This window comes from Mercenaria mercenaria, chromosome 2 (genome assembly GCF_021730395.1).
Source record: "Mercenaria mercenaria strain notata chromosome 2, MADL_Memer_1, whole genome shotgun sequence".
NCBI lineage: Eukaryota > Metazoa > Mollusca > Bivalvia > Venerida > Veneridae > Mercenaria > Mercenaria mercenaria.
In genome coordinates, this window is record NC_069362.1 from 21,809,404 (window position 1) to 21,881,492 (window position 72,089).

Consider the following 72,089-nt stretch of genomic DNA (forward strand, 5'->3'; position numbering starts at 1 on the left):
CAACTGAGTATTAACAGTTGCAAAAAGGGAACTTAAGAATCACAATCTCCCAATGAGTGTGTCCTGAATAAGGCATTATAATAACATTTTCTTGAAGAAAAATGCATGAGCTATGACCATTTAATTAAATACATTCAAGGTATTCAATTAGTATGTCAATCACATCGCTTTAAATGTAGAAAGCAGTTTAATGCTCTTTAACTTGAAAAGACAATATTTATTTATTCATATCAGCAACTTTTCCGAATCTCAGAAATTGCACACAATTCTAAAGACGCATTTTAGATGTGGTTGCTTACCATTTCTTGATACCACAATAGGTCAAGGAAGTAAAGGTACTTCAATTTTGTTCTGTGGCATTTTCTTTTATATATTCAATTGTATTCTCATTAGTTAATCAACATTTTAAGAAACAGTTAAGCCAAATTTTTAGAAGCTTTTTATATTACACAATGTAAGCCAGCTCTAATGGAAAGTGAAATGTATATGAAAGATAACAGGTAAGGGTAGATTTTCGGAAGCACAGGGCACCAAAAGCAAAGCCTTAGAGCCAGGCATTTGCAAAGTAGGCCCCAAAAGAAGAATCTGTAATGGCCAAATATTACAGACGGTTGCTTTAAAAATCTATCAAGTACATATCAATTTATGCCAAATATAGATAGATGGGTAGAAAGTGGTAAGGGGTAAAAAATGAGTGTAGGGGTTTGGGTTGGGTGTCGGGGACGAAAGTTGAAGGGGGGAAAACGCTTACGACAAACAAACAAAAACACCACCACCAATATCCGCAACTGACAATACAAGAAAGACAGAAAACCAGTTGAAAATAGGGGCACCACAATGGAACGGTTAGTAACCCATATAAAGGAAACTAGGGGGCGGGGTGGGGGTGGGGGCGGGGATTAAACGCGTTTAAATTGTCTAAATTCAAAATTGTATACCTTTACAACACTAACTTTCAATTCACAGGACGACTTTTAACGAATCTTGATGGATTGCAAGCGTAACTCTGCCTTACTTGCTAAAATCTTTTCTACCTCTTTTCTGCTTGTTTCTATTTTATCTTTTTGCATCTTAAAAAAGTAACGATAACTTTATTTGAGGAGAACTGGATTGAAAACAGTTAATAACACAGTGAAAAAGATAGCAAAAAGAGTAGCTTGATAACCGTTACAACCGTAACCGTAATAGGCAACAAATCCTGACTGTTTTTATATTTGAATCACTTGCAGTGATAGCTCTAGTTATACATATACTTTAATAAGCGCATTCAATGTCAAAATTCAGAGCAGCAGTTTAGCTAATTTTTAGACAGAAAAGTTCATAAAACACGACGTTTTGCTATTACTATATTGTGTACCAGCCACTTGTTAGATATTAGAGACTGATGTACAGGGATGCCACACGTAAAATCATTGCTGTAGTTTGAAAACAAAAAGACACGCAACTGTCCAACGTAATAGCTTTATCATTGTACAAATCCATGATTGACCACAACATATAATATGAATTATTTACAAAACCAATTTTAGCCACACAAACATGAAACAACAGCATTGTGTTTAAGGCACAGAGTGGTACACATTTAGTACATGTCCGGTAATGTTTCAATATGATATCCCCAATATTAAATTTTATCATGTTTTTTTCTGTCTGTATATTTTAGGTAAAAATGAAATAATAGAAAATGAATAAAAAATAAAGTCATGGAAACCGTTGCAAATCAATGTGACCAAAACGTATTCAAAACCTCGAAACGTCTTAAAAAGTGTACACGTGCGTAGTTATCATGAAATGACTTTTTTTTTCAAGAATCAGACGACTGTTGAACTCAGAATGTTGGTGTATACTAGCATTATTTGCATATAAGAACTTGTAGTGCGATATTTCCTACATTTAAACGGATCCAGCAAAACTGCAAAAATAGTATCACCTTGAAGTGTAAATATGCGTGACAGTATTTTAGGTTTACTTGAGTCGATGCAAAGTTATATGCTCCCAGATTGTAACAGAATGTCTTAACTTTTCTGCAATTTATTATGCCATCCTATGAAACTTTATGTTATTGATTAGCATGACGTGCAGAAACTTGTGATATATTAATACATTGTAATACGAGTCAGATTAAGCACTTTAGAGTTAGGGACTCATTCACTTTAACAATACGATTTATAGAACCGTTGTTTGTTTAATTAGGTTGAAATGGTCAAAACATTTCTGTGATCTGGAAGGACCGTTAGAAATAGCAACGCTGAGTCAAAGTACGGATCGAAATATGAGCCGCGCCATGTGTAAACCAATATAGTGGCTTTGCGACCAGCATGGATCCAGACCAGCCTGCGCATCCGCGCAATCTAGTAATGATCCATGCTGTTCGCTTTAAAAACCTATAGCAATTAGAGAAACCGTAAGCAAACAGCATGGCTCCTGACCAGACTGCGCGGATGCGCAGGCTGGTCTGGATCCATGCTGGTCGCAAAGCCACTATGTTGGTTTTCTCATGGCATGGCTCATATAAAGAATTTGCTTAATAAGCAGCGTCTTAATATATTGTGTGTGCAACACAATTCTTAGATAGGCACTATGCGTCATTAAACAGTCTCTTAATAATTCAAGGTCAAATGTATGTGCACTAAGGCTGAAAACGTGAAAACAATACCAACAAAAAAAAGCACACAACAAAAAACCGCAAAAACGGATATACCGTTTGCTTGCAAATACTTTTTTTCTAAATCCTAGTATGATATGTATATAAAGAAGACTTCTGATGTCGCATTTCGATGAAAAAGGAGTCGACAACGTCAGTACGAAACCTGTAAGTATTGTATTTACATAAAGCTTACATTTCTACATCCATCCATGACCAGGTTCAATCAAACTTCATACTGAGCCCGCAACAGTTCGATTAAAGCCGTGTTGGGCGACCAGTCGTTTTCCATTTTTTATTTATCAGTTAATATCACAACAAACGGAGTTTTATTTTTAAAGTCATAAACAAGTAATTTCATCGTGTTTTGTATATATAGAATTAAAGATATGTAAGATGGTTTACCATAATGAGAATATCTGACATATTCACAGGTATTCAAAGATGATGGCGTTATTGGTAATGTTTTTGGCTATGTTTCTTCTTCCACTGACTTCTGCAGTGCCGGTTCCGAAAGGCGCTAATTGTTGGGCATATAGCTATAAATACGGACCGGTTTGTTCGTAAGTAATTTTGATTGCTTATGTTGAACTCAAAACACCTCTCACTAGTTATATGTTGTTTTAGTAATTAAATTAATTAAACATACAACTCCAAATATTTTCTCCATCTTTTTGCATTTTATCGACATGTATCGGAAGGTAGTACTTTAGATTAGTAGTAGTAAAACTGTGTCCATTTTCCAGTTTTAATTTTCTAAAGCTTGTAGAGAAATATTATGGATCAATACAAAATATAGGATATCACAGGCTGAAAATGTCTTATTGCGTATTCAGTTTTTGTTGTTGTATGATTTCGTAAGACTGACTTCAAACATGATAAACATCTTGTCAATTGGTTTTATGTAAATGTTGAAAGATATCAGATTATTTCGGTTTATTTTCACTCGATCGTTAGAATGTATTATTTACACAGCTACTTAATTAAGTGATTTTTAAACAGGTGATAATTGGAATTTATAGACAGGGACTTTGGTAATTCAAAAAGAATAATATTGTATTCTTAAAATTGTAAATGCATTCATTTGAATATCGTTTTTCGAAGATGTGTTTATACAATGTATTTTAATGTTTAGCTGTTCTTTATTGTTTTTGGACATTTTGTTTCTTGAATGTACATGATAAATAGCTGTTGACCTTACTTCTTATAATGAGCATATTGATACGTTATGTCACATATTTTAATCACTGGAAGAACTTAAGGGATAGTAATGTTTTTCGCTAAGCTCTGATTTTAAAGCGATTATATGACGCTTGCAGAAGGCACAAATTATGAAGAAGAAAATTCATTATTAAGATAGTTTTCAAATATTGAATATACTGCTTTCATTACATAAAGGCAATTAATGCTAAAAACATGAACATTGATTTGCTCAACAATCACGTAAAATATCTAATTTTAAAAGCCTTTTTATTTTAAGCTCCGATACCAGCAGCATTCCAAGGCCAAAAGCAACGCTTCAATACCAAATAACTGTTAGCGGGAGTTCAAAGATCTGTTGCATGGCCTACACGTGCTCAAGGTACAGGTGCTATATGAAGAACATTGGTTGTGGTAAATACACATGGAGCTCCCCCGATCTTCCGTGGGAAGGCGGCAACACTGTAGCTACGCCAAAAATGCAATGCAAGGCCCTAATTCGTTGGTCGGTGCGTTATAGTTATACAACGACACATTAAGCTGCTTCCCGACTACACAAGAGAAACAACGAAAATCAAATAATGCAGTATAATTTAATATTTCAATGACTATTCATGTAAGAAATCAACATCTATAAAATAAAAAGACTTTAACAACAACTGTTCTGTCTTAGTATTATTTTTGTCATTATCAGAAAGAAAATCGTTTTTTTTTTGTTGTTGTTGTTGTTTTTTTTTGTCCCGGGCCTTATGTTCTATTTTAGGTCGTAGGAAGTTCTTTCTCACGTATTTTCTCATTGAAAAAATGTCCTTATTATTTCGAAAACAACACTATCTTGGCGGTTAAATGGATCCGGAATCAAAACTGCATGAATGATACAAAACATTGCAAAATATTTCTTCCACAGGTCTCTCTTTTGAAAATGTTTTAACAGGAGACGACTTTTATTAAATGTTCATTTCTTCTTATTTTCGCAATAGTTTGTAAAAAACTTTGTGACTGTATGAAATGATTAAAAGTGAAGTTTTTCCGAGCAGTATATCATATTATTCAAACATTCTTCTACCTCTACCTATTGTAGGAAAAGACAATGTGACCAACTCTCTCTGTAATTTAAAACATAAAATTACTTTTTAAAATCGTGATTGTTATTCTATTATCCGTTATTCTTATTGTTACTTTATATGGAAATGTAAGGGTAACGGATGGTGTTCGTGTTATAAAAACTGCAGAATCCCGACAAAGTGAATTTGGTGGTTTGTTTTCTTCATTACCAAATAACGAATAACAGGCAATGTTTTTACATTAAATCTTATAAAACAGTCTGCTCTTTTAACTCAACGAATCACGAGGTCATGAGTTCGATCCCCAGGGGTTGCGTTTATTCTCTGTGACGATTTGATAAATGACATTATATCTGAAAACATAATTCCTCCCTCCTCTGAATTTATGCGAAGAAGCTGGCAGTTGCATGCAGAGAACATGTTAGTACAATTACAGCTTCCAGGAATACTGAAATACTTTCGAAGAACGAAACTAAACGAAACAAACAATAAATTGAATAACAATTACCGACAAACGAATAACAATAACAAAGAATAGAATAACGAAATATAGATCGAATTCTAGGAACAATTACGACTGCTACAATAAGAACAACGAAACATTGAATTACAATCAGTGAGACAATATAGAATGATAATAACAAATCATTATGTTATTAATAATACATCACTGAATAGAAATAACGAACGTACACGATGTATAATTTAGCAATGTTTGAGGTGTCATAAATAAACGGCGCCCGATAACTCGCTACAAGTTAATCTAAAATTTTAAGCTTAACAAGTAGATTTTACTAGTACATGTACATATTGAGCTTGAATAGTTAGATTGTGTAATGATTCCAGATCTGTTGTTTGCAAATTTTATAGCCTATATATAGGAAACAAAATTTGTGTTTATTATAATAAAACCGGTTGTTTACATGTTACTGCATCTAGATATAAACTAGCACTATGTCGTGTATTTATAGATTTGTGTACTCGTTCCTATACAGAAAAATATAGTGTAAGAACGAACCCCATCTTTCTGAGGTTAGAATGTGAATGTTAAATACAACAGTGCTATATACAGATATACTAATAATTGGACGTTTGTTGTAAAACAATTAACGTTGCCTTGAAATCTTCTGTAAAGGAACCCTTAAAATAAGAATAAGGCAGTAAGTTTTGCGTTAAATATTCCTGCACGTTTACTCAATTTTTGCACAAGTCTGCGTTTACAAGTCATGTCTGCTGCAGAATCGAAAAACATGTGTTAACTTCAATAGTAGCCGTTTTCAAACCGAAACCTGTGTCAAACAAACAAATGTTTGTTGTCTTTATGACGTATTTTAATTGACGGCTTATTTGTCCAAATGTTTTGATTTCAAGTACATACATTTAATAACATACAAGAAACAGACAATCCGAACTACTCAGTTGCAATTTCTTATGTAGTATGTAAAGTTGTTTCCAGAACTGAAGAAGTGGCCCGGTTTATTGTATGGTGTACTTGTTTGCATTGAGCACCAGCCATTTCTATCATATGTAGGACTGTGGCTGAATCCTCGACATGTAGAGTTGTTGGAGCAGGTTGTGCTGCAATCTAAGGCCGACATTTCATTCGAGATGAATATGATATCAGCGTTAAAATCCTTTCCCGTATGTGCAATATATGTTAATCCATATGTCTCACAGCCTATATTGTTAATGAGAAAAGAGAAAGGCATTGCGTTCGTGAATTTCATATATGTTCTTCCCAGGATCAAAATGGAAAATGAAGTATACCTTACACAGAAAAACAAATGTTTCTAGAAACGGTAGTGTTGACAACAGATATATCGTCAGCATTAAGATAGAAGAGTAGTCATGGCACTTAACAGATCATCGTCATTATCCAATCAATAACAATGTTAAAAATAACACCTCTGGTTGTGATAGAAAAATAAGACTTCGAACTTTGAAATTATATACACAAATTACAAAAAGTGAACTTGGAGTACAGCAATAGTCTATGCAAATCAGATTATGCACTTATTTAATAAGCCATGAATCTCTCTCTCCTGCCCCTCCCCCCTTCTGTCTCTCTCTCACTCTGTGCACGCATGCGCGCGCGCGCGTGTGTGTGTGTTTTTAATTTTGTATAATATGATAATAGAATAATACGAATAGCTCACCAATAACACAGCTATCTGTTCCAGGATTGTAACTATATCCGGCAATGCAGTTACAAAATCCGTCCAGACACAAATTGAATTCTTGTGGACAATTGGAGTCGTTATGGCACGTATCACCTCTACGTAGAAATTCGGGAAAGGCTGAATTTGTAGACGTCGGTATTATTGACGTAGATGGTGAATTGGTAACGGGAGTCAAATCTAAGGAAATAAAATACTCTTTCACTTACAGAGATGGGTTTTCCTTTCTATAAGAAAAGCGTAATTCCGTATGATATCTATTAATATCTAATGCATTTCTATAAATTATCAATTTATTATGATCTCATTAATATAATGAGTAAAATATATAATATAAGATTCACATGCACATCTATTTGATCATTCTGTTTAAGAACTATAAGAGAGTAAGAATGTATAAACATATTTACATCTATAAAACACAAATCAAGTTCAAAACATCAAATATTTACAAAGTGAATCCGAGGAACAGATGTTTCAAAATATGTGTACTATACACCCGAATTTGATAAAAATGAAATGTTAATGCGCACTGAAATACTGTTTCGTCCATAGATGATGAACAAATGAGCAGCGCTGTTTAAAAGTTAAGAATTAATATATCTCATTTAGTGATTTGTCGCTGAATAAATCATTGTTCGGAATTCAGATGCGAAGGATATATAATACAATGATATGATAATACGCATCACGACAAACAATGATTTTATTCAAGAGCAAATCACTAAATGAGTTATATTATATGAGATTATCGATTCTAACACGTTACCAAGGATTTTAAAGTTCATCTTGACGACATTTATTAAATATTTGCCAGTTTTCAATTGGTTTCTTTTCCAGCGCGCCGCTTTGCCGTTTGACGCTATGACGTAATAATTGAGACGTCAGAAAAAAATGAATTGTTGTAAAATAATTCACTGTTTTCAGCTCTCTTTGTTTAATAGAAAACTGAATCGGATCGTGTTTGAATAATAGATATAAAGAGAAGGGTACAAAGATATAAGATGGTAAGACTTGAATTAAAAAATCGTCTTTGTAGTATGTTAAACCAGATTTAGGCATAAAATCGTACAAAAAAAGAGGATGAGTCAAAACAATTTTAATTGGCAAGTCTTTCTAACTGTAAAACGTTGATTTTCACTGAAGAAGCTTTCTCAAAAAGCTTTATTCTATAATTATCATAAATTGCACAATATAGTTTAATGTGGCTCTTATTTTCTATTGAGTGATAAAAGAATATTTACGATCTTCTACCGGTATTTTTTTCAAACATAACGCTAAACAAACTTAAAACAGACATGTTGATAAATGTAAAATCATTTCATAATAGTTTTAAGTTTCAAATATGCAGAAAAGGTAAGAGTAGATTTCCCGGAAGCACAGAGCATCCCGTATCGTTTTATAATACTCAAAAGAAATCCCATTAATGCTACAAGCTTTACCCTTTTTGGCTCCACTAACAGCTCTTTTTACGTCAGTTATAGAAAAATGATAATTCAAAAAAAGGTATCATCATCATTTGTAAAAATGCACGGAACGGAAAATGTGATGAATTGGCTAAATCCGTGTTCGCCGTTTCCTTAATACATCTGATAGACATGAGGACATAGAACCATAATCTAATTGTATTGGTATACACGTTCTCTTGCTCTACGTATGTTTAGCCGACTTCACACAGCTCTACCAAACACCCAGAATTTGTCTGGTCTACACAACATTCACCTAACAATTTATTTTGTAAGGAATACAATTGTAAAAGCTTTCATTTTTGTACTTCACGGTAAAAATATTTGTGGGCCTGCACAAACTCTGTCTTAGTATTCTGATTCTATAACTAGCATTACAATTTAGGTAGTTGCGTTCTGCCACAAACGCTTTTCCAAACGGCTAAAGTATTTCTCCATTTTATGTGTATGTGTTTTGCCTTCTTATCATACCTATATGATATAGACGATTCAAAATATAAGATGTGACTTTCTTTTTTGCTTTCGATAGCCTCAACACTTTAAAAGCTTTAGATACGATATATGGTTTTCTCGCTACTTTGTGCGCTTTTGAACGTAAATAATTATATATATATTTATTACATTTTTGATGTTACTGATTTGAATTTAAACCGTGACATATTATAATATTACACTTGTAATAGAAACGTTTCTATCCTCGTTTTAAGTAAATAAGATGTTCGGCAAAAAACACATTTCGCTATTTCACCATAGAAAGCTAGTGCGAGTCTTTAATTTGCACATTTCAACATTGAATATATCAAACTCGTCTAAAATGATGTTATGTTTTGCAGACCCTCGTATCTTATTATTAACTCTTTTTATAAATTCAGTTAGAAAAGACACTCATATAAAATCCTTTATATGTATTTTATACCTACCTTGTTGTTTGAGAAATACCAAAGTACTTGTATTGTAGCTTGTGTGTACCAGTGCTTTACATCCGACACAATGACCAACTTCTGGTTTGTAAACAAAACCAACGCATTGTACATTTTTTGAGCATTCGCTTGCACAGTGTGCAAGACTAACAATCTTCTCTTTTAGAAAAACAATGTCAGAAATATCACACCCGAATCCGTTGGGTTCTCCTTGGACATCAAATTTTGTGATTACTAGACTAGCAAAAGCGTGGTAAAATGTACAGTATACAAATAGTAAACTGGTAAATGTTTTCATTTTGAAGCTCGTTTTTTAACTTGAACTTCATACAATGTATGAAATATTTCTGTTGTGGAATTTATTTATATACTACTCATGTACATATTAAAATACAATTAAGTAACGTATAATTAATTATTTAATCAGCCTTTCAACTACTCGAAAACAAGAATTGTGATCAATTCTTTTTGCTGAATTATTATGTAGTTAAGAATATGATAACTGTAATTAGTTTTCTTCCAAGTTTGGTTTTAATTAAAAATACATTTATGGCATTTTTAACAGATAAGTTTGCTTTTAATTAAAAGTTGAACAGTTTTTTTATGGAAGCTAACCTCGTTATATTTTTTCTATTGACTCAATCTAACTGGGTAACATTTTTTATATCGATTACACTTGTTGATACAAAAAAAAAGATAATAGTTTAGTCTTGTTTTCATGATGATTACTGGCGATGAAAAAAAATACCTGTGCAATTAATTCAACTGATAAAATTAAAAAAAAAACAGCAGGTGTTTTCCTAAACAAACTTCTCATGGCTCCTTTCTTTAGATAATTTCTGAAATGAGAACACATAGCATCATCATAATTACACTTTTTACGCAATGAATGCATTGTAAATCCTGACAACATTTAGTTAAGGGGACGCATATTGCTACATTCACAGTTCATACAGAAATGTGGAAGGGGTGCATATTCAAGAAATCAATGGTGGGAAAATAAAAAAATATTCCTAAACTGATATAATACTGATGGACACCTGTAATATTCAGTATTTTGTGGATAAGGATGTGGTACTATGAATGTAATAGGAAAACAGAGGTCTTTGTGAAAGTACATTCAACACAAAATATTAAGCTTTTGTATAAGGAAAAAACAGGTTTTTTACAATAACAGTATTCCAAATAATGTTGAAGGGATGAGATTTTCTTTCTAACACACCAGGTTTGCTTAAACATGTAAAAATTTAACGCCAGGTCATTTCAGCTCGGGAAGGACGCCATATTTCTCATTGATAAAAATGTAAACAAAAAAAATCAGAGTGGGATTAGCATTGCATGGGCATAACATGACATTCTACACAATGAATGAATGAATGAATGAGTTGGGTTTTACGGCGAATCGACACAAAAAGGTCATATATCGCCGAGAAAAAAAGTTAAATGAATTACGTTAATTTTAAAGCATCTATAAAACTATTAAAGTAAAAAGGTATATACATATATAGCGTAAAAAGACAATTGCAAACATAAAAAAGTAAAACATGTAAATAAAAATCAAATAAAGTTCAGATTTTATGATATATGCCTATTTGTTTCAAAAATTGCAAAATTTTGTCGGCAGGAACTTGATCAAACAACTCTTTTAACGATTCTACATTATAGTATGAATTGCGCTGTGGATCGAAGTCAACACAGTTGATTAAAATATGTTTAATAGAAAGCGGTGTTTGACATGGTACACACTCAGGTTGATCTTCATTGTTCAAAAGATACGAATGAGTTAACCGAGTATGACCTATTCGACAACGAGAAAGAACAACTTCTTCCCTGCGAACAGATCTATTTCCCTGGTGCCATTCACCTAAATTAGGTTTAATTTCATGAAGTTTATTGAACGAAGCATTGTTCCATGAAGACTGCCATTTAGTTAAAATATATTTGTTGATATTTGACCTAAAATCAGTATACGGTAATTTCAATTTAGATTGATTTAATGAAAGTGATTTCTTTGCTGCGGTATCAGCATCCTCATTTCCATGAATACCAACATGACTAGGAATCCAACAGAATATGATGGACTTCTTAAAAGATAGTTCATGAACCTTGACAAGAATATTTTGAATGAGAGGATTTTCTGTATGACGGTTGTGTATTGATTGTAATACAGAAAGTGAGTCAGAAAAGATGATAAACTTTTCTTCATTATATTCTGAAATAAAATTAAGGGCCAAATCAATAGCTTTTGCCTCGGCTGAAAAAATTGTAGCGTTATTTGGCAAGCGTAATTTTGATTGATGCAGATTGCTAACGGCGGCACATCCAACCTTTGAATCATCTTTAGAACCATCTATATAAATTGGAAAATGATCTTTGTAAGTCGACTTGATTTCATTAGATTTGGACTTGAATATTTCAGGGTTTGTTTCAGACTTTTTCAAGGCGGTTTTCATATCAAAAAGAAACTGTTGGAGAACTAAGACGTCATGGTGGTGTATTCAGAACTAAGTTTTCTTTGATATCATCAATCAAAATCAGTTTCCTTCATCGAATTGCTGATGCGAAATCCAAAAGGTTTTATTTGTTTTGGTTTTCTGTCATACGAATCCTGGTATTTGGGTTTAAATATGATTTTATGAGCAGGATTGGATTTGTTGGCAGCTACCCTCAGAGCATATTGTAATGACAGTTTTTCACGTCTCGTGTAAAGGGAGGGTTCGTTTGCTTCAACATACAAGCTTTCAACAGGCGATGTTCTAAATGCCCCAAAGAGCAATACGAAGACCTTGATTATGAATAGTATCCAGCATCTGTAAATACGTTTTTCGGGCTGAACCATAAACAACACAACCGTATCTAGCTTGGATCGAATCAAAGCTCTATACAGTCTTAACAAAACCTTGCGATCTGCTCCCCAATCAGTATTTGAAATTACCTTTAAAAGATTCAACGATTTCAACATTTGGCTTTCAGGTATTTTATGTGTGGTATAAAAGAAAGCTTTTTATCAAAAATAACACCAAGAAATTTTGCTTCGTCAACAACGGGTATTTTTGTACCATTTAGAAAAAGCTCAGGGTCACAATGTTGTTTCCGTAATTGACAAAAGTGGACACACGAGTTTTTGATTGGGAAAATTTAAAACCTTTTTCCCATCGCCCAGTTTGAACTTTGTTCAAACACTGCTGTAATTGGCGTTCAATCGTACGCATATTTTTTGAACGATAACATATTAGAAAGTCATCAACATATAATGAACAATCTATCCCTGGTGACAAACATTTCACAATATTATTAATTTTGATGCTAAAAAGTGTGACAGATAAAATAGAACCTTGTGGAACTCCCTGTTCTTGCTCAAAAGAGTCAGAAAGGGTAGAACCAACACGTACTTTAAAATTGCGATCTGATAAAAATTGCGATATAAATGTTGGAAGACGACCTTTTAAACCTAAGTCGTTAAGATCATTCATAATACCATATTTCCATGTAGTGTCATAGGCTTTTTCTAAATCGAAAAAGACAGACACTATATGCTCTTTTTTAACAAATGTATCACGAATAAAATGTTCCAGTCGAACAAGATGATCAGTTGTGCTGCGCTGCTTGCGAAAACCGCTTTGAAAGTTTGTAATTAGGCCTTGAGATTCAAGATACCAAACTAGTCTAGAATTGATCATACGTTCTAGCGTTTTACATAAACAACTGGTAAGTGCAATCGGTCTATAATTACTGGGGTTAGTGCTATCTTTCCCGGGTTTTGGTATTGGAATAACTATAGCTTCTCTCCAGGAATCTGGAAAAATGCCAGTTTTCCCCGTAATGTTATAAATTTCAAGTAGGAGGTCTAATGATTCTTGTGGTAAATGTTTTTAAGAGTTGATAATGAATTTGGTCCGGACCAGCTGCGGTATCGTGACATTTATCTAAAGCGTCAAGCAATTCTGTGAGTGAAAAAGGTTTATTATAATCTTCATCATATTTGAATCAAATTTAAAGGTTTACTTTCTTTAGTCGATTTTTTGTTTTGAAACCTTTTATCATAATTGTTTGATGAAGAGTTTTTGAAAAAGTTTTACCAAGTGTATTGGCAATGTCCTCCTTGCTAGATGCAATAGACTGGTCTGACTTTGTAAGATGGGAAACATTTGAAGATTTTCCTTTTCCACTTTTTTTGCGAATCATTTCCAGACTTTTTTAACCGATGACCTAGAATTAAGTTTTGAAACGTATGAATGCCATGATTTTTCTTTGCTTGTTTATAGTTCTGCGAGCTTTTGCTCTCAGAATTTAAAATGATTGGTAGGTTTTCTTTCGTCGGCCGTATATTGAACTTTTTAATGGCCGCTCTACGTTTTCGAACAGCAGTCTTACAATCATCATTATACCAAGGCTTATTTTATGTTTACCATTTCTTGAAAATTTAGGAATGGACTTGTCAGCAATATCGGACAGAAGACTGGAAAACCCATCAATAGGATCATAAAAATTAGTAAAATTCTCCAAAGTCAAATCATTTTTACATAGCGTTTCAAATTGCTTCCAGTCAGCTTTATTTAAATTTTAAATATGAAGGGTGGTCTGATGGCAGATTAGAAGTATTTGAAATAATAATTGGGAAATGGTCACTACCATGCAAATCATCCAGTACTTTCCATTCAAAATCAAGAAAGATGTTCGGTTGACAAATTGTCAAATCAAGCGAGGAAAGGGTTTCCTGTTGCAGGATGAAGATAAGTTTTGGATTTATCATTTAACAAACAAAGGGCATTTCTTTCAATAAAAGTTTCAATAATTGACCCTTAGTGTTGCTGTCAGAACAGCCCCCAAAAATTCATGATGACCATTGAAATCTCCCATAAGCAAAAATGGTTGTGGTAATTGTTTTATAAGATCATCAAGATCTTCAAGATTTAGTTTAAATTTGGGAGGTATGTAAATCGAACAGATAGTAATTGGTCGATGTAATGTTACGTTTATTGCAACTGATTGAATACTTGTATTTAGAACAATTTGTCTGTGAGGACATGCATTATTAATAATAATAGATGTACCACCAGAAGCTCTATTAGTGTTAGTATTGATGAAGTTATACACTGAGTAATTTTTGAAAGCTATTTTGTCCGTTTCCTTTAAAAATGTTTCACTAAGGCACATAAGTGAAGGATTATATTTTGATAAGAGTAGGAGAATTTCATTATAATTTGCTTTAAGTCCACGGCAATTCCACTGGATAATTGTACTTTCCATTTACAATGGCAAACAAAAATTGAACGACTGGAAATTTAGAGTATTAGTGTTGCATTGACTCAGGAGTAGGGAACCTTTTGATCTTCCCCTCCTTTGTGCTGATTAAACTCGGCGGAGCAGATAATGGCGGATCGTCATCATCCTCCCCTGTCAACCGGTTCAAATCAAGAGGGAACCGGTTATGGGTTTGTATGGGATCATCCGATCCCTTTCCAAACCCATCAGTTCTCAAGTCAATTTTTTGTTTGGGTGTTTGACTCACCCCACGTTGATTAGTAGTTGATGTAGCATTTGCTTTGATGATTGTGAATTTGGTAGTTTGGAACATTTTGTACAGCTGGTGGCAGCCTTGGTTTAGCAGCTGCATTTTGAACTGCTGGTGTCTGAACAGGTTTTTTCTGGAACTTTTGGCTTTTCGTTTGAGCATTTGGAACGGGCACAGAATCAGTTTGCGTAGACGCATCAATACATTGAGTTGATTTGTTTGATGTAGATTTTGTTATGGAAGAATAAGTCGATGTCAGTGATGGAGATACGAATTTGGCATTTGCAATTTGTCTTGCTTCAGGAAATCCAACACCCTGTGTGAATTTGACATGGAGAACTTCCTTCTCAATCCTCCATGTCTTGCAATCTCGAGACCTAGCTGAATGCGGCTCGCCGCAATTCACACAACGCATTGGATACTTGCAGGTGTCATGTTCGTGAGAATATCCATTTTGGCAGCATTTTGGACAAATGTGGTCAGCTTTACAGGTCTTTTCGTTGTGACCAAACTTGAAACAATTGTAACACTGAAGAGGATTTGGTATGTAAGTAGTAACCTTTGTACGTAGATAGCCAATGTTTATAAAAGAAGGTAGGAACGGAATGCCAAATGTTAGAATGATAGTGTTGGTGTGGATTTCTTTCCCTAACTTTTTTATTTTGATGCGTCTCGCAGCTGTTACGTGTTGAGCAGTAAGTTCTTTAACAATCTCCGCCTCTGATACCCCAGCAAGATCGGGACACCGAATGACCCCCCTTGAGGAGTTCAAAGTACGGTGCGGTATACATTTGCACGGATGGTTAAAGAAGGATGTAATGCCAAGTAGATTTTTAGCGTGTGCTGCTCTGTCAACTTCAACGAGCAGATCACCAGTACGCAACTTTTTAACTGATTTAGGAACACCAGCTATACTTTCTATTGTTTTCTCAATTGCAAACGGTGAGATACTTGTCATTTTGAAATCTTCGATATTTGATTGAATGAGTAGGAATCTTGGAAAAGCCATATTTGATGTGAGAGGTTGATGAGAATTTTCACCTTCCATGCCGTCAGAATCCGTTTCGGTATGCGGTCGTTTTTTATTTTGATTTTCCATACTGAAATATTAAAATTCGTCACTCGCAGCCCCCACCCGCCGCGGAGTCCAACATGGGAACATGAAAACAGAGCGGATATCCAGCTCATACATGTTAGGGATACTGTAGTGATATACTCGGCCAGGTATTTTACAATCTTGTTTATATCACCAACTGTATTGCAGAAATGCAATCACGGGATTCAAGGGATTGTTACTTACCCACCCGATTGGCCCTAAGCCACGCCTTCTAGGAAACATAGATTGAAGTACATTTGAAATATATTGTTAAATACATTTGTGTGAACGTAATATGATGTTTATTGAGTGCAGTAAAATGTGACAATAGAGCAGAGTAAAGACAGGTTTTGTGTAACGTATTTTGTTCCAAAGTTGTGTTTGTGAAAATATAAAAATTATCACATAAAGATGCAGTTTGAAATAAGCGATAGAAAATGTAAACGTTAAGGTGAGATTTCCTAGGGCTTGGCATGACTAGCCGATTGATCGTACCGGGCCTATACGACCGCCTGAACGTCTACACCGAATTAGAGGCCAAAGATGTGTATTGGCACCCACATCCCGGGAAGAAGATGCGCACATGCAAACAAGTACGCATCATCTCCCCGGGATGCCATGGGGCACCTCAACATCCAGGACCCTCCTCTCCGGCTTACGGGCCGCCACCCACGGCAAACAGGTGGCTCCATTTTCGGGGGAGTCGTACCCCTCTGCATGGAGATACAGCCAGCATTTTCTATCCCCCCGCCGGCAAGGGGCCTTCTACACAATGAATACCTTAGAACAGATATCTAAGATGCTACACAGGTCAGGCGGGTTAAATGCATAATGGCGATCACTTGAAATTCATCTTGAAAAGGTGGTTAATTTTAGTTTATTTACATTGTTTTTAATTTTCCCACGACTTCTCGGCGATTCACTGCAAATGTATTACTGCGCCGGACGAAAGGTAACTCTAATAAACAACGGGAGACAACTTAGGTGTCAGCACTGTACGATTTTTAAAAAAACATGTCGATGATTATAATTTCTTATCAAATAATGAATCCTATTCAGATATTCGTCTTTAATATTAGAAAATTATTAATATCTGTGGACATTTGTCAAAAAATATTACTTACATTGGACTACTTTGCGCATCAAACTGGTTTCCGCTTCAGTTGTGAGGCACTTCCGTTATACTTTTTGACAACAATAACAAAACACAAAATGAATCAATAAAATCACTTATAAACCGACTGCTACTTAAATCAGTGTAAGTAAAGTTGTTGTTACAACATTATACATGTTCGTTACGTTATGAGATAAAGTTTATCTTGAACTGCATAATCCATTAATTACGTTTAGATGATATTGCATTTACAACTTATTTGACCCCATTTTTAAGTGAATGACAGCATTCTCGTGCAACTCGTGCAAACAGAGTTATGAAAAGTATGGTGGAGAATTCAAGGACAAATTATAAATGACATTAAAGTGAGTATAACTGTATATTTGTCCAGTTTTGATCATTGACATGCCTGCTGTGTATTAAGTAACTTTTGTGCACAAGATTAGAATGTTAATTACTTTTGCACATACACACATTGATTGGACCTCTCAACCAAATTTCATACCTTATTTTAGGGATTTTTAAGACTATGCATTTTCAAAAGTTTGTTGAATGTGTTTTGATATATAAGTGCATTGTAGTTCATGAATACCAAGTTAAAAATTAATAATGGCAACATTTCTAGACCCTTATTGTAAGCCACTAGACTTCTGTAACGATAAATGTGTAATGTATTAACTTAAAGGGGAATATACTCTTTTAGTTTTGGAATGTGGCATTCCTTGACCACCGTATCTTTTCTTATGCACTACTTTGTAAACAAACTAAAAAATGTATTTTAACTTACATATGCGATATGAAAAGCAAGACAGTGACCATATTTCACATTCTTTCTTTAAATTAGAATCTGTAGGACATTGATAAATGTTTGGACAAGGTGAAGCACTATTATTTTCGCACCAAAAAGTCTTAATTGTTTACTTTGAATGTACACAATAAGTCTTATGTAATTCAACAATAACTTTCTTGTTTCAGTTTTCTCATTTTTATTTTAGTGAGCAGTCCTTTGTGTACTTATAACAGTTGAAACAGTATCCATTTCATGTACCAAAACCTTGTACTTTGTTGCAGGTAAATTTTATCATACCCCACCCACTTTTTTCTAATTTCAAAGTATGCGTCCCCTTAAACTGTAAATGATATCTTAATTTCACAGCTTGATATAATCTATATGTGCATTGTTTTAAGATAATCAGTTCTGAAGGTCACCGAAAGTATAAAGCTCTAAAAAGGGCAGGTGTTTCACTAAACAGACTGTTTCAGCAACAAACATTCCATTTAAAATTTATGAATCCCAACGTATATCACGAGTTATAGAAATAAACACTTGCTCAACCTTAAGGTAAACATATAATACATACAATTTATTAATATACTGGTGTACATTTTGTCATCAAAGGAAACGCATTCAATTGTGGTCTCCCCAGTATACTTGCTAGAGAAACTTGCAGGTCTCACGTATACAGGGTTCTGTTTGTCATTTAAATATTCTTTTGCCATTGTCCTTTAAACCAGGTTTCAAACGGCATATCTGCTCATTATCAAACATACGTGTTAAGCAGTCAAGTATAAAGTTATGTATACAATTAAGATATTGGCTTAAACATACTTACTTATTAAACAGTTTTGACATACTTTCGTCCTTTTTTAAGTATAGTAACTCTGGACAGCTTACCTTTGTTGTCGGATTAGTTATTTCCCTTTAACTTAGATTCTTTCATATTATATAACTATCTCAGTATATGTATCAGTTTGTTGAAAATACGAATAAATGTTTGTGGAAATTTGATGTATCTTCAAGATAGAAGACATTGTATTCATGACATTGATGGAAGTTATTACTGTTTATAAATCTATTATGTTGCTTTTTCTGGAACCAGCGTAGTTCACATAAACACTTGAGATTTGAAAATGTTTAGTCAGCGTCGGCACTTTTGTTCCTACGTCTTGTACGTTTGTTTGTCACAAATCGGGTATGCATTTTCTGCCATAACCTTAGCTGAGGTTCCCTAGTGGATTTCTGAATTTCCGTTAGTGTTCTATATCTTGAAGGGTGCAGACCAACACATTCTGTCACGATCCTGAAATAATTCCTCATACAAATCGGGACACAGGCGACCTCTTCCACCACAACCCGTGGGGAGGTTCCGTAATGGACCGCCAATTTTAATTTGATTTATTTGATTGACTACAGTGTTCATGAGTATACTAGTTGCTGTATTAAAATTAGAAATTGTTGAGGGTCTTATAAGTTAGTTGAGTTGAGAGTAAACTTGATATATCCACTGTGCGAACCCTAGGGGTGGTAATCTTCCATTTGAAATATCTGCCGTTTTTAAGTATAGTATGGGGTCGGGATGGTCCATGCTGCTTGGTACTTCAGTAAACTTCATGGTTGCTCTTTTCGAGTGCACCCTTACAGTCCGGACAGATAGAACTTTTATTATTTAAGTAATATAATAGAAGTGAAAAGTATAGTAATACTTTAGTTTATTTTGCCTTACATTTTTATCAATTTATATGATCTTGGTGATATTTATTTCAACAAGAACAAGTGTTTCGTAAATACTGTCAAGATACGTAATTCAGCGACCTTAACCATTCGCAGTAAGGAGCAAATGCTTCGAAGAATCCGCCTTTAAAAGTAATGCCTGCTTGTTTGTCTTTTGAAAGTTCCTGTCATATGCAGACTCAGTAATTTCGGATCTCGTCTCTAAATTCTAGTTGTTTGGTTCCATCTCTTGTTTTCTCGTTTAAGGCTAGTCCATTATTTCAACTGGGAACCACTGAATTCATTTCATGGAAGGCACTCTAGTGTAACTTTGAAGGTTCTATGTGCACCGCCGTATGAACACATTTTCAGATGTCTGTAAATTGTATTCAAGTACTTGAAATATTGTTGTGTTGTATTCTACCCGGGACTAGAAGGTGTGGAACGGTAGCACGGATTTCCGCTACCGTCCATGAACAGGCTTAACCAAACCGAGCCAGCATTTCTTTCATTTTTGTCTATTTAGGCAATTTTTTACAAACTTATAAACCTCTCTATAGGTTTACATATTTCTCCCTGACCTCTGATTTCTACTTTTTTTTCCATTCAATATCTTATTTGCTTGTGTTTGCAACCTACAACGTTTAAAATCCGGACTTGCAGGGACAATAGATAGGCAGTACTTTGGCTACCTACAATTTATCAACATGTTTATCAAATAGTAACAATACTGTAGAGAACAGATTAGATGACCAGTGCCAACAATCGGAAGAGTGTAAAATAACATGTAAGTAAACATTTATATACTGCAACTACCTGTGCTACTCATTTACCAAACTTAGCACCTCGGTCCCATATATGAGTTTGGTGGTACTAGTAGGGTATAGCATTACCCTTTTTTTCCTTTGTTTGTATTGGGTTTAACGCCGTTTTTCAACAGTATTTCAGTATGTAACAACGGACAGTTAACCTAACCAGTGTTCCTGGATTCTGTACCAGTACAAACTTTATCTCCGCAATTAACTGCCAACTTCCGCATATGAGTAAGAGGAGGAGCACGAATGATTTCAGACACAATGTATTTTATCAAATTGTCACGGAGATCATATGACCCGTCCGAGGATCGAAGTCACGACCCCGCGATCCTTAGATCTGCGCTAAGCGGGCGGGTCATACTGTGTTTGAGTGTGGATTTGGCAGAACGAAATGTGAAAATGAAATAAAAGTTTCAATTTTTGAATGAACGCTTTGGAAAGATATATAATGGGGAACATTTTAAAAATTGTTGGTTACCGCCACAAGCTCACATCCTTCACCTTCATCTCCAAAAGTGAACTTTGATCTTGGATACTTATACTTCAGAGTCCAGTGCTCTTCTTTTTATTGTTATATAAATATATTACACCAAGAAGGAGACTTTCTATAAAGGTGGATGGAATTATACTTCAAAGAACGGAAGAAAACCAAACACGTTACACGAATATTTAACTTAGTTCACATCAAAATGTATGAGCTCTCGAGATTTCATGTGTAATGGCTAATTACTTATGTACTACAAATATGAAAAATAATTTATAGCAAACAATTTCGCCTGGCATTTAATTCTCTACGTTATAAATGCACAGTTTTAACACGTCATCATATTTTATTACTCACTATGTCGTGAGCAAATCGATTATTCACTAATTTCATGTTCCTAACTACAAAAAAACAACAAACAATAATATAGGATACAGGTCTTAGTATTTGACAGCATTCCAATGTACAAAAAATACGAATATATTTGTCTTGTAAATGCCAGTTGGTATGATGTTGTGCATGTCGTAATGATCGACCAGTAGAAGTGAGGAAAATGCGGTTATCTTTATCTTTGTACACCACTCAGACTGAAATCATACTATCAAAATTTAAGGCAAACATACAATCAGATGTTCATGAAAATCTTAACTGTAAAAATGGGTTTTCTATTATGTCCCGAATGAAACAGAAAAATGTAATAACTTGAACTCACCAAATCTAGAATAGTTAAACAGCATATAAGATGGCCACTCAGGTCTCTTGCAGCTTCTTTGAACAATCACAAAATAAAAATTGTTTAGCGTGTAAAACAAAACATTCTTTCAAGTTAGAATCACAATAAAATGAAATCTAGCTCAAAAAGGATAATGACAATTTTGATTTGATAACGAGAGAATAATTCTGTATGGGAAAAAAAAACATAAAATATATTGATATTAAATTAAATGCGTACTTGTGAACGTTACTTTTCTAAATGTAAATAACGAATCTGGCATGAAGAATCCAAATATTCTTATATAATGTTAAATGTATATCTGCCTTTAATGTTCTAATAATACACGACCACTAAAGGTAGTTCTGCACGTTTTATAAACCGGGAGTGATGGCGTAACGTCATTTATCCGGAAAACGTAGAATAAAGCCTGGATTCGGCGTACGTAAATGAACATCATTTTATGAATTAATGACAACCAGTGAGAAAATTGATCAAAATGCCACGATTACTATATTCTCAAGTCAAAATATGACATTGAAAATATGACATATTGAATAATTCAATATAATGTCTCAAAATTAGCGTGAAATATTCGGTTTACTTCAATCATGGTCAAGTATCTCAAAAATAAGCACACGGACCTATACATTTTATTTCACCACATTATAGGTCATACGTTTATTTACGACTGTGAGAAGTTTTATCAAAATCTACATTGTAAAAAAATTTCTATTCACGAAAATATTATGAAAGTTATGATTTTCCCATAGACTCCCATTATGAAAAAATGCGCGAGGTCCCAATTTTTCAAATCACTCTAGCAAAAAATCAAGCACGCGACCCTATCCTTTTTATTTGCTGAATTTTCTAGGTATATTCTGAAGTATTGTAAAATTGGAGTTAAATCAAATTCTACATCGTAAAAAAAATTCAATCCAAACGTGCAGAACTACCTTAATCAGTAGTAATAATTATGAAGAAACTGTTCATACTTTAAAACCCTAAAAATATATGGATATAACTTTAAGATACGTAATTGTTAACCTTACTTTCGATGAGAACTTAAAGCTGATTTATGGAACGCGCCATAAAGGAGCAAAGCTAGCGTTGGCGTAACTCGCACTTTGTATTTGGAATAAAAACCCAAACTATTGACTGGCATTTCCAGGCCACAAGCATCCTATAATTCCATAATACATGTGCAAGTTTAAATACTAAAATAAGTTATTCCTGATCGTGAATACCGATTTCATTGTGTAGATGATGCGAAAATTATTGATATTCGTTTTTTAACTCGGGTTAACTCTTGTTGACAGCTTTCCTTTAAACACATTTTAGAGAACATGTTCAGAAAAAAATTCTAGCGCTTGTCGCACAAATAATTGTTTTAGCTTGTACGCTCACATGTACTTACATTGAAATCTTAACATTTTTATTCATAAAACGACAGGACAGCAGTGCTCTGTAAACAAATTTTATCATTGAACAATTCTATTTTTCACCACAACTTAAATTCTTATTTATTTACGTAATAACATTTAACGATACAAACGTGTTTGAAAAAAAAACAAGCACAATTGCGGTACAATATAGCAGCCATATATTTAAAGCCCAAGAATGTGTTAAATGTGTCCTAAGGTATGTATCATCAAAATCCGAATCTAGACTATCAATTTATCTGTCAGAATAAAGAAAGAAACAAAATTCCTTATAATGACAGATTCAGTAAATGTTATAAAATTTCAGAGAAGATCACTCAGAAGCACTGGACGCAATCGTGCAAAATTAGAGCAAACCCTTTTAATGATTATTAGTTAGTTCTGTTACCAAGATGATGATGTTATCGGTAATATTCGTGGCAATGCTTCTCACTCCGCTGGCTTCTTCACAGCCTGAGAAGAGGGGAGGGGTTAACTGTAAGGCATACAGGAACCGCTACGGACCGCTTTGTTAGTAAGTTACTTTGTAGACTTGTTTGGATTTCATGTGCTTCTAAAGATGTTTCTTGGTCACAATTATAATTTTCTATAAGTTTCAATGGAAAGATGAAACTCGAAACATTTTACTATAATTGCAAGACTATTAGATAACGCATTATAATTATCGGAAGATGCATTGTAGTCATCCTTTTCAATTGAGAACTTTGCTCTTTTCCAATATCTTGAAAAATATTTTCATTTTCTTTATCTAAATGTTTGGAAAGTTGTAGTGAAAAGCAGTCTATCATTACAATACTAGTCAATCTTCTGATGATGGATTCGCAGATTGATTATAGTGACTGTATTTACAATCTGCCGTTGTTTGACTTTTCTCCGAAATTGTTACATCTGCCCTACATTTGGTTTTGATTATTCATAATGAGTAGATTGTACTGTTTTAAGTCTTTAAAAGTGTGGTTTCATTCCCTACTGACTCTCTAACGGTGGAATATTTGTTTGTTAGCTCCGATGTAAACAAATCACTAATTCTAAATAATTAAATAACAGTCAAAACTTTAAAAACGTTATCATCGTCTGGCAGTTGGTCAAGATTGAATGAATATTGTAGTCACTGGAAGAACTTGAAAGGTCAGTGAGGGTATAGAAAATAACAAAGTAGTCGCTCAGTCTTGGTGTGCGGGGTTTACGTAATTCTTGCAGAGTTAGCATCCATTATAACAGAAGAAACCGTCTGAGAATTATAAGAATTAATCCGGGGGTATTTCTACAGTATATATACTATTTCGTTTTACTGGAGTATCTCAATCAAATATTTTAACGTTTGTGCGCCAGCGAAATTTGGATATTGAAACAAACGTCTATGTTCAGAAACCTTCATTTTTATAGCAAGCATTTTTTTTTATATTTCAAGCTCCGATACCAGCAGCATTCCAAGTCCAGGAGCAACGCTTCAGTACAAAATAACTGTTAGAGGGAGGCCAAGGATATGCTGTTATGCTTACACGTGCTCAAGACACTCCTGCTATATGAAGTACATCGGATGTGGTCGTAACACATGGAGGTCCTCAAATCTTCCATGGGAAGGCGGCAATGTTGTGGCCAAACCAAGAATGAAATGCAAATCTACTGGCCGATATGTGCGTTATAGTTATTGGACTATACACTGAACTACTACGCAACTACATGAAAAACATCGAAAATCAAAGAATGCAATATCATCTAATATTTCCAAGATGATATAATCTTGATATGGCTATTTATCTAACAACTGCAAAGGAAAACTACATATATTAAATAAAAAGAGTTTGACTGAAACTGTCTTATCAATTTATTATCATCATTAACTAATAATATCCGAAAAACCAACATTCCAAATTTTTCAATTCTCCTTCAGTAAATATGATATTTTTGAATCAATTATCATCTGATGAGATTATGGCTCGCAGTGTATCTACTTGACCAGAGTATCGTTTATGCAATACGTTATTTAAAACTGACATGTAAATCCTATGCACTCTCGTTAGGAAACAGTATACTGTTTTGCCTTAAAACGCATTTTTTTCAGACGTACACGAATCTTGAATGCAATAATATGTAATAGATTCCCTTACTTTGAGCGACGTTTTGCATACATATATCTCGTCCATTGAGACTTTGCGTTTTCATATCATATTTCAGACTACAAGAAATGATTAATATCTTGTATTAAAGTCGCCCAAAACAATTCTTAGTAATAGACTAACTAAAACTACTACGTGCTGTATCTGCACAATACGTAACTTACGAATTATTTCTTCATACACTTAACACATTTTCTGACGCAACACATAATATTTTGCAATATCTAAAATTTTACCAAATATTTGAAGTACGTATCTGAAAATTTGGTATACTATTAGAAAATTATTGTTAATGTCCTACTAAAATTTCAATGAAACAAAAATAAGCTATCTTATGATTTTATGACCACGCTCCATTTTTAAAACTTCACAAAAATACATACACGTACTGATCTTTTTTAAAAGTAAATGAATTTATCGCGAAAACAAATTATAAAACGTACACATGCAATCATTTAATAAACTTGCATTTGGCTACTTTTAAAATGGGCTAAGACATTACAATAAAGGCTATTTGTTTTTGTTGTAGTTTTGATATGTTATTCACACTAAAAACTTTATTTTTCAAAATATGTTTGTTTCAAAAATGCCGATAAAGTGAATAAAAGTGACAAATGCGAAAGGTATTGTCAATGGTCTAAGTGATGCGTAAGAAGATTTGAAAAGTGTAGTGTAAATAAACACCTAGAGTTCAATCTTCGTTTCTACATACTTTCAACATAAAAACACACTTAATTCTTGCATCAACAAAAATAGAAAAAAAATTATCTTAACCTTTAACATAACATATATTTTGCTAAAATATGATTTCAAGATCTTTGTAAAACATGGTATGGCGCCCGTGCAATTTATGAAATGCAAATAAAATATATTTTCGATCAATTTTGGTTCAGTACCGTGTTTATCACTCATGTTTAGATATCTCGAAAACAATAATTATGGTTGTAAGTCAACGGAGTTAATTTTTCAATTAATACCGCTCCTTCTACATCAGTTTCATGAACGAAATGATAACAACGAAAGTCAAAATAAGTTCCACAGAACTACACTAAAGCCAACACTATCCACTAGAATTTTTATCATATTTCTCCAGTTCTATGATTAATGAGAGTCTTTCCACACAAGAATGACGCAATCTGTGTAACCAGAAGCTCTGTGCATTGTAACACAATGATAGCTCGCAGGTCAGTTTTCCGTTAATTCATCATTGTGTTTATTTTATCTATTATTGATTTTGGTAGATAATCCTGATAATTCTTTCAAATGATACGCATTCTGTTTACATGCGTAGGTCATTGTTGGTATTTACTACTCAAGCAAATTTCGTAACATTGGAGTGTTTTATATGACTTTGTTTACTATTATTAGATCAGATATTGCGAAATTCTCAAATGAAATTGATTTGGTCAGCCTTAATTACTTTATTTTTGTTTTCGATGGAATTTTCATTAATTGGCCAGAAATGTTAATTACTTTGTTTACCTGTTCAGCATATTGTTGTTGTTTACAATTTATACAAATGAATCAACCGTTGAATGTTTTATCTATAGATTTGACCCTAATTATTTTGTTTGTTTCGGTAACAGTCATTTATTTACGAAAATACACAATGGTGGTTGATTCTACATCTGTTGTTTACTATTGTATGGGTACATAATGGACGTTTTGATTGACATGTTTTGAAATTGCTTCGAATATTTTGAAATACTGTAAACATGTTATTGCGTTGTAGTTCGTAAAAAAGGTATAAATACTCAGAGAATTAAGAGAAGAGAGGAGATGGGGAGAGAGAGGACTGAGTCAAGAAAAGAGAAGACTGAGTTAAGAATCAGGAAGTTAGAAATGTTTTACAAAAATGGGATCGGATACTTGGCAGTTCGGATCGGTTTCAGATCAGCTCGGTTAAGTTCGATTTTTTGGACTCGGTTTAAGAGCGGGTTAAAAATAACTGTGGAAGTTTTAGAATTGACTATTATGTATAGAACTTTTGGACTTAAGAATAAAAAATTTATTAAAAGTTTGACGCGGGAAAATACTATTTAAAAAGCTGATGTATTTATACCTGAATTGACTGTTAGTATAGTTGACGTCTGTAAACCTTGTAAATAAAACCGAGTGTGAAAAAACTGCTGACTTTCTCAATCTATGCAACCAGTGGTGGTGTTACATGGATCGTTTTCTGGTGCACATGTGACCAGGATTTCAACAGAACATTTTGAACGAACAAAAATTTGTCGCGGATATCACAACGGAAGTACTTAAAAGAATATAGCTTGAAAACTACATTTGGAAATATTGAAGCATCAATTACAGAACAGAAATTCATACAAAAAATAAAGAATAAAAATTTAACTGTTTTCCTTGGAAAATTATTAGTACATCAATGCCGGATAAAACAACGAAAGACCTGAGGAAAACGATCTGGTATTCATTACATGGCGAAATATTGTAGCATCAACAATGAATTAAAAGTTCGGAAGCGCAGAATGCTAATAATAAAAAAAAACTGATAAGAAAAATGGAAAAGAACTATATGACAAATACGGAACTACTGTCGGAGCTGGACAACGAATCGCGCAGAGAAAGCAAATCGTTATAAAGACTGCAACAGGGCCGTGCTACAGAAAATAGCGACTGCAGGAACTCAAGTAAATGTTTCTAAGGAGGAAGGGAGATATATAGATTCCAGGAATATCGTGTAAAATAATATCTAGAAGGAAGAAGATGCAGAACTCCAGAAATAAATGAGGTTAGTGACTGTTCCAATTTATCCTCTTAAGCATAAACGTAGCTGTTCGGAATCGCAGAAATTCTCGTAATTGTTTTAAGTTAAGTTTGGGGTAAAAGTGATTAAAATTCTTTCTTGTGAAATAAGGTAGAAATAATTTTCTCTTCAAAATAAAGTTAAGACACGAAAGTATGATTAATAAAATATATCTAGTATTTTTGACATATGCAGTTGAATCAAATAGGATGGCTCGGAATGTTAAAGATTTCGTTTTGTTTTTAAAAGTTATAGAAGCAGAGATTATTGACGATAAACTCTTATTTACATGGAAACAGATCACACAGTTTGTTTGATTTTTTTTAATTTCGGAAATACTAGAAATTGAAAATCAGCTCATCCTTTTTAACAAATTCGAATAACCGATTAAATAAAGAAATGTTGATAGATGAAATTATCATTGTGAATATCATTGTGCAGCCTATTTTTTAATTCAGGCAGGAATGTGGATGTATACTCTGAGCTCAAAGAATGTTGTATAATTCATAGTTAAGATGTGGGTAAGTCTTAAAACGTGGATCATACATGACATAGGACATTAATATACTGTAGATATATATGAGACGGAAATAATGTCTTAGAGCGTGAGTAACACATATATATCATATTTAAGATGTAAGAAGTCTTAAAGCGTGGATAACGGGCAGTATAGAAATTATAGTGAATATGACGTGTGTAACGTCTTCGGAGCAAGTGTAATGCTCAACTATAGGGAATTAGTCGCCAATAATGCGATTGTTGAAAAAAATAATGTAGAGGATTTTGTTCTTCGAGTCAGAGGGATTTAGTTGCTACTTTGCCTGAATTATTAGGGATGATGTACAAGAAAATAAATATGATGTAGATTTAAGATATGAGGCAATTTTAAAACGGGACGGTTTTAATTTCACAAAACCTTATTTTTTAGGGAGAAATAAAAAGATGAGTAACTATGTTTAGATTCTGAAGATGATTTCTTGAGCTAAATTTTTTCAAGGCAGGGCATATAAGAAATTTGAATTTAGTTAACGATAAATTCCGACAGTTACCCAGTGGTTTGCAGAGATTCGGGACAGTCCTAACAAATAAAAGGCGATGCAACTTTTAGCAGCAGATGATGTATGGTAAAACATGTTTAAAGCCGTCAAAAAAAAATTTTGAAGTAAATCATATGAAGCTTATATGAATACACACGGATAGATAACATTGTACCAGCGTTAAACAATAATATGCAAATCATCACAGAGTACAAACGTCATCCGAAACTAATATGAAATAATCTATGATTAATTCTTGGGAAAATATGCTGGATTGTGTTCACACTGAAAGAATATTCTAGAGACGTGTTTCTTTTGTAGTGTGTATTTTTTTTTTTTATCTTAGCAAGTGTTCCCTTATAGACGTGTGATTTTATTCTTACTGACGTGCTACCTTTTAATAGACGTGTATTTTTTATCTAATAGACATTTCCCTTTTACAGACATGAATTCCTCAATTTTATGTGTTTGAATTGATTGTTATAGCTTTAGCAAAATAAAACGTCAATAGCAACAGTGACATGAAACGATAGCAACGGAGACTTGTAAATGCAGCCGGATGAAAAATGGAACTGGACAAAAAAAATGATGCCATGAATAATATTTGTCATGTCTGTACTTTAAATTTTTTGAATGAAATGTATAAAAAAAATATATACTACATAACATTGCTTTGCAAATATGTGAGAATGAGGTTAAACAAGTAACAGGTATATATTTGCGCTTGTTATTCAAAATTGTTGAAAAGGCAGTATCTTTGAATATAGGTGCATAAGTAAAGTTTTCATAAAAATAGTGGGCGTTATATACAAACTGAAAACAGTGTCTGAGATAACAGCTTGATAGTTTACTTCTGATGCTCCATAATATATTTCATCAAGATTATCAATAATAGGTGAATGCAAACGTTCGATAACATCTGAGAATCTTCATTACTATGATAATTCTCGATTGATTAGGATTAGTGATGTAAACACAATGATAGCTCGCAGGTCAGTTTTCCGTTAATTCATCATTGTGTTTATTTTATCTATTATTGATTTTGGTAGATAATCCTGATAATTCTTTCAAATGATACGCATTCTGTTTACATGCGTAGGTCATTGTTGGTATTTACTACTCAAGCAAATTTCGTAACATTGGAGTGTTTTATATGACTTTGTTTACTATTATTAGATCAGATATTGCGAAATTCTCAAATGAAATTGATTTGGTCAGCCTTAATTACTTTATTTTTGTTTTCGATGGAATTTTCATTAATTGGCCAGAAATGTTAATTACTTTGTTTACCTGTTCAGCATATTGTTGTTGTTTACAATTTATACAAAATGAATCACCGTTGAATGTTTTATCTATTAGATTTGACCCTAATTATTTTGTTTGTTTCGGTAACAGTCATTTATTTACGAAAATACACAATGGTGGTTGATTCTACATCTGTTGTTTACTATTGTATGGGTACATAATGGACGTTTTGATTGACATGTTTTGAAATTGCTTCGAATATTTTGAAATACTTGTAAACATGTTATTGCGTTGTAGTTCGTAAAAAGGTATAAATACTCAGAGAATTAAGAGAAGAGAGGAGAATGGGAGAGGAGGACTGAGTCAAGAAAAGAGAAGACTGAGTTAAGAATCAGGAAGTTAGAAATGTTTTACAAAAATGGGATCGGATACTTGGCAGTTCGGATCGGTTCAGATCAGCTCGGTTAAGTTCGATTTTTGGACTCGGGTTTAAGAGCGGGTTAAAAATAACTGTGGAAGTTTTAGAATTGACTATTATGTTATAGAACTTTTGGACTTAAGAATAAAAAATTTATTAAAAGTTTGACGCGGGAAAATACTATTTAAAAAGCTGATGTATTTATACCTGAATTGACTGTTAGTATAGTTGACGTCTGTATAACCTTGTAAATAAAACCGAGTGTGAAAAAACTGCTGACTTTCTCAATCTATGCAACCAGTGGTGGTGTTACATGGATCGTTTCTGGTGCACATGTGACCAGGATTTCAACAGAACATTTTTGAACGAACAAAAAATTTGTCGCGGATATCACAACGGAAGTACTTAAAAGAATATAGCTTGAAAACTACATTTGGAAATATTGAAGCATCAATTACAGAACAGAAATTCATACAAAAAATAAAGAATAAAAATTTAACTGTTTTCCTTGGAAAATTATTAGTACATCAATGCCGGATAAAACAACGAAAGACCTGAGGAAAACGAATCTGGTATTCATTACATGGCGAAATATTGTAGCATCAACAATGAATTAAAAGTTCGGAAGCGCAGAATGCTAATAATAAAAAAAAACTGATAAGAAAAATGGAAAAGAACTATATGACAAATACGGAACTACTGTCGGAGCTGGACAACGAATCGCGCAGAGAAAGCAAATCGTTATAAAGACGTGCAACAGGGCCGTGCTACAGAAAATAGCGACTGCAGGAACTCAAGTAAATGTTTCTAAGGAGGAAGGGAGATATATAGATTCCAGGAATTCGTGTAAAATAATATCTAAGGAAGGAAAGAAGATGCAGAACTCCAGAAATAAAATGAGGTTAGTGACTGTTCCAATTTATCCTCTTAAGCATAACGGTAGCTGTTCGGAATCGCAGAAATTCTCGTAATTGTTTTAAGTTAAGTTTGGGTAAAAGTGATTAAAATTCTTTTCTTGTGAAATAAGGTAGAAATAATTTTCTCTTCAAAATAAAGTTAAGACACGAAAGTATGATTAATAAAATATATCTAGTATTTTTGACATATGCAAGTTGAATCAAATAGGATGGCTCGGAATGTTAAAGATTTCGTTTTGTTTTTAAAAGTTATAGAAGCAGAGATTATTGACGATAAACTCTTATTTACATGGAAACAGATCACACAGTTTGTTTGATTTTTTTTTAATTTCGGAAATACTAGAAATTGAAAATCAGCTCATCCTTTTTATACAAATTCGAATAACCGATTAAATAAAGAAATGTTGATAGATGAAATTATCATTGTGAAATTATCATTGTGCAGCCTATTTTTTAATTCAGGCAGGAATGTGGATGTATACTCTGAGCTCAAAGAATGTTATATAATTCATAGTTAAGATGTGGGTAAGTCTTAAAACGTGGATCATACATGACATAGGACATTAATATACTGTAGATATATATGAGACGGAAATAATGTCTTAGAGCGTGAGTAACACATATATATCATATTTAAGATGTAAGAAGTCTTAAAGCGTGGATAACGGGCAGTATAGAAATTATAGTGAATATGACGTGTGTAACGTCTTCGGAGCAAGTGTAATGCTCAACTATAGGGAATTAGTCGCCAATAATGCGATTGTTGTAAAAAATAAATGTAGAGGATTTTGTTCTTCGAGTCAGAGGGATTTAGTTGCTACTTTGCCTGAATTATTAGGGATGGATGTACAAGAATAATAAATATGATGTAGATTTAAGATATGAGGCAATTTTAAAACGGGACGGTTTTAAGTTCACAAAACCTTATTTTTTTAGGGAGAAATAAAAAGATGAGTAACTATGTTTAGATTCTGAAGATGATTTCTTGAGCTAAATTTTTCAAGGCAGGGCATATAAGAAATTTGAATTTAGTTAACGATAATATTCCGAACAGTTACCAGTGGTTTGCAGAGATTCTGGACAGTCCTAACAAATAAAAGGCGATGCAACTTTTAGCAGCAGATGATGTATGGTAAAACATGTTTAAAGCCGTCAAAAAAAAAGTTGAAGTAAATCATATGAAAGCTTATATGAATACAACACGGATAGATAACATTGTACCAGCGTAAACAATAATAGCAAATCATCACAGGAAGTACAAACGTCATCCGAAACTAATATGAAATAATCTATGATTAATTCTTGGGAAAAATATGCTGGATTGTGTTCACATCTTGAAAGGAATATTCTAGAGACGTGTTTCTTTTTGTAGATGTGTTTTTTTTTATCTTCTAGAAGTGTTCCCTTATAGACGTGTGATTTTATTCTTACTGACGTGCTACCTTTTAATAGACGTGTATTTTTTATCTAATAGACATGTTCCCTTTTACAGACATGAATCCTCAATTTTATGTGTTTGAATTTGATTGTTATAGCTTTAGCAAAATGAAAACGTCAATAGCAACAGTGACATGAAACGATAGCAACGGAGACTTGTAAAATGCAGCCGGATGAAAAATGGAACTGGACAAAAAAAAATGATGCCATGAATAATATTTTGTCATGTCTGTACTTTAAATGTTTTTGAAGAAATGTATAAAAAAAAAAATATACTACATAACATTTGCTTTGCAAATATGTAGAGTGAGGTAAACAAGTAACAGGTTATATATTTCGCTTGGTTATCAAAATTGTTGAAAAGGCAGTATCTTTGAATATAGGTGCATAAGTAAAGTTTTCATAAAAATAGTGGGCGTTATATACAACTGAAAACAGTGTCTGAGATAACAGCTTGATAGTTTACTTCCGATGCTCCATAATATATTTATCAAGATTATCTATAATAGGTGAATGCAAACGTTCGATAACATCTGAGAATCTTCATTACTATGAATATTCTCGATTGATTAGGATAGTGATGTAACACAATGATAGCTCGCAGGTCAGTTTTCCGTTAATTCATCATTGTGTTTATTTTATCTATTATTGATTTTGGTAGATAATCCTGATAATTCTTTCAAATGATACGCATTCTGTTTACATGCGTAGGTCATTGTTGGTATTTACTACTCAAGCAAATTTCGTAACATTGGAGTGTTTTATATGACTTTGTTTACTATTATTAGATCAGATATTGCGAAATTCTCAAATGAAATTGATTTGGTCAGCCTTAATTACTTTATTTTTGTTTTCGATGGAATTTTCATTAATTGGCCAGAAATGTTAATTACTTTGTTTACCTGTTCAGCATATTGTTGTTGTTTACAATTTATACAAAATGAATCACCGTTGAATGTTTTATCTATTAGATTTGACCCTAATTATTTTGTTTTGTTTCGGTAACAGTCATTTATTTACGAAAATACACAATGGTGGTTGATTCTACATCTGTTGTTTACTATTGTATGGGTACATAATGGACGTTTTGATTGACATGTTTTGAAATTGCTTCGAATATTTTGAAATACTTGTAAACATGTTATTGCGTTGTAGTTCGTAAAAAAGGTATAAATACTCAGAGAATTAAGAGAAGAGAGGAGAATGGGGAGAGGAGGACTGAGTCAAGAAAAGAGAAGACTGAGTTAAGAATCAGGAAGTTAGAAATGTTTTACAAAAATGGGATCGGATACTTGGCAGTTCGGATCGGTTCAGATCAGCTCGGTTAAGTTCGATTTTTTGGACTCGGGTTTAAGAGCGGGTTAAAAATAACTGTGGAAGTTTTAGAATTGACTATTATGTTATAGAACTTTTGGACTTAAGAATAAAAAATTTATTAAAAGTTTGACGCGGGAAAATACTATTTAAAAAGCTGATGTATTTATACCTGAATTGACTGTTAGTATAGTTGACGTCTGTATAACCTTGTAAATAAAACCGAGTGTGAAAAAACTGCTGACTTTCTCAATCTATGCAACCAGTGGTGGTGTTACAGCATTTTCGAAATCGAAATAAGTGACAACTATAAAATGCATTAGATTAAGTATCCTGTTTCTGTTACTTTTAAGTAAATGAAATTATATTTTTTGGATGTTAATTGAAAACAATATTTTATACCGTATTTCGAAATATCAAAATATTTTTATTGAAGTTTGCATTTCCCACACTCGGGGTATGTGAAGCTTTTACAGTAAAAACAAGTACAAAGTTGCTGCAAGATGCAACAAAAGAAACTCTGCGCCAAACAAAGCAGTGTATGCAGTACTGATAGAACAGAAGGTGATATGACGATGCTGGTGTCTGGTTGTAGACCCTAGGCAAACAGACAGTCTGATGGGGGTTCTTGAATGTTGGAGAAAAAACATTGCTTTTGTAGGGTGAACAGGATTTTCCTGTCGTATTTAGTGATCTACTTACAGACTGATCATGACCAATATGCGAAACTGACCTTGATATATCATTCTTAGTTTCGGTATATAGAATGTAGACAAGGTTGTTCTTTAATTCAGTCTTGTGAAGTATCTGTCCCACCGAAATGATTAGGTTCCAAAGTTAGCTACGATGTTATCAAAAACATTATTTACCAATCGTTGAGCTAATTGCAGATTAGTTATTTGCGCTGTACAATTTACAAAAACGGCAGATTGGTTATTTGTGCGTAACATTTGCGAAGCTACTGCCAATATTATTACGCACACGGAAATTATAATAACACACCGAACAAAATATTTGGATATGCTTACATTAAAAATAATATTGGTAAGCTATCAGTATGTGCTTGAGAAATGCACATTCACATGTTTTAAACTTAATAGAAAATCTATTTCTATCTTGCGCATTCTTCCAACTAAAATGTGATGTCTGGCAAAGTTGCTTTCTTTTCTGCTCTTTGATTCCTTTCCTGCTTCTTTTCTTCTTGTGAAACTTTTTCTTCTCGTTTGTGTTTTATTATTATGAGCCAGGTCAGACATAACAAATAAAAAATCTGAAATTTTGCAAATCGAAAGGACAAAATCGTCATTTACGACATACATTGCTCTATATTTCGTAATTGTTAACTTATATTTGTCACTATACCTCAATTAATATTCCATTATTCTAAAAAGGATAAAAGATAGAAAGGTAAAGTCATGTTTGTATTTACATTTTATTATTAATATTGTATGTTTATCAATGTGAGGGCAACTCGTGTATTTCGCGTTACAGCATCTGCAGAATCTTGAGGGAGTAGTTGGTGCCCGAGACAGAAAATATCGTAAACAGTAACAACCGTCACAAAAATAACAAATGAATGAAGTATTGCCATGCAATGCAAAGTCATTTACTGGAAGGCACCTAATTTTCTCTACTGAAGTATAACATAATGAACTGATATCTGTCAATGATGTATATTAAAACAATATTGTACTCTATATACAATATGTTATAACAAAACATTTGGATTAAAAATTTGCATATATAAAAATCTACAGTTGCTTTCATATGGATTTGTTTGGCCGATTATAAAAAAAGTTATCATATAAGTAATTTATAGTAACAACAAAGTGAAATCTATATCATATAAGTCCACAAAAAACTCTTTACCAGGTGGAAATAGGTCAAAATACATCTAAAAATTGGTTGTAACATGCATGTTGTACCACAGAAAAGTTGTCTTGATTTCTCCCTACGGCCAGTAATAAAGAAGTTACAATATAATCTATTTATAGTAAAACGAAGGGACGTAATTCTAAAAACAAGGGTGCCTTATGGTGTTAAACATTTGTGCCTAGTTACATCAAAATCACTCCATGCATGAAGAAGAAATGTTCCGGACAAAGTCATTCTTGTATCTGACCTTTGGCCTCTTAAGTGTGACCTTGACCTTAGACTAAGGAACCTAGTTCTTGCGCATGACACTCTGTCTTATAGTGGTGAACATTGTGCCAAGTAATATTAAAATCCCTTTAAGGTTGTTAAGTCATAGACCGGACCTTTAAGCTAGGGTTCTGGGTGTTGCACATGACATGTCGCCTTATCATGGGGAACATTTGTGACGTTATATTGTAATCCCTTGAGGGATGACAGAGGTCTGGACCGGACAAGGAAAACCCTATTGACATTTGACCTCCAATTGTGACCTTGACCTTTGAGCTAGGGGTCCGGGTTTTGCGCATGTTATGTCGTCTTATCATGGATAACATTGGTGCCAAAAAACATTAAAATCCCTTTATGGATGGCAGAGTTATGGACCAGACAGGAAAAAAACCCTGTTGACATTTGACCCCCAATTATGACCTTGACCTTTGAGTTAGGGTCCGGGCTTTGCGTATGACATGTCGCCTTATCATGAGGAATATTTGTGCCAAGTAATATTAAAACCACTTAATGAATGACAGAGTTATGGACCGGACACGAAACAGACCCTGTTCAAACAATGTTAACATTTGACTGCCAAGTGTGACCTTGACCTTTGAGCTAGGGACCTGAAAGCTGTGCATAACACTCGTCTTATTATGAGGTACATTTGTGCCAAGTAATATTAAAATCCTCCATGGACGGCAGAGTTATGGACCGGACAGGAAAAAAAGCCGTGTAGACCTTTGACCTCCAATTATGACATTGATCTTTAAGTCAGTGGTCCGGGTTTTGTGCATGACACGTTGTCTTATCCTGGGGAACATTTGTGCAAAGTAATATTAAAATCCCTTCATGGATGACAGAGTTATGGACCGGACACGAAATTGCAGACGGACGGACGGATTGACGGAAAAGCCATTCCTATAGTCCGCGAAACTGGTTTTCAACCGGTAGGGGACTAATAAAGAGGCGTTGAATAACAATAATAAATTACGAAATACCAATTAGAATTAAAATTATTTCAGATGTTATAAATTAGCACTTCCAGCTTTGTGCTCTCGTACTTGTTCACATATTTCTGACGTAAGCGTGGCATTATGCTACCAATTGCGAGTTCGTAGTAAAACAATTAACTGTACCTTACATGCATCTGTAAAGCATCCAAAAAGTGAATAAGTCCGTAAATAAAAACAATATATTGTAAAATGCAGTTTCGCACCAAACACTCCAGGTCTGTTTAGTCTTATAATTGAACGAGTCCATGTTTACTAGCTATTTGTTATATGAAATCCAAAAACGTTTATTTACTTCACATGTTGTCATTTCATTATCAAATTTATTGATAACAGTGTCAAATAATCTAATGTTAATTGCCTCAAATGTTGCCTTATCTCTGCACTTTGTTTTGGTTTCTTGTATTTCATCACATTCCAGTGTTAGAACAGTTTGTGCTGCATCACTGGTCGTCATAATAAAATATCCGCGCTAACGTCCTTCCCTGTGCTTGTAATATACGTCGATTCATGTGTCACACAGCTTATATCGTAAAGGATTAAAAATTGAGACATTTATCAGGGGAAAAAAAACATTAATCACAATTCTACAAGGAACTACCCGGAAAAATGAATTATACTTAATACAACAACATCTTTTTCGGACATGGTAGCATTTGCAACATATGAGCCGCGCCATGAGAAAACCAGCATAGTGGGTTTGCGACCAGCATGGATCCAGACCAGCCTGCGCATCCGCGCAATCTGGTCAGGATCCATGCTGTTTGCTTTCAAAGCCTACTGCAATTAGAGAAACCGTTAGCGAACAGCATGGATCCTGACCAGATGCGCAGGTTGGTCTGGATCCATGCTGGTCGCAAAGCCACTATGTTGGTTTTCTCATGGCACGGCTCAGATAGTTTTCTACAGGTTTTAATAAGATAGATGTAATTGGTGGATTTGTAAATGAAAGATCTTTACTATCTTACTTAATGCTGTCGGTCTAAATGGGATATAAAGAAATTTAGCATCAACCAAATAACTTGAATATCTAATGTATTTTTATAAATTATGTATTATGTTGATGGTTATATGAAGTATTCTATATACGTCTTGAAAGTGTTAATTGACGAGAGGTAACAGGTCTCGCAGAATAACTTAGGAGAGCGTAGACGTCCAGAAAGTTATTACGCGAGGCTAATGATTTGTTCGTAGTATGAGATTAAAGTGACACCATTCTGTTAAAGCTTTTCGTTTATATAAAACAGTAGATCAGCTCTGGTAGCACCTGTTCTGCGCCAAATAAAATGTCGACATGACATCAATATTCCTGTGTTTTAATGAAAATTGAGCATGTTTTTTTTTTCATATTAGAATCTTTACTCAGACGATATCATAACTCCTTATTTGTGCATTCTACAGTTCCTGCTTAGTTTCATTCTGTTTTTCCAACGGATGTTCTTTATCATTTCATTAAGCTACACATAAATATATGTGATTATTTTATACAGAATGTTAGCATCACATTGATCCTGACATTCAATAATTCATGAAACAGTTCAGTATTTACAATTATCTGTGATTATGTTAGCATGGCACTGTCCATGGCATTCAATATTAAAGGGAACATCTCCACATTTACGAATATATGTTATAATATTAGCATGGCATCGATCCTAGCATTCAATATTAAAGGGAACATCTCCATATTTGAGAATATATGTTATTATGTTACCATGGCACCGATCCTAGCATTCTATATTAAAGGGAACATCTCCACATTTACGAATATATGTTATTATGTTAGCATGGCATCGATCCTAGCATTCAATATTAAAGGGAACATCTCCACATTTACGAATATATGTTATTATGTTAGCATGGCAAACATGCTAGCATTCAGTATTAAAGGGAATATCTCCACATTTACGAATATATGTTATTATGTTAGCGTGGCATCGATGCTAGTATTCAATATTAAAGGAAACATCTCCACATTTACGAATATATGTTATTATGCTAGCATGGTATCGATCCTGTCGTTCATTATTAAAGGGAACATCTCAACATTTACGAATATATGTTATTATGTTAGCATGGCATCGATCCTAGCGTTCAAATTAAAGGGAACATATACGCATTTACGAATATATTTATTATGTTAGCATGGCATTGATCCTAGCATTCAATATTAAAGGGAAGATGTCCGCATTTACAAATATATTTATCATGTTAGCATGGCACCGATCCTAGTATTCTATATTAAAGGGAACATCTCCACATTTACGAATATATGTTATCATGTTAGCATGGCATCGATCCTAGCATTCAATATTAAAGGGAACATCTCCGCATTTACGAATATATGTTATTATGTTAGCATGGCATCGATCCTTGTGTTCAATATTAAAGGGAACATCTCCGCATTTACGAATATAATTTAGGGATGGGAACGAATACTAAAATCAATATTCGAATATTCGGTTTGCCATATACGAATATATTCGAATATATTCGAATATTCGGTTTGTTTTAATGAAAGCTTTAAATTCTTATTAAGTGATTGACATATACACAACGTATTCATTTGTTTAAAGCGTGGATCATCGTATGTAATAAGGCCAAAAATGTTTGTTTCAGGTAACCCGATCCTACCTAGCAAAACCTGCCGATCCTAGCGTTTTATTTCACGATTCTTTCAGTATAATCATGAACATATTTAACTAATTTAGTGTTTTAGCTTCAAAATGATACAAAAAAATCAAAATGATTTAGACTGTCGCAATTTTATCTAAATATAGCAAGTCGTCCCATTTAAACACGTGATGCGCTGTTGTATTACGCCGCCATTTTGTAATTTTTCAATCGGCGTGTAAAAATCGTCGTGTAAAAAGCAAGTAAGGCAGATTTAAACCTCCTTCGACATGAATTTATGCACCAATCATGTTATTTCTTGATTTAATTATAAAGTACTTCAAAATTTAATTCGAATACGGCCGATTGCGGATGAAGACCGATTCTGCGGATGGTCTGAAATGTCGTACAAAATATTGTGAAAAGATCGACAATATCTACAAGTTTGGCGTTGTTTTCGAAAAATAAAATCTAAACTTGTTACATAAAACAGGCGCCAATAAAAATGAACAAAGATAAAAAGATATCACATCTACGCCTTATACAAACTGTTAATCCGTAGCGATGGCCCCGGGTAATTATGCATTGCAATTTTCTTGTTAATTGGACATCTTTTGACATGCATCTGACACATTGACGCCTGTTGCAAACTTATAAATATACAATAATTTACGAATATTCGAATTTGATTTTCATATTCGAATATTCGACCGATTTTCGAATATTCGAATATTCGTTCCCATCCCTAGAATATATTTTTTATGTTAGCATGGCATCGATCCTAGCATTCAATATTAAAGGGAACATCTTCGCATTTACGAATATATGTTATTATGTTAGCATGGCATTGATCCTAGTGTTTAGTATTAAAGGGAACATCTCCGCATTTACGAATATATTTATTATGTTAGCATGGCATCGATCCTAGTATTCAATATTAAAGGGAACATCTCCGCATTTACGAATATATTTATTATGTTAGCATGGCATCGATCCTAGTATTCAATATTAAAGGGAACATCTCCGCATTTACGAATATATGTTATTATGTTATTATGGCATGGATTCTAACATTCAATACTAAAGGGAAAATCTCCGTGTTTACGAATACGTATATATGGGTAAAATGTGAACTTTAATATAATAGTAATTTTAACTAGACTAGTTGTTTGTTTTATGTCCAATGACAGATTTACAATGACATCTACCGATTTTGAAGGTTCTAGGAACAAATTTGTAGGATATTTGTTTCTTTCAGTGTAACATTGAAATATCTTTCCATAGTGAACACCAGATGCAATATTTCACGGTGAAAATGTAAGATATGATGTTCATGAGAGGAAGATATTATGATCTTACATTTAAAGAAATGTTCTTTTTTATTGCATGTTTCGACTAAATTTACCCATTTTACAGTTTCTTACTAGATAACAGTATATTTCATATTTTTCACCGTGAAAATACTAGATATACTAGTATTTTACTCTGATATTTCAATAATTCACCGAAACAAAAACATGTAATATAAAAGTTTATTTAATGCGAACATTAAAAATTACGAACATATTTTTTCTTGAACATATAAATAAGATCAGAATCATTTTACGTCCATCAGATGCGTTATTCATTTCACCATTCATATTAAATGTTAAGAATTGATTTTATAGACAAGCTGTAAGAGTGACTGTAGCCAAATATACAGCCCCCACCCAAATGAAGTCATTGTAATTATCAAATTTATAAATAATAATTATTATTATTATTATCATCATCATCATCATCGTCATCCTCATTGTCATCATAAAAATGTGGCTTATTCTTCATTGATTTATGTTGTTGCTGGTTCAATGGTTAGCTAACAGTTTTTAATACTATTTCATTTAAATAGTGAAGGTTAGTATGCATTTAAAGGAATAAACTTGACATACATGTATATATTGTAATGTGGGCGATAAAACAGTTGTGTATTGTTTCTCGGTAATCCAGTTTATCTTATTAACATAAATATCATAAACAAGAGAATTTTATAGCCTAAAGAAGAAAATATACCAACAGCTGTGTATAATCTGCTTGGTCTAGATGAATAATTTACATAAATGTAGAAGAGCTAGACAACTTTCGATACTTAATGTACGCATAGACATGTGAAGGCAGTAACAACAAACAGAAATGGACTTTAAATGAAAAGATTTTGAACTACATGCTTTAACAAAATAAATTTGCTGTAGTTAATTGGACGTAAAAACAATATAGTACGGGAAATTCAATTTTAAATAGTACATTAATATGAGTCACAAACAGTTCAATCATGATAGGCCTAAGGGAAAGGTATACTACAAGTTATTTGATAAACACAGTGAGTATATATTTAAAGAAATGTTGTCGCTTTAGTTAATGATATCAATAGATACATTTAAAGAGATAAAATGGTGTCCACCGCAAAACTTTCATCGCTTGGAGTATTATTTGTTATGTCTTGTTTCAGTGGACTTGCTCTACCGTATATAATTCTGCGTGTTCTAGCGAGAAATTGTCAGAATTCAAAGTCATTTAAAAGAGTTATAGGTGTGCTTAACTGTTTCTCTGGTGGCGTCTTCATTTCTACCTCATTGCTTACACTTCTTCCTGAAGGTCGAGAGACTGTGGAAAATGCGTATGAGATGATGGGACATGAAATGGAATACCCTGTTACTGAACTTGTTTTGGGATTTGGATTTTTGCTGATACTAACAATTGAAAGTGTAACTATTTCTTGCTACAGTAAGTACAATAAAGAAAAAGAGGTACCAGGAGAAACTCGTCGGAATGATGGCAAAGGGAATGATGCACCTCAGATAAGTACGGACACAGAGGACAACAAGCATAAATGCAACGAATTTTGCGCCTCATATCAGAATGGACATGTTACTGTAATTTCTATTAGACAAGACGCTAATGAACCTACAGAAATACAGCAGACATCAACGAACAAGGACGTTGATGCTAAACAATCTGATCACTGCCTTTCAGAAAATATATACGGCGAGGGCATGTCAAACTTACACAGTATTGTGCTTCTTCTAGCTCTGTCTATTCATATGATATTTGATGGCTTAAGCTTAGGACTTTTGAAAGAGGACAATGAAGTTTGGTCAATGCTTATGGCACTGAGTATACATAAAATTTTGATTTTCTTCAGCACTGGAATTACGATTTGTGAAAGTACTACGACAGTAAAGTTTGTTGTTGCTATGCTTTACATGTCATTTGTATCACCTGTAGGGGTAGGAATAGGAATTTTGTTAACGTCACAATCAGAAAATTATACAATTACCATAGTTTCCGCCATTCTACAAGCCGTTGCAGTAGGGACGTTTGTGTATGTAGCATTCTTTGAAATACTACTGAAGGAATTTTCAGCTGGTGAAAATGGTAGAATTGCTAAAGCAATCTCCACAATATTTGGATATTCTATTTTTGCGGGAATAAAATACTTCATGCCTGAATGAGTATCAACAATAAAGATATAAATAAATGCGTTCGTATTGTTATACGCTTGATTTAATCATAGCATATGTTTTAGAAAACATTTACGGATTTAGTACGTGTACAGCATGCCCATTCACGCACTGCAGTACGTGAATCACGCACAAAATATCAAATGCACGCATAAAAATCACTTGTTGGGGGTACATGCACGCAGAGATTCGGAACTCCAGTTCAGCTGCCAAATCGCTGTTTATTTCATCGCGCACTTGCCAATTGTTTGGTATGGTCTAAAACGCAGATCCGGTCACCATAGTTTTTTTTTTTAATTTATTTATTACTAAAGAAATGTTATAATCAAATGATTATTTACGCTCTGTGTACAGTCGAAAAATTCCATATTTGACATATTCGTAATGTAATGCAAGGCTTACATTTCTTTTTGAAAAACACATTTCCACTGCCCTATAAGTATTAAAGTCACTTACGATAATGTTGTATAATTACTAAAGATTACACTTCATGCACGCAGCATTTGATTCTTATTTGCTATTTTATGATTTTTATACGCGGTATAATGGTGTTTTTACTTTCATTTATTTCAATCATGTTTTATTTTATGTTTTTCTGTCGATCCAGAGATACAATCTCTCTAAAATATTTGAATTATTTCATATTTACTTAGTATTATAAAAAATTCAACAGTACGGATATCGGAGGGAATCAGGAAATCCCATCCCTTATATTTAATACCTCGAATCCATGCTTTATTCTATCAGCATAAATAACGTTACATCCTCACATCCGGTTATCAAACGTGCACAATTACCTTAACAGCACAACTTTTGAAGGAAGTCTGGTTTGTTGTACAGACTTTGTCGTTCTGTAGACGTTACTGCTGTAAGAATGGGTCAAACTGGAAAAGAAGAAAGCATAGAGAAGATATTAATTGAGGTTGTACTATATGTACGTGATCGAACATGAAGAACTGGTCTTTGCTTTTTAATAGATTTGATGTCATCCCCAAAAAAACACACACAAACAAACAAACAAAAAACGCTCAGTACATGTCAAAATATGAATAAATCAGGTTATTTAAATATAAAAATACTTCAAATAAAACCATCTTAAAACAGGTTTTATCTTGCGGAGCGGGGTTGTAGTAATGGTAGTCGGCGTGAGTTGAATTAATAGGTGCAAAAGATATATATTTGGGGCATTTGTATGTATTAATTATATAAGTATGTTTTATGTTGCGAATAAACGGTAGAGAAAGAAGCTGATTCGAATTAGTGGTTCAGTGGTAACAATGTCTGACTATGAAATCATGCGTCGTGAGTTCGAGCCACCAGTCCTCCAACTAAATATTACTAATATTGGGAGTCAAAGTTACGAGTACTATATACACCTGGTACGCTAAAAAAAGCCATTCTGTTTTATTACGTAATATCATTCGTAATACTTTTTTATATTACATTAAAATTGGTACATATATAAAACCTTAAACGGCCAGTCAGCTAACCGCCAAAATTTATTTTGTGTTTTATTCTCAACTTGTCTTATGCAGCCACCTGTATTCAACAGCCGGATTGTGTCGCTGCCGTGACTGGCTGCTTAACACAGGTTTGACTTAAGATTAAAATGTACGTTATAATTAATATCGTTTATAAGGCCCAGTCAGATACTTAAATAATGAATGTTCTTATTTATATAATCTAGCTTTATACTGCTTCACGTGACTGAAGATAAAACTTGTTTAAAATACCTGAAGTTCACAAAGTCTAGATACTTTTAATTGAAGATTGATTATTTTGCTGTGTAAATGACGCGCGAAACTTAAATGTTTATTAAAATGTTGCCTATAGCCACTTTCATCGTATAAATTTACTAATACACAGAAGAGAAGAGAATATTAGATGCACTTTATTTTCAAATACACGGTTTACAAAATATAAGGATTTTGCAGTAACATGTGAACAAAGTGCTAGGCAAAACATTGTTTGCGTACAATAATATTGAAATCGCATGTAATAGATATAGAAACATGTTAGTTCATAACTGTAGCTTAGCATATGGGTATTGTCATAAAAATTCTTCTATAATAGGGAACGGAAACTTAAACGACTCACTTCTCTTTGCAAAGTTTTGCAAACGGACTACTGGTTTCCTTCATACGGAAGCATAAACTGTATTTTAGTTTAATAGGAGTTTTGCGACGTGTGACATTTACCTTTTCATTTTATTTTTACCGTCTGTTTGTCTTTTTAAATTCCATACCAATATTGTGATACTTATGTTTGGTAAATTCATTAAGCAATGTCTATCTTTAAATTTATACTGTCTCGTTGTGGTAGATCTATAATAATACTTTTATCATCATTATAAATCAAACTGATAAATAAATAGCAATATCAATAAAGATAAATATCTTAACTAAAAGACAGTCTTATCTATATTCAATAAAATATATTCTTTTTTTTTTTCAGAAATAAAAAAGAGGTAATGTTATACGAAAGGTGTTTAGCAATACGGCATTTTGGGGCTTTAATTAATAATAAACATTTTCGCGCTTATAGAATGCCTTGTAAAATATCACGCGTTTAGTTAAACAAGTTCATTAGTTCAACAGAAAGATTTAATATATATTTATTTTGTAACCATTGTTTAACTGTTGTACATTTGTTTTCCATTACAAACGTTTTGCATAACAGTTTACCAAATCACGTACTGTGTAGGAAAATATGCGCAGCAACAATGTTACATTCTTTCGAAGAGATTATACCACACTAAGGTCAATACATAATTTTAATTTCACGAATTTAAGTTTTAGTCAAATATTAAAAGGTACGAGTAGACTCTGTGGAAGAACTGAGCACAGCAAACAGAGTCTGAGTCCGCGCGTCGAAAGGTAGGTCAGTCACAAAATGAAACTGTAGTGGAAAGACATACATAATACTTCAAATATCCACCAACGGATACAAATTTATTTTATGAAATGTATATGAATTGTATATAAAACTGGGATAAGGTAAAACGTGGGGAAGGGGAATGGGAAGGGTATTAAATAAGTAAAAAGGGGAAAGGTAAGTAAAAAGTGGAAAGGTAAGTAAAAAGTGTAAGGCATAAACAGTAAATTTAAAATTGGGGCATCGCCTTGGCATATTTAACAACCATGATAACCAAAGCGTATTTTCAGTAAGTGAATTTCGACGTTAGGCTCAGTTAGTGTTGTCTGCAAGGGAGGTAAACTGGAGTGTCAACTGATTACATTATCTCAAGTATTTCGACCCCTTGGTTGTATTGTTTCAAGCGTCCTTACTTATTCTGTGGAATACAGTGTGCCTTCCTCAAACTTTACTGTTGTTTTTGCTTAATATATGCATTCTATGCTTTCAAATTTTCTTCTACTGGAGTCTCCAGATCTAAGTCCGCAAAATACATGGTCCAATTACATTTTACCTCATTACAAAAAGCATTCCCCTGCAATTTTCGGATAGACCCTGACAAATATACTATGCATTTACTTTAATTAAAGAAACATGGTAATCATGTTTATGACATAGCGATTTTTTTTTCTTTTTCGAAAGTATTTGATTATTATCGAACTTAAAGTCTCAATTTTCTGTTGAAATTCATAAATTTTGAATAAATAATTTATGATTAACTGTAATTTAAATGTGCTTTTCGATAAAACAATAACGGCATATTCTTAAATATTTAAATAGTCTGCTAACTTTTCTTAACATTTTTATTGGGCATCTTTCAGATTAAAACTGTGACTATTTTTCTAATCTGACTTGGAGGAAATTTCGGATTTACCCTAAGTCTGAAGTCTAACCCTTCACAGGATTGATTCTGCCTTTGCGACAAGGTAGATCATGATCACCTTGCACATCCGTGCAGTCTGATCGAAAGCTGCACTGTTCGCTATTAAGTCAGTATCTTTTGGTAAGCACTCCTTTTAACACTTACTGGTACTGTCCAAACTGAATGATGTACCAGTTCATTATAGAAATTAAGCAGGGTAAGTGCTAGAATAAAATTGACGTAACGAACAACTGAGATCCAACATGTAATGGATTTTTAAATGAAGATTCACCAGTAATTAGAAACAACAGTTTCTCAAAACATCACATAGCAGAATACAAATGATTCTTGTTTTCTTCATAATTTTACTTCCTTGGCTACACAGATATCACGGAGAACTTTTACCGTCGAAGCACATGGGAAATTAAAATAATCACTTTTCTCAACAACATGAGTGTTTTATAACGATATGTCAGTATAAGAAGGAATCCGCATTATGACTGGCAGCGGCTCAATCAACGTAATGTAATGTAGTCCCCGAGGTTTGGAAAAAAGGTAAAGCTTTGTGCACACATATTTTAATGTAAAGCCCGAAAATCAGATAAAATAAAATGAGAAAATAAACTAGAAGCCAGCTACAGTGACATCTATATACAGACATCTGCAATAAGTTAAAGAGAAATGGCAAGCAGCTTGGGTTATAACAGCTCTTTATTATTCCTTCTCTTGAGAAGGAATATTCCAGTTTAATAATTCACACTTGACTGAGCTACTGGTTACCTAAGCTGTGTCATACCAGCCGCGAAATAAACTCCGTGACCTTGAATACCCTTTGACGTAAACTATTCTTTCTACATTGGGGAAATCCATGGGTTACCAATACTAAACCCGATGATGATTAATTGATTCTTTATATTTCCTCTGAACATAACATATGTACATTCACCAGACGACATATATCAGCAAATTTAAATGTAAACAACCAAATATTATCATTACTCAATGCATGGTTAATATATGAAACAAACCCCATTGCGACCCTCTTATAATTATGGTAACTAATTCACACATGAAACTGGGTCAATTGTCTCAGTACTATTTACTTCTATTGAAAGAGGTAACAGATTTAATTTGTTGTTGGATTTTAACAATTTATGTAAATAACTACGTAAATACTTACCTGATATTTTTTGCAGTATAAAACAGAAAAATTGCAACCAAAATTTTTTTTAAGATGGTCATTTTATGATTTATATAGATGAGCCCTAGAAGGAACTTTTGGTATGCTTTAACTCTTGTATTATGACATTATGAAATATAGATAGGAAGAGACATATGAGCCGTGCCATGAGAAAACCAACATAGTGGGTTTGCGACCAGCATGGATCCAGACCAGCCTGCGCATCCGCGCAGTCTGGTCAGGATCCATGCTGTTCGCTTTCAAAGCCTATTGTAATTAGAGAAACCGTTAGCGAACAGCATGGATCCTGACCAGACTGCGCTGATGCTGGTCGCAAAGCCACTATGTTGATTTTCTCATGGCGCGGCTCATATTTTCTTTCAGTGATACTATCTCATATTAATACATGTACCGACTTCTAGTTTATACCCCAGTCACACATACGGCGCGGATAGCTACGTCTAACCACGGATAGGAACGTAGTAATCCGTATCGATCTGTACCTGAGCCGTACCTTAAAGTAGTAACCCGTATCAATCCGTACCTGTCCGTACGGCTCAGGTACGGATCGATACGGATAACTACGTTTCTATCCGTAGCTAAACGTAGCTATCTGCGCCGTATGTGTGACTGTGGTATAAGGTAGGAAGTAAAAGACAGTGTTTGACAGCACGAATCTAACTACCAAATTGTTTCAAAACACATGGTTTAGTGAAATTAGGTATAGCAATTAATCTAACAACACACACTGTAATGAATATTATATAAATACAAGATTTAGCTTACCAAAAGGTTCCTTCCAGCGCATATAAAATATTCTTTTTAAGGGATATTGCTTTAGCATAATGTTACAACTGTTTAATGATGCAATGAGAAAAATATGTTCTGTCTTTTTCGGTGCAAACTTAACTATTTAAGGACAAATCTAAGTATTAACAGTTTTATCATAATCCATTTTTTAATATAAGCAAGTGCAGTACATACTATGCTATTTGGAAACATTTGTCTTGCAGTCTGTATTTCAATTCCGGATGTTTTCATCACGCGACTACACCAGCGAGAACCTACATACTAAACACAAAGAAATTTCATACATGCTTTTACGATTCGAAAAACAAATCAGGAAGGGTAAAAAAAGTACGCAAAAAAAACCATTGCAAATCTGAAACGTGTATATTGAAATGTTAGAAGCTAAAAATCACGTGACCAGGTACAACTTCAATACGTTATTTTATTTCGGCAGGAGTCTATTTTTAGATGATGCATATTCATGTCATTAATCCCGATTCTTTACTATGATATATTCAATTGAGTAGTTACATGATCTAAACTTTATTATTGTGTCTTGTTTTTCTGTTATTTTACGTAGTTGTATTGCACAAAAGACTGAAATAAAGATTGATTATGCGTAAACACATATGGCTATTTGTAATGAATATGCATGAGTCCAAGATGGCTGCGCCCTACGGGAATTTTAATTCAGGTAAAGCTTGTCTGATATTATTTTTGCTGGCTTCGATCCATGCTTCTTTACAGACTCGTCTTTCCTCTATCAAAGTATACCATGTTTAGGTTTACTAATGGCTTTCTTTTGTATCAAATTCAAACAACAAATTCTTACTTTTTTAAAAATTTGTGAAATCTATGACTCGAATGTAAATGTACAGCATTTCGTCTTTAGATTACCGTGGGGTTGCGGGGGGATTTATTTATTCTTTCTCTATATTGCATTGGAATTGGCAAAAACTTATTTGGGATTTTATTATTTAATTGCTTTTTATAGCAATGTGTCATCATGGATTAATGAACGTTTCTCTCATTCGTAGGAGGCGACACCATGAGACATTTTAAACACAAGTTAGATGCTTGTAGATTACTCCCTAGCACCGAGATTCCAAATCAGTTTTGATGTGGAGACAAAATGTTTTACTTAAGATGTAAAACCACATACTACGTTTCTCAGTTTAATTGCTAACTGAAAGTCATTTTTCTACCAAGTAATTTTCTTTAAGGTTTAGACTGGCAAAAAAGGAATGGCTAAATATGTTTGGAAATCGATGGATTTGTTTTGAGCTTGTAAATGTTGTAATAAATTTTCAAATCACTTTACAAACAGCTCCCGGTGGTATCCGGAAACAAAACGCAGACATGAGAGTTTCATCATTATAGGGATAATACACGTTTTTTATGTTTAAACGTCTGCAGAATCTCGCTGGATAGTTTGTGACCAAGACCCAATGTCTAGGTCACAAACATATCCCAAGAGCTTTTGCAGACGTTAATACATAAAACAAACGTGTATTGTCGCTATTCTTGCATAAAAACTTGGCACGAAGACTTAATGTATTGTTGTCATATGTGATGAATTTCCGATTCCGATACAATTTTTATTACCATTATGTTGTTTTTGGAAACGGAAACATGTTTTAAATATTCAGAACCAGGGCCCACAAATCAGCAACACTACCAAAAGCATGTATTAAACGTTTTAAAACGATTTTTTTTTTACTATTTTTCATTTCTCGTTATAATTACTAACCCATAATAGCCCATAATTTTGCATATAACTTAAAAATTGGTAAACAGGGACAAGAATATTAACTTTACCTTCAAGCTGTTTTGAGTACGAGCGCTCAAGATTTACATGAATTTTGTGAGAAATTAGATAAAAACATACCGACAGATACTTCCCAAATTCATTAATATAATCATCGCAAAAGTTACACGCGATACAATACATTCACGGTTATCGACAGAAATTGAACCGACGCTGAGTTTAAGCATTAAACCCTGATTTTTGAAAACATCCTAATTTCATATAGTAAAACAGATAGGTTTGTGTGTAGGTAAGTCTGATTCATTTTACAGATAGCATCAGTCAGCTATAATGGGAACTTATTTTCTGTAATGGTCTTGCAAGTCATTAAATTTTGAGCTGAGATAGAAACTGCCTTTCGTGTCATTTCCTTGCAGTCTGCATGTAACGAGACAAACATGTGTACACATATGTCTTGATCAAGCTGACATCGTTTTCGCTATTTCATGTATAATCCTTTACCTAGTATATGAATCGCTATTGTAATTGCACAAAAGATCCAAACTATCAGAATGTATATATTCCAGTTTCTCAGGGTTTTCTTGCTGTCTTCTAAAACTTGGCAAAATATTTGACAGGAACTTGTTTTGGAACATGCAATAAACGAAGCAGCCTACATCATCTGCACAGATTTACAGCGCTCAGTCACAGTGTTGGTTATGACATGTATCAGTTTATATGGCCTAAGACCACAGTTTTTTTACAATATGTTCTACCGATGAATGTGTGAAACTGGAATGAAAATGTCTTCCTTTGTGAACACGGTAGGGATAACCTTTTACACTACTATAAACCAACATTTTATACGGAAATAAATGAGAAGAGAGTTTTCTATTTTCACTAAACTATTTTTCTTTTTGTGCTGCTACATCACCTTAAAATCATCAATCAAGAAAACAATTGATTTAGATATAGGGTCTTTCCATACAAATATTCTATTTAGTAGTATATACAAAAATATTATTCAAGTACACTTGCCTTTCTACTCTGCACTTTTGACAGGACATTAGATAGTGGTTTATATTATTATTTCTTCACAACAACAGAAAATATCTTTGGATGCATTATTAGCAGTTTCTTGCGTCTATAAGTTTTCAAACGTCCAAAAAGTAATTCTCTTTGAGGACTGCACGACAGACCCTTGTCTTGTCGATTACATGTACATCATGAAATAATTTACCTAATCTGTTCTGGAACATAAGAAAGATTTACGTGCATTTAACTGCGATTCGTTTTTACGCTTAAAAACAGTTAAATTCCTCCAAAATAACAGATAATTTCTATCAACTCCTCAAGCTTTTACTGACGATAAAGTGTGCAATTTAGGAGTAGAAAAACAAAAGTGAATTATTCGATATCAACCAGACTATTTTGACAAATCCGGACGTTTGTATGTAGGAAACGTCAAGAAAAGATTTAATAACATGGGATAATTGTCAAAAGGTCAAATAAATTAAGTAAGAAGCATAAAAAAATCTACCTGTTTGTCAATATCGTGATATTGATAATCAGTTTTGTATCACTTGTATTGTTTTTCTATTTATCTGAGTAAAATGCGCTTTCTACTTTATATTATAATTCAACAATGAGTTATTTGACGCGATAGTAGGTAGATTATACAAGTCATATGAAACAGATTGAGCTAATACCAAACTCAACTGTGCCGATATGAGAAAATCAAGGCCAATACGAAAAAAATACTGAGCCAGTACAACATTAAAGCATTTTGATTGGTTCTAGCGAGAAGAACAACATGGAGAAGTTACTTCAATTAGAGTTTAAAGGGCGCCATTTTGTTTTACATGTAAATACACATTTGTAATAGTTTTCAGAGTTCACGCAAAAATATCATAAATAAACACAAGATCATAGTTATTTTTCCTTGGTTGACTAATAAGGAAATGGTTACGTGGAAAATATTTCCTCTGTTTGATGGCGAACATTGGTGAAGTTTTGAGTGAAAAATCTGCAATAAATGGCATACTTGAATAGAGGAGATACGAAGTAGTAGATACATGTACAATTTGACAGAATGAGAATGTCAGAATATGCATAACATGACTTTTTGATAGGTCCAGTTTTGCCTGTTTACGGTCATCTAGAGAGTATTCTTCATACTCATGTGATTTGGTTCAAAATGGTCGAAAAAAGAGTCAATCAACCCCATATTTATTGTGGCTGGATATTTTTCTCTTGAATAGTTCTGTTGAGTTCAGGTATTTAGGGGGTTTGGACTGCATGCAAAACTGTAATAGTGTCCAGTGTCTATATTGAACAAATATCTTCAGAGGGGAAAAGGTCTTTACCCCGAATCTGTATTCAGTCCATTCGATGGATCTGTTCTGTAAAGACAAGGTTTTGTTTTCAATTAATATTTCTAATATGTAATAAGCCGAATATACGTATCATAAACCTAACAACTATATCAAAATTTAAAAAAAAGAAATGAGACAAAAAGTGGTTAGCTTACAAAAGGTCAGACGTATTATATTTACAATCAAGACTGTGTAGTTTACAATTCCCATAGTATGATTTTTAAAAATGTATCATTTCTTCTTTTTTGGCGGCTGTTTGTTTCATCTATGATCGCTATATTTGGCCTTTCAACATCCCAAAGACGCATGGCGACTTTAAAAAAGAATCAGGATACAGCAATTTCCAAAGTAGACAAAAGTGAAAAGTACGAAGAATGATTCTTTTAATGTGTATCATGGTAGTCATAATATGGCACTAGGGTATTTCCAACAGTAATTAATAAAGTGAATACTAGTGAAAATTCTTTATTTATATAGATTGATCTTAAGAAGTAAACAACTTTCAGGGAAGCAATTTTTGTAGTTTGCTGGTGAAAAGAATTAGTTTAGTCAAATAATTCTTTTGATCAATACTAAGTAAATCAATCTCGTCCAATACGTGCTTCCTAAAAATATTCTGAGACGTCGATATATCCCATTTTGCTACCCCTAGTTAATAGTTGTGCTGTCTGCGTACTGTTTTCTCTTTGACTGAGTGGTTAAAGTCACTGATTTCAGACCACTTGTCGCTCGCCATCTGAGTTTAAAACTTTCACTGGGTTAGATGAGTTTCACGCGAGAGGGCTATCTAGCGACTTGCAGAACGCAGCTGGTGACTATACAAAGGTGTTATAATGACCGGATGGGCAGCTGAGTGTTTATCCACGATCAAAAATTTAATGACTTTACTTGAAACTGTGTCAATTCGATCTAAAATACAACACGTCAAACAAACTGAAATATGACCTTGTTTACATAGCAGTCATCCAGTGGAATATCAACTTTCGAAGTGCTGCTAAAGAGGTCTCGTGGATATGAACATTACATGAAAAACAGTAATTTTACAATAACGAAAAAACTGTGTAACGTTTCCATTTTAAATATTTTGATAAATATATATATTATATATATTGTTTAAGGGAGAAAAGGATTTAGGAAAACATCGCACGTTTTCCAATTCCTCTAACGAACCACTGGGGAAATTTAACTAAATTATTTTCTCTGAAAACTAATTTTGAAGCAATAATGAATTTTTTCTACCTTGTCAAAATATGCAGAAACCGTTGTATTACGAACACTGGGTCAACAGACCTAATAAAAGCCGAATCCCTGGGGCCTCAAATTTAGTTTGAAATATGATTGGTATTGATCAGCTTACATTCTGAATTGAAAAGAAATTTGTTTAATAGATCAATGATACATTGTCTAAAACAGTTACTGCTAGAAGATTGACTTTGCAGTTAAACTAATGTTTGTGGGATACTTCATATTGATATCAGAACTTTTCTTTGTCATTGTATCCGGTTCATCACAAGTACGAGTACAAAATATTGTTTTAAATGAGTGACAATCTTTAAATTAGGCTGTCAAGTAGTACCAACATAAAGCTGCCTTACGACAATGCACCATAGGAGAAAATATTAATTTAAATCATACCAACAGCAGCTTTTCCCAGTACTTGGACACAATATGAAAAACTTATGTGAAGGTAAAGTCCTGATCTAAGTGCGGCTCGAGCCAACGACATCCGGTTAGTATGCCTTTCCCCCTAACTACACCGTCTCACGCCGTCAACATATTAGACTCGAGACCTCATTGTAAGTACACTTAGAGCATTTCAGTATTGTGAAAAACATATATAGCCGTATACAAATGTATAATAGCACGTCTTCTTACCGAAATGATGGTTAAGATTCTGAATTTAAGAATTATTGAGATATTATGTTACATATAAGTAGAGAAACAACAATAATATGTTATAAGAAACAGCATTTTCTTAAAATTTGCTGATAAGAAATTACGTATATGTAGTCATAATGATAAATAAATAAAACTAGAACTTGAAAATTCACATTGAAAGTGGTCTAGACCTTTTCTATATATAATTGGCAAGAAATCTTAGACAAACATATAATCCACATTCTTATTTGACTCATTTACCTGTCATATTCGACTTCGGAATTTCATTTCAATATTGTTTCAATCATTTTATTCTTTATACTGGACATGAATTAATTGTACTATTTTCACTTTACGATACACCTTATTATTCATACAGCTGTGTACTGTTTTATAAACGTAATTACAATGTGTCCATCAAAAAATCTTTTTTCGACAAGAACGTCGCATATCCCGCAGTTTATGTAACAAGAGGGACATCATGGCCCTATATCGCTCACCTGAGTACCATTGCTCTAAATGATAAGATCAAGTTTTGACAAAGATTACATAGGCTCAGGATAGATAACTTTTGACTTAATCTATGACAAATTACCTACCTTTATTTTATGTAAATAATATACCTCAGTAGCATCTAATGAGATTGGTTTTAAATGTTATTTAAGTCTTTCAGGGTAAGGAATAGTCATGCTTGTACAAAAATGCAGCATTCGAGCCTAGGACCCTCAAAATTGGTATGGAGATTGGCCCTGACTAGTATGTGACCCATAGGTCAAAAGGGACTGTTACAAGAAAATATTTATGGCAGTTCCTGTGATATGCAGGCTCTATAAGATCCCCTTTCTAAATTCCAGTTTGTTTAGTTCTGCTCATTGTTTTCTCCTTTAGGACAAACCCATTATTTTAACTGGGGACCATACACCGCTTTTCATGGAATTACACACTAGTGTAGCATTGAAGGTTCCATGTGCACCGCCGTATGAACACATCTGCGGATGTCTCTAAATTGTTTTTTGTACTTTTAACATGTGTAAATGTTGAGTTCTGCTCAACCCGGGGCTAGAGGGCGTGGACGGTAGCATGTATTTCCACTACCGTCCATGAACAGGCTCAGTCAAACCGAGCCTGCAACATTTTCGTTTTTGTTGTGTTGATTGACCTGTGGAGTTTCCACTTTTTTTTATTTATTATCACAGCAGTGTTGTTTGTGCCGTGTGGCGGCCGTAAAAAGTCTCCCCGTACATTCAATCAGGGCTGTTATATTTCGATCTTCTCAGATCGTTCAGCACGACTTTTATGTCGTGTTACTGGTACTGTTTAGTTTCTGAACATGAGCATTTCGGCCTGGGTGGTTCCAATACTCCCGCTTTTATAGCTTTGGGTATTGTATAATCACCCCTTGGATATGGCGCCTGCTTTTTAATTTTGTCTCTTTGCAGTTCCTGTGATATGCAGGCTCCATAACCTCAGATCCCCTTTCTAAATTCCAGTTTGTTTAGATCTGCTCATTGTTTTCTCCTTTAGGGCCAACCCATTATTTTGACTGGGGACCATACACCGCTTTTCATGGAATTAGTACTAGTGTAGCATCGAAGGTTCCATGTGCACCGCCGTATGAACACATCTGCGGATGTCTCTAAATTGTTTTTTGTACTTTTAACATGTGTAAATGTTGAGTTCTGCTCAACCCGGGGCTAGAGGGCGTGGACGGTAGCATGCATTTCCACTACCGTCCATGAACAGGCTCAATCAAACTGAGCCTGCAACATTTTCGTTTTTATTGTGTTGAGCGACCTGTGGAGTTTTCACTTTATATTTTCTTGTAACAGTCCCTTTTGACCTATGGGTCACATACTAGTCAGGGTCAATCTCCATACCAATTTTGAGGGTCCTAGGCTCGAATGCTGCATTTTTGTACAAGTATGACTATTCCTTACCCTGAAAGACTTAAATAACATTTAAAACCAATCTCATTAGATGCTGCTGAGGTGTATTCATTTACATAAAATAAAGGGAGGTAATTTGTCATAGATTAAGTCAAAGGTTATCTATCCTGATTGTCCGAGTCCATATGAAAATGACATTTCAAACCAGTATCTTCATCGGTTACTGAGATACACCTATTCTAATTTGAAATAAAAGGAGGTAATTTGACATAAAACCAGTCCATAATAATCTACCCTGATTATCTCAGTCCAACTAATGACAATAATGAAATTTCAAATGAGTCCTATAAGTACCTACTGAAATATAAATCCATTTTGATTAAAATCAGGGGAGGTAATCAGATATAAAATAACTCCGGAACCTATGATTGGTTCAGACAGATTCATCATGGAATCCAAGATTTATTGTTGTTGAAGATATTTTGCAAGTTTGTCTCAAATCAAACCATGGATGAAGTCTCTATATGGTTGCAAAAGCCAAAATAGCTAATTTTGGATTTTTAAGGAGGCATAACTCTGGCACCCATGACGGGATCTGACCAGTTTTCAAAAAAAAAAAAACGAGATATTATGCCTATACAAGTTGTATGCAAGTTTGATTAAAATCAAGTACAAAATGTGGTCTCTATCGTGTTCACAAGGAAAATGTGGACGGACGGACGACTGATGGACGAAGGGCGGTCACAAAAGCTCACCCTGTCACTACGTGACAGTAGAGCTAATAAAAAGATCGATGTTAATTACCTTCCAGAGAGCATTTCTGTATCACGCAATTATCGTTTCATTGTTGAGGAAATATACTAAAATACAATCACACCTGTGTTTAACAGCCTGCAAAAGGAAACCTACAAGGCAGATTGCTGCTATAGACAAATGGAAATCAGACCAAATTATCAACTAGAAAGTGAGTAGGCTTACTTCTTAAGACAAGTGGCTACTTAAAAGTGAGGGCTGCTAAGCAAGGTTCTATTGTATTCGTTTCCGAATAGGTCTTCCGTGTTTTATGTACTAATGACTTTGTTACGAACATTTTTCGGCGACGCCGTCTAAATTCGTTTTCGTTACCTATGCCACGTGACTTCAGTTTGCAAATCAAACTACTTGATAACGCATTATAGACAATTTATCAAAATGGAAGGTTTATGCAACACTCTGCCTGATTGGACGAGAGTGTCAATTTCTTTCACTCTGTTGATTGTGCTACGCTGAGTGAAATGTAGACAAAGCGTTTATCCTAAACGACGCTGTTCACAGTTTTAAAGCTAACTTTGGCTCAGTATATTTAGCAAGAATATTGATATATCTCAAAATGATAAGTAAGTTTAATAAATATGATAAAAACCTGTTCAAATAGCAACATATATCAAATTAAAGAAAGAGCTGAATACGGTCTGCGTATCAAATGAATAAGGGTGTGATAAGAGTCTTTCATGTAGAGAAGTGCTTTTTAAAAGATTTTCCTTGTTACAATTGTCGTCTGTATATGAAAAGGTTTCTTTTGTGACTTATTCAGATTGCATATTAGAATGAGTACTTGTTTGCTTTGATATATTTGTTATAAATTATTTAACAGATTTATTATATATGAATATTTTTCTTTAGTATGGTATGCAAATATTGAACTCAGTTGAAATCTGTTTTATTATATATATGCTATATAATGACTGAATCTCATTACTCTGAAATGAAGGTACGCTGCATACAGTTTATCTATGTGATATGACTACGGTCAAACTTTGCTTATGAAACAAAAGTATTGAAATAAATACAATTGTATGTTTTGCTTGACCTTCACTTTTTTATAGGTGTGACGTCATTGTCCAAAGATTCATGAATAGCGAATATGCATTTGTTAAAGCGGGATCAGTTGCTATTTTAGGAATAAATAAAAATAATAAATAAAAAAATCCTTTGATTTTTTCTCATGTATTCTAATCAAACTTGATTTGTAGCATCTTTATTAGGCCTGCAGCCAACTTTATTCAGCTGGGACATTTAACCCCTTTTATGGGCTGCTAGAACTAAAACTAAAAATGCCTTTATACAGCTTCTCATGAACAGCTTGGTGGATCTTTGTCATACTTGGTCTGGAGCATCAATATAAGGTCCTCTTCCAAATTTATTTATATAGGAACTTGGGCCCTATTAGGGACCACTATAGCTAAAAGTAGATATGCCTTTCTTCGCATTAACCACTAAAATGTAATGGATTTTTATCAAACTCGATGTGTAACAATATCGTAAGGTCTCCTGCTATTTTGTTACAAATGGGGATAGGAACCAATTTAGCTAAAAATATAAACACGTTTAATGACCTCTTCTCATGAACTGCTTCATGACTCTTCATCAAACTACTGCTGTAATTATTCGTCTAAGGATAAACGAAACAAAATTGCAACCCTACGAAACCTTTGCGAAAAATTAAAAGAGAACCATTTAAATTGTTAAAGTGCGGTGTTTAGTTTTGCAAAATGTTAGATGAAAGATGAATGTTAGATGAAAAATTCATAAACTTCTTTCCTTATTACAATTCGCCGACCATCATTTTTAAAGATATTTCTTGTTTTATAATTTTCTTTTTATTTTCACAGTATTACAGCGCTGAAAGTATAATCAGGACGGACTATTGTAAGACTAAGACATGTTTCTTGTTAATGTCATTTCTAAGTGATTAGTGAAATGAGCTTTCGTCATCTTTTTCTCAGTTAAAATAAGAAATAAAGGTTTTTAGCTTACCTATATGCAGAAAAAACGAATGAATAGAGAATGGTCATGAAAATTTTCTTTTATCATATCATTTTAAAATAAAATGTTATAGGACTTCATTTTACATCTAGCACAGGTAGTTGACATCTTTGTACAAATGACATTATACAACCAACAATATACCGTGCAAATCAGTGCCAAAAGATGCAAACTGAGTATGTTAGTCACCTGTCAAAAGCAAAAGCGGAAGAATTGTGATACTACAGTTGTTATTGGTCACGCCAAAGTTTCATTATTCTTCGACTTAGTATTGAAACGACAAAGACAATTGCCTTGATTGATGACTAGCTGTTAAATGTCTCCCCGTACTTGGACTCAGTGTTGATATATTTTCTGGTCCTTTGGGATTCAATATATAATAGAATTCCGCTAAACTGGTGCTAGGGGCGTGAGGGGTGATGTTGCTTGATTGTGTATGCTTTCAAAGGATCACTAGTTTTGATTTAATGATAAATGCCGCTCAAGAATACAATTACCATTCAATTTGATGCCTATATTCTTGAATAATTTAGTTCACATTTTGTCTATTCAGGCATTTTTTGCCATGCCAAATTACCGAATTACACAAGCTGTATTTTATGTGCTAATGAAAGGCGTACCAAGTCAGCATCTTTTTGCGGGTGAGTTAAGGTAAACTAATTGTGTTTTTGTAGGACATTGGTGCCCTCACTTACTTTAAGTCCACATGTTTCTTGTTGACACCATAAGACTAGGTAAACGTTCATATTACCTTGGGTTGGGATGCGAGTCAGAATCTGGCGATATAAACATTACAATAACATCACTAAGACCAACAAGTTAGATGAATCTGTAAGTGTAAAAGTTGTACATTTCAGTCTTTCTGATGAGGTATGTGGTGATGGTACTGAATCCACAAATAAAATTCCTTTTGAACAGCTTCTCAAGATTTACAGCAAACCTCCTTTCAGGTTATACATGTAACACAAGTTTTAGGCCCATTTAAATCAAACACAAAAACTTCAAATGCTCTTATATAGTCTAGCGGATTTTTCAAATTTTAGATACATGCAACACAAGTCTGTAGATCCTATATATTGTTTTAATTAAAAATTAAGAACAACAACAACAACAACAAAAAACACGCCCAAAACAAGATCCACAACTTCTCTTGTTGTATTACAATCCTATGACTTGTGATGACTGTTTTCTCAGGACATGGACATATCGAAGTGCACCCAACCTGTCTCATAGATGTATAGATTTTAAAAATGTTTTAAATGGAATTTACCATTAACAAAACACTTTGTTGCTGTTTTTATAAAAACTCATCTACGGAAAAAACAGGTCTTGGTGTGAGCCTCAAACTGTATATTTTGTCCGACTCGCCTTTATGAGGCATTAACTAAATGATCGCAATATGTTGAGATGGTTCATCTTTTTCATACTGAGTTTGAAGTGGAACTGGACAGAAATATGATATGTGTCATAAACTCATACCGCAAATGAGACCCTGAAGTAAATATGTTGGCTTAACAAAGATTAAATGAATAAAACACAAATGTACTTTAATTTCACGAATAGTCATCCTTTCCGTAAATTCATGATGTTTTACCCATTATGTTAAAACAATTCGATGTATATCATCTAAGCGGATGCCTTTCTTCTAATTTTCGACGTTCATAAAAAAAAGAAAATACGATGTCTTTTAAAACGCTTCCTTTAAAAAATCACAATTTCATATATTTTCCCCTTTGCCCAATCCTTAAAAACAGCAAAAGAAATAAAAAAAAAAAGTGCATTATTTTCAAGAACGTATGGTAAACGCATAATACAAACGGGTTACGAACAAGGCATTAGTTTCGATAAATCCAAAGATTACAATCATTTAGATTTCAATGCGTTAAGAAATTAAATTCAAAATCCAAAGCTATGCGGATGTGGTAAGTTGTCCTTAATTTGCAAGAAATATGTATGTATATTTCGAATTCAAGCGTCCTGTGTGAACTGCAGATTTTTCTTTGGTTCATGTCATAAAATACATTCTATATCTGCAATACACCAGACACCACTGTCTATGCGTACAATAATGATTTCAGAAAAGCAATGAAAACACAGAAAATCTGCTTCATAGCGTAATATGACAATTCAGTTCTAATTACCTCTCTTTCATTCATTTGAAAGAATATAAATATTTCTGGTTTAAAAAGTTTATTATTACCCACAAAGTACCAGCGAAATGACTGTCTCTCATTTGACTGTAAAATGTCTAATGCTGAAAGCTTAATTTGAATTGACCTAACCCTGGGGGGTTCGTTTTGAGGAGGCTGCGCTTTTGGTGCGTGGCATTCCCTGTTTGATATTTTTCTTTGTTTTTAGACCAGTATCAGTTAGAGGCAAGGAATTGTCAATTGAAAATACCTGTTTTAGATGTTAATAACGCCTGTAAATCATATAACAACTGTTTAAACAAAAAAGCACAAGTGTACAAAACTTTGACGGCGATTTATCTTATCCAAAATACATGCAGAAGGTTATTTATGGCAACAGTATCTTTGTACAAGCCTCAATTACTTGTATAAGACATCTGCGTCTTTCTAAGTGGAATTTTCAGTTTATCCATTCTTGTTTCTTTAAACGTGTAGCAGAGTATTATTTAACCCTTAGCCTGCTAAATTTCTAAAATGGACTGGTCCATCATTCAGTTTGGGCAGTACCACTTATTATTCAAAGAGGCGTTAACTTAAACTATACTGACTGAATAGCGAACAGTGCAGACCATGATCAGCCTGCACGGATGGTCGCAAAGGCAAAAATCACTTGCCGCCAACAGGCTAAGGGATAACTAACTAGCAAACCTAAAGTCATTTAGCTTGTAGTAACTTAGTTACCAGTCATAACAGTTACCAGTGTGTATCACAAATAAAAAAAGAAAGCGTACGAAATCCAGTTATCTCAGTTCTGCACTATTCGTATTTTGTTTTTTAACAGCAGTAGTAAAAAATAAATTAAATCTGCCAAAGATACTTTGGAAGCATAGACTCGCGACAGTATAAACTGTGTTAAACAAATGTTGAACACACAAAATTGTAAGACTGTTTAAACTGTTTTACATTCATAAACAGGCAAAATGCCTCATTACAACATTTGTGTTTGAAACCGCTTTATTTGTTCCCAGATAGGCCAGATTTTGTCTATCACAATGATTCGTTCAATAATAAGTCCCCTGCCGTTTGTAATCCCACTCCAAAGTAGTTGTGAAATATAGACACATATACCAAATTATTGCTTGCTTGGTCTCAGACAAAAATAAAATGTATGTATCTTTTCTTGGGGCCACGACTGGATCCGGAGATGACTTTTTTTGTTGGATTTAACGTCGCACCGACACATGATAGGTCATAAAATAGAAAAAAAAAGTGGAAACTTCACAGGTCGCTCAACACGACAAAAACGAAAATATTGCAGGCTCGGTTTGATTGAGCCTGTTCATGGACGGTAGTGGAAACGATGCTACCGTCCACACCCTATAGCCCCGGGTCATAAGGCGACTTTCTAGCTTTAATGGTGGAGGAAGACCCCAGGTGCCCCTCCGTGCATTATTATTTTATCACGAGCGGGCACTTAGGTAGAACCACGGACCTTCCGTAAGCCAGCTGGATGGCTTCCTCACATGAAGAATTCAACGCCCCGAGTGAGACTCGAACCCACATCGATCAATATGGCGATCCATTACGAAAATAATATTGCTGAATAATGTCTGAAAAAAAAATCTGTAAAATTACTTATGATATCGGATATTATGTCATTTAACAAGCTAATGCGACATTTCAAATGTTAATAATTTATTCAAACAGTTCTACATCTTTATGCTAATTATTTTCGACTATCCGTATGGTGTTGAATTTGAAATATGATTATTTCCGAAAGTTACAAGAAATATAACATACAATAAGGGAATATAAGTTACCAATATCTACTTAAAATAAGAACATAGAAGGAAAAGAATTTGACGAAAATTCAGTACAAATCAATGTCGGTACAAGCAATTGTCTATGCTCTAATTATAAGATCATGTGCAAATTACATGTATTGTTTGCAATTTAGATTTTTTAACTTAATGAAAGTGTTAAATTCATGATAGTCTTCTTAATTACTCAAAATTACTGGTTAATTATATTCATTAAAACTTCACAACAACACTACAGTGATTTTACTTATTTCGTCTTCAGCCCCGCGATAACAGCTATCTACACACAGTATTATTTATTACCCCTGTATTTTAAACATTCTGAGTTTAACATAGGCTTTCTACAATTGCGTTCAGCTAACTGCAGAAGGAAGGGTACCAGGGGCAGGTGATAATGTTGCCATAACTGGAACAAAGCAATAATTTCATTTCTTTCTTTTATCATTTCTTCTCTGCAACTGAAAGTATTTCTCAGCATATCTTATATGCGATATACTCTGATGGTAATGCAACGTTTCAACAAAACTTAACTGGGCTGATGTATTTGAAACGATTGTATGGGGATCATCTCCATCTAAATAGAAAAAAAAAATTCGAGTAATCTGTGTATTTAAATCAATTTGAAATATGGAGATATGTCAATCCCAAGCGATGCAGTATTGTATTTAATAACTGCAACTCCCCGGTATAAAAAATATCAACTATTTGAGCAACAACCGATTGTCCGTATTTGAAAACATCATCAAGAATGCGTGAATTAGTGTTAATATAGTAACCTCATTTGACTTCATTTCTAAGTTATACGAAAACTTCTGCGACAAGCTAGGCAGAAGTAGTTCTCGCGGAATACTAATTACCTCTCGAAATACTGCATTCCCAAACCGGACATCAGTGTTGTTTAATAAGGAGAGGGTTTACAAACTGCCTCACAGGTTCACATGGACAACTTGTTTAGCAATGTTACAAGCAGAAAAGTCTTATCTGAAATAAAATGCACAAAACGTGTGTTTAATTAAAGCAGTTTCTTTGTTATTCATTAGATCATTTGATAAATAGGTATGAATGGTAAAGGAATCATATGAAACGACTGAACAACAAACACTGTAGTTGTTGGATTTTAACTTTTCTGGGATTTTGCAAGATGTGATACTGTCTGCAAATGTTTTTACTAGAGTTTGCATATATTTTGTCGCAATATCTTTCCACGTGGGGTAAAACAGCAGTTTAACATGAAGTTATACGATTAAATGAATTAGTTGTAGTACATGTATAAGAGGTTAAATTATCTAAGAAACGAGCTTAATGTGATTGTATATGCAATTAAGGAATCCAACGTAATCTTGCTCATCATCTATGCGAACTTTGAAATACAAACATCAGGGATGTGATTAGTGACCAAATCCTGTTAATTGGAAGGACTCGAGGTATAGGTTTTAGTAGAAAGAAGTTCCTTATTAAAACGTAAATATACTGTAGGCGTTAAACGATGATGACATCAAAGACCGCCTAGTATGCTGGACTAAAACATACATGGAGAAAACTTCTGATGATTCCTTTCGGAGATGTTTCTAACTTAGGTTTACGGGAAGTACGTATTAATTGGATTTATCAATCGACACTATAAAATAGTTTACGTTTTTAAGCGGTTTATGCATTAGAAACAGCATTTTCAAGATTGCAACATCTAACAGATTTTTTTTTGGTCCGAGCATTAACCTGATCTGACACGCTCATACAGATAACATGTGTATATAGATACATATAATTATGCTATTTGACTATGGACGTGATAAATAATCAGACTATTTCTATTTTTAATCAAACATACTGTGCCATTAAACAGAAATTGCCCACTAAATTTCGTTATATAGTCATTTTCTGATATTTATGGATATATTTTCGTTTTAAGCATAATAAATTACATCTTCTGTTTCATAAAAGTGTTTTATCTGCTAGAATAAAAAACATTACCTTCACTAAATATAACATGTTTTACAATTAAAATATAGTTCTCAAGGATGTTGTCGCCTGTAATTATTCAGCAGTCATACATTTTCTGCCTTTCTTATGTTTTCTTTAGCCGCCATATCTATCATGTCATAACTTTTTCCAGTCGCGTGCCTGGAAAGAGATACATGGGAAGTTACGATAACTCACTTTATTCTGGTATCTATATTTCTCAATATTTTTTCACGGCGGCCCATATCCCCACAAATCGCCATGTACTAAATGAAATATAAACTGTTTTCTGAAGCGAGAAAGAAACAACACTGATGCAGATATTCAAAGGATAAACACTGTTGTAGATATACAAAGGATAAACAATGTTGTAGATATACAAAGGATAAACACTGTTGTAGATATACAAAGGATAAACACTGTTGTAAATATACAAATGATAAACACTGTTGTAGCTATACAAATATATAGACTGTTGAATTTGTTCTTCAACAACCACATCAAAAGCCATTTTGAAAATACGAAACTGTTGAATTCTACCAATTACTATTATCATTCTAACAAAGATGAAACTACACTTTGCACTTATTGATATGATAGATATACAAATTTTGTCTGCATATATGCTAAAGCCACAACTGGAATATCAACCCTTTAAGGTATTTCATCATCAACATCAATATCAATTTTCTACGAAGAAACAAACCGGACGAACAATTTGTTACTTAAAATATGGTTAGAGAAATGCTCACACAGTACTGTTCTTTCTTTCAAATGACCAATTTGCAGGCCGGACATTTGACACGATGGTACTTTTATGTGAAGCGAATCCCACAGGGTGTGGTTTAGATGACTCCTGATTAATTTCAACGTCAAATTACATGACACTTAATGCAGAAATTGCGTGTGGACACGAACAAAAAGGGTATTCTATTTTTTCCTATTGTCCACACGTGTCACGAGCGTAGAATAATCATAAAACCGCTGTTAACGCCTAATTCTATAGCCATCTCATGTAATATAGACAAGAAAGTCATTATATTTCAGTATATGTAATAATTCTGGATTGTGGCCCGTTACATTATGTGTTAATGCTATTAGCATTTACGACATAAACCTACTTTTAAATGTGTCATTAAGAGGTCAATCTCATTCAAATAACGTTGTATACATGTAATACGTTTTCACGTTAGAATAGTATACTTGCTAGAAATACCTATTACTAACTTTTCTAAACCCTCTCTCACCTTCATCCCCACCAACCTTATAATATAAATGTATTGGTAAACAAAATAGTAGCTAGATCTGGGATGCTGTATTCAGCTCGAGTGTATTTTGTCAGATCGGATTTCTCGAGGAGCGCAAGCGCTGAGTGTGATCCGACCTTACAAAATCCGTGAGAGCCGAATACAAAATCCCAGGTCTAGCTACTGTTATAATGACCCTTTTATTATATACTTCCATCTTTTTGTTTGTTGTTTTGTTATTAAACGAAATCTCAAATGTTTATCGATGCTAAAATGGATGCAACTTAGTGAAGTTTTTATTTGCGCTATTTATAGAACTGTGTCAGGTCATGCATATTAATGAAAGTAGTCCGGCAACATACAATACAAAAGGTACAATACGGAATTGTTTTCTGCCTGTTCATATTTACTTGTGAAAAACAAGCCGATTTTTACAGAATTTATATTGGTATATAATATTTTTGTTTGTTTTACTTTGTATAAGCAACAAGGATAGAAAAAATCAATTTGTCAAAGTGCCCCCACCGAAATGCAGAGTAAACATGATTTTGTATAAATATTCAAGTGTTAAAGTAACTGATCAGATATAAAATTTCTCCCAAATACATTATTTGTTCTAATTCAGATTGACATCGTTAATACTATGTACTGGTGGGTAGCGGGTGTGGTGCGATTGAGTACAATATATATGTAGAATGGCTCTATACGTTTGTTCCAGTTATTTAAAATTTAGCATTTTCTAGTACCGTTAAAACCAGCAAGATGTCCACTATCACCTGCATTTGTTAAACATATTATGCACACAATGAAGTGTTATCTAATAATGTTAGTAATGACCTAGCCGCTGTGTCGATGTTTTGGAGTCTTCACTGCAAAAGCATTGATAACTGCAAATAGAATAACATAAATATCTGTAATAGAAAATCAATTAAACTCCGTGAATCTATTTTAAAACATTTCATGTGACTTCAATCTGTCATTCGAGCCTGTTAAACAACGTTTTGACTACGATAGTCACATGACATCACAATAACTTCTTAAACTCTGATGATCAAACATTCGAAATAACTTTGAGAAAATTGAAATTAAGAGAAACAGAAGTTTTAGATTACGTGTTTTGACAAATGAGTCAATCATCACTTAGCAACAATTGTAATAGCTTAATGAGGAATAACAACCTATACATAGATAATTTTTACGCTAAGAAGTATAAATTACTAAATATCATATATCTACACGATTTAATTACATGATATTGTTACACGACATTGATATTCTGCTGAAAATGGACGTTGTTACTGTTCAAAAGATACAGAGTTTATTCATAAGAAAAACGCACATCATTATTATAATTCATAATTAAAATTCTCAATAGTAGAAAACAAGTTACGTAAGCTGTCGATATTTGGGGGACACTTTTTGATTTCAGCTTTTGCTATAAAATATATCAATAAACATGAAAGATTGCAAGAAAACTGAAACTGGTAACATTCATTAAACAACCCCTATTTAAAATGTGTATCATTATAAAACATATGTTGAAACTTTGATATTATTATGCCCCCCTTCGAAGACGTCGGTCGGTCTGTCGGTCGGTATATAGACCAATCCGTTTCCGGATAATAACTCAAGAACGCTTGGGCCTAGGATCATGAAAGTTAATAAGAAGGCTGGTCATGGCCAGCAGATGACTCCTATTGATTTTGAGATCTGTATGTCAAAGGTCAAGGTCACAGTGACCCGGAACAGTTAAACGGTTTCATGAACAGCAGATGACTCCTATTGATTTTGAGGCAGTAGGTCAAAGATCAAGGTCAGAGAGACCTGGAACAGTAAAACGGTTTCCGGATAAAAACTCATGAATGCTTGGGCATAGGATTGTGAAAGTTGATAGTGAGGTTGATCATCACCAGCAGATGACCCCTATTGATTTTAAGATCAGTAGGTCAGAGGTCAAGGTCACAGTGAACAGGAACAGTAAAACAGTTTCAATATTTATAGACAATATTTCAAGAACGCTTGGGCCTAGGATCAGGAAAATTAATAAGGAGGTTGGTCATGACAAGCAGATTACCCCATATTGTTTTTTTAAGGTGATTAGGTCAAAATTCAAGGTCACATTGACCAGGAAGAGTTAAATGATTTCAGGACAATTACTCAAGGACGTTTGGGCCAAGGATCATGAAAGGTGATTGAGAGATTAGTCATGACCATCAGGTGACCCCTATTGATTTTGAGGTCAGTAGGTCAAAGGTCAAGGGTACAGTGACCCGGAACAGTTAAACCGTTTCCAGATTTCTTGAGAACGCTTGGGCCTAGGATCACGTAACTTGATAGGGAGATTGGTCATGACTAGTAGATGACCCCTTTAGATTTTGAGGTCAGTAGGCCAAAGTGCAAGGTCCATTGGCCCGGAACAGTTAAACACTTTCCGGACAATAACTTGAGAACGCTTGGGCCTAGGATCATGAAACTTAATAGGGAGGTTAATCATGACCAGCAGATGACCTCTATTGATTTTGAGATCAATAGGTCAAAGATCAAGGTCACATTGAACCAGAACAGTAGAACTTTTGTTTACAGTGGACAAATAATTTTTGTTTCTTGTGCAATTACTGAATCATCAAGGGGGGCATTTCATGTTCTACGAGCTCTAGTATATACTAGTATCGTTCGTGCCAATTGTTCCGATTTTCATGTATTACGGACTCACCTGGCGGTGTACCTTTTAATATGTACACTAGCCGTGCTAAGGGGGTGCCAGTGTATTCTTTAATTAATTTTGTTGTTGTTTTTCTTCCATTAATGTCTAGTCGTTTTAATTTGTCTTTGTTTTTTGTGTAAATGTTTATCATTTTCAGTATGATCATTTTCAGTGTTAACATACAACTCGCCCCCTTAGCTCAGTAGTGAGAGTGTTGGTCTACCGATCGCAGGGTCGTGAGATCTTTCCGCGGGCAGGGCGTATGTTCTCCGTGACGATTTGATAAAAGACATTGTGTCTGAATGAATGAATGAGTTGGGTTTTACGGCGAATCGACACAAAAAGGTCATATATCGCCGAGAAAAAAAGTTAAATGAATTACGTTAATTTTAAAGCATCTATAAAACTATTAAAGTAAAAAGGTATATACATATATAGCGTAAAAAGACAATTGCAAACATAAAAAAGTAAAACATGTAAATAAAAATCAAATAAAGTTCAGATTTTATGATATATGCCTATTTGTTTCAAAAATTGCAAAATTTTGTCGGCAGGAACTTGATCAAACAACTCTTTTAACGATTCTACATTATAGTATGAATTGCGCTGTGGATCGAAGTCAACACAGTTGATTAAAATATGTTTAATAGAAAGCGGTGTTTGACATGGTACACACTCAGGTTGATCTTCATTGTTCAAAAGATACGAATGAGTTAACCGAGTATGACCTATTCGACAACGAGAAAGAACAACTTCCTCCCTGCGAACAGATCTATTTCCCTGGTGCCATTCACCTAAAGTAGGTTTAATTTCACGAAGTTTATTGAACGAAGCATTGTTCCATGAAGACTGCCATTTAGTTAAAATATATTTGTTGATATTTGACCTAAAATCAGTATACGGTAATTTCAATTTAGATTGATTTAATGAAAGTGATTTCTTTGCTGCGGTATCAGCATCCTCATTTCCATGAATACCAACATGGCTAGGAATCCAACAGAATATGATGGACTTCTTAAAAGATAGTTCATGAACCTTGACAAGAATATTTTGAATGAGAGGATTTTCTGTATGACGGTTATGTATTGATTGTAATACAGAAAGTGAGTCAGAAAAGATGATAAACTTTTCTTCATTATATTCTGAAATAAAATTAAGGGCCAAATCAATAGCTTTTGCCTCGGCTGAAAAAATTGTAGCGTTATTTGGCAAGCGTAATTTTGATTGATGCAGATTGCTAACGGCGGCACATCCAACCTTTGAATCATCTTTAGAACCATCTGTATAAATTGGAAAATGATCTTTGTAAGTCGACTTGATTTCATTATATTTGGACTTGAATATTTCAGGGTTTGTTTCAGACTTTTTCAAGGCGGTTTTCATATCAAAAAGAACTGTTGGAGAACTAAGAGTCCATGGTGGTGTATTCAGAACTAAGTTTTCTTTGATATCATCAAATTCAAAATCAGTTTCCTTCATCGAATTGCTGATGCGAAATCCAAAAGGTTTTATTTGTTTTGGTTTTCTGTCATACGAATCCTGGTATTTGGGTTTAAATATGATTTTATGAGCAGGATTGGATTTGTTGGCAGCTACCCTCAGAGCATATTGTAATGACAGTTTTTCACGTCTCGTGTAAAGGGAGGGTTCGTTTGCTTCAACATACAAGCTTTCAACAGGCGATGTTCTAAATGCGCCAAGAGCAATACGAAGACCTTGATTATGAATAGTATCCAGCATCTGTAAATACGATTTTCTGGCTGAACCATAAACAACACAACCGTAATCTAGCTTGGATCGAATCAAAGCTCTATACAGTCTTAACAAAACCTTGCGATCTGCTCCCCAATCAGTATTTGAAATTACCTTTAAAAGATTCAACGATTTCAAACATTTGGCTTTCAGGTATTTTATGTGTGGTATAAAAGAAAGCTTTTTATCAAAAATAACACCAAGAAATTTTGCTTCGTCAACAACGGGTATTTTTGTACCATTTAGAAAAAGCTCAGGGTCACAATGTTGTTTCCGTAATTGACAAAAGTGGACACACTGAGTTTTTGATTGGGAAAATTTAAAACCATTTTCCATCGCCCAAGTTTGAACTTTGTTCAAACACTGCTGTAATTGGCGTTCAATCGTACGCATATTTTTTGAAC

General features: G+C 33.8%; 2 protein-coding genes across 3 annotated transcripts; both read left to right on the plus strand.

Moving 5' to 3' along the window:
* Positions 1-23,519: 23,519 nt before the first annotated feature.
* Positions 23,520-24,949, plus strand: LOC123562609 (uncharacterized). Its single transcript, XM_053523097.1, has 2 exons — positions 23,520-23,654; positions 24,552-24,949. Exons 1-2 carry the CDS (start codon positions 23,533-23,535, stop codon positions 24,805-24,807), a joined length of 378 nt encoding a protein of 125 aa, XP_053379072.1. The 5' UTR covers positions 23,520-23,532; the 3' UTR covers positions 24,808-24,949.
* A 16,835-nt stretch (positions 24,950-41,784) lies between these two features.
* LOC123562610 (zinc transporter ZIP3-like) lies at positions 41,785-43,660 on the plus strand. Of its 2 annotated transcripts, XM_045355235.2 has the most exons (2): positions 41,788-42,498; positions 42,628-43,660. In XM_045355235.2, the coding sequence occupies exon 2, from the start codon at positions 42,803-42,805 to the stop codon at positions 43,628-43,630; it is 828 nt and encodes a 275-aa protein (XP_045211170.2). In that variant the 5' UTR covers positions 41,788-42,498; positions 42,628-42,802; the 3' UTR covers positions 43,631-43,660. The 2 variants fall into 2 exon arrangements, with proteins under 2 accessions (XP_053388121.1, XP_045211170.2); XM_053532146.1 differs by having other exon boundaries at positions 41,785-43,660.
* The last annotated feature ends 28,429 nt before the right edge of the window (positions 43,661-72,089 follow it).

Excerpts from the sequence above, each read along its gene's own strand:
- LOC123562610 (XM_053532146.1), top strand. The coding sequence starts at position 42,569 with ATGGTGTCCACCGCAAAACTTTCATCGCTTGGAGTATTATTTGTTATG.
- LOC123562609 (XM_053523097.1), top strand. The coding sequence starts at position 23,533 with ATGATGATGTTATCGGTAATATTCGTGGCAATGCTTCTCACTCCGCTG. Across the intron at positions 23,655-24,551 it reads CGCTACGGACCGCTTTGTTA|CTCCGATACCAGCAGCATTC; the intron begins GTAAGTTACTTT and ends TTATATTTCAAG.